This window comes from Pongo pygmaeus, chromosome 9 (genome assembly GCF_028885625.2).
Source record: "Pongo pygmaeus isolate AG05252 chromosome 9, NHGRI_mPonPyg2-v2.0_pri, whole genome shotgun sequence".
NCBI lineage: Eukaryota > Metazoa > Chordata > Mammalia > Primates > Hominidae > Pongo > Pongo pygmaeus.
In genome coordinates, this window is record NC_072382.2 from 15,819,201 (window position 1) to 15,885,928 (window position 66,728).

Genomic DNA, 66,728 nt, shown 5'->3' on the forward strand with positions numbered 1-66,728 from the left:
TGAATAGCATTGTATAGTTTGAGATTTTAAATGCTCTACCTAGCAGAAAACTTCACCATGACAAAAAAACATCCTGGAATGTCAAAACAGAGTTTGTATGTATAGGAGGAAAATCATCGAAAAAATGTTAGTCCAGCATTTAGTGTGGTGATCTTTAAGGTACAACATGGTATAATGACCTGAAGAGGATGATGCTTTTTCTAAACACAGTTGCCTTTCCCTCTTCTGAGATTCTCAAATGGTTTCATTAGAGCTCATGAAAACACAGGGCAGATACCTTCCCGTGTTTCAGAATCACGGCCATAGGAGCCCCTGTGACTGATGGGAGAGTTTTCATACTCTTTAGATGCATTAAGGCAAGAATTCTGATTTGGTCCTTGATATAATTTGGATATTTGTCCCCACTCACATCTCATGTCTAATTGCAATCTCCAGTGCTGGAGGTGGGGCCTGGTGGGAGGTGTTTGAATCCTGGGGATGGTTCCCTCATGGGTTGGTGCTGTATTCATGATAGTGAGTTCTTGTGAGATCTGGTCATTTAAAAGTGTGTAGCACTCCCCCCAACCCCCTGCCACTCTCTCTCTCCTCTCACTCTCCTCTCTCTCTCTTGCTCCTGCTTTTGTCATGTGATGTACCTGCTCCCCCTTTGCCTTCTGCCATGATTGTAAGCTTCCTGAGGCCTCCCTAGAAGCTAAGCTGATGCCAGCCCCATGCTTCCTGTAAAGCCTGAAGAACTGTGAGCCAATTAAATCTGTTTATGAATTACCTAGCCTAAGGAATATTTTTATAGCAGTGCAATAACAGTAGGCATTAATGACTGAACAAACAACCTCTTGGCTAATTCAATCAGCTACGAAAAGAGGCCACTAAAACAATTTGAATAAAACCAAGGAATTATTGCTTAGGCCCAGAGTGACAGCTTTCTAACCAACAATTAACGTTTCTTAGGAATCTAAAGAGAAGCATATGCTCATTTGGGATGAAAAGTTCTCTATTTTTACCAGGGTTGTGATTAATTCTAGAAGAGAACTTAGCCAAAGAATTGAAGAAAATGATTTTTCTCTTCTACATTTTCTCAGAACCTGATATGTATCCTTGAACTGGCAGTAAAGAACTGGAATAAATTCATTCAGCTGTGGCCTTTCTTGGGTAGGCTATAAATAAGTGAGTAAATAATATCTGCCTGTGTGTCTTTAGGCAAGTTGCTTGGACTCTAGGTGCCTCAGATCCTCATCATAAAATGGAAATTATAATAGTAATTTTATCCTAGGATTATTGTGAAGAATTAAATGAATCAGTACATGTAAATACTTAGAATACTGCATTGTGAATAGAAAATGTCCCAGAGGTGCTATTACTATTATTATTATTATATAATGCTTAATCATTATCCAAATAGAAGAAATAGAAGAGATTTCCTTAGTTTGGTAGGAAATGTAATTTTTGCAATGGATTTATTGAATTAGAAAGAGGTTCTAGAGGGACTTTTGCAAAGAGGGTTAAGAATATTCACTTTTAAGTCATCGGACCTGAGATTATTAATTTCATCTCTGCCATTTTGTAGGTACATAGCCTGATCCAAGTTATTTAGAAACTCTATTTTCCTCATCTGTAACTACCTGAGGACTAAGCTCTGATTTTTTTTATCTTGCCCAAATTCCTTTCTAAGGAGTCTGGGGAGTCATGCCCTGCAAACCATAAATTCTCATTAGATTGGTTTTATTTAACTCTGTATACAGTGACTTACTTTACAATCTGACTGTAGCATAACAAGGAAGAAAATCAAAATGTTTTACACCAAAATATATTTCCTTGCCATACCTTGAAATTGCCCTGCAAAGTCTCCTGTGGGAAAAATCCATATTCTATAGAGAATCCCCTCTCCCCTTTGTTTTCCTTCCTTCCTTCCCTGATCTAGGAGATAATCAACTAAGAGCCAGGTACCCTTTTAAGTTCGATAAGAAACAATTTACAACCTGCTCTCTCTGAAGTCTGCTATCTGAGAGCTTCTTCTGCACAATAAAACTTGGTCTCCACAATCCTTTACCTTAACCTGAACATTTCTTTCCATTAATCCCAGGTCTTCAGATGAACTCGACCAATTGTCTGCCAGAAAATGTTTAAATTTACCTATAACCTGGAAGTCTCCACTTTGAGCTGTCCTGCCTTTCTGAATGAAATCAATGTATTTCTTAAATGTATTTGATTGATGTACCATGCCTCCCTAAAATATATAAAACCAAGCTGTACCCCAACCACCTTGGGCGAATATTCTCAGGATGTCCTGACGGCTGTGTCACGGGCCATGGTTATTCATATTTGGCTCAGAATAAATCTCTTCAAATATTTTACAGAGTTTGACTTTTTTTTTCAACATACCCCATAAAATTGATACAACAATTAAGCGAGAATATGCATAAAGAGGGTTTACTTAGCCCAGTGCCTGGCATATGGTAATACTTAGTACAGGTTAGCTTATGTTATTAGTCAATATTTTTACTCAGTTTTATATAAATCAAGAAAAATCCAGGGTAATGTGTTAAAAAGAGACCGAAGAAATAGGTTTAGGGTATCCACTCCAATTGAGACATATCAGTCTCAGCCAACAGGCACACCCATATTACTATCTCTGTGATTATTTCTCTTGCATATCAGAAGCAGTTCTTAGGGAATTAGAGCGCGCTCAGGTTCACAGCTGCGGCCATTTTGCCAACTCTATCAGCTACCTGGATGCCTCTCCCCCTTTTGCTTATAGCTATTTTTTTTTCCTCCACATTTCTTGACCTGTACTCCAACTCAGCAAGCTCCTATACTTCAGTTTATCAATTTTCAAAATGGTAGTTAATTTTAAGTTCTCCTAATGTCAAAAGTCATTGAAATGACACAATTAACTAATGAAAATGTCTCATGCTTTGGATTTATATGGAGCTATTATCAGTCTTTACCATCCCTAAACTTTTTTGATGAACAGAGATTCTGAATAAAAAGTCTTCATAAAAATTTTTCTTGTTCAATCACATATATATCTACGAGTAATGGTAATTTTCTCATTGCACTGAGAAGATATAAGGTATTTTTGCAGTTTGCCCAACTACCAAGAAGAATGTAAGTCTTATTAATAGAATTAATATGCATTAATTCTAATGCATAAGATGGAGATTGCTTGTAAGACTTGAATGTTTTGGGGTATACAGTAAGCCACATGTTAAAAATTTCCTAAACAAGTGTATTTATTATGGGGCATATAATCAGACACACATTAAACAGAATATTTTGGGCCCTTAAGGAATCAGGCATTTTATAGCCATTTGAAGGAGGAGGAGGTGAAACTCTTTCCTGGGAGGGCTAGCTAGCTGGAGATAGAATTCACTTTAGTAAAAACCGTCATCCAGGGTGTGGCACTCATGTTTGCAACTTCCAAAAATCTTTTCCAGATGGACTGAAGTTAACCAAGCTCAGAATAGCTAGCTGCATAAGCCAGAATGACAGATTTAATTTTCAGTGAAGCTGCCAAGCTTGAACTTATGCCAGTGGCACAATTATCCATCTGTCAGGAAGCCATACAGAAAGACAAATTACAATGAAAAGTCTATTTGGAGAGAAAGGGATCACAGCAAAGCTGATAAAGTGGATCAGTTCCTGATACACCCAGCTAGAGGGTCCAGATCGGCTGAGGCCCTGGGCAAGGGCACTACCAATTTTTCTCCCCAAGCATTCCTTTTCCTCTCTTCCAAGATGACTGTCCTCCCTTCTAATCAATATTTATAGATTGATGAACTTACAGCTTTTCCTACTTTTGGTCTAAGAAATATATATATTTTTTCTCTAAAATGCTTCTGTGACACAATTTACACACAGAGAGTGCATAGTGAAACCACGGGCTGATTTTATGGTTTAAGTTTTAGAGTTTTGTAGACACCTTGTTGTTGTCCTATGCACCATCAACATTCACCTACTTTTTTTCTTTGTAGGTACATATAATTATGCACACTCACGAATTAATGAGTGATGCATTAAAGGAGCTCTGATGAGATGCTTAACATTTTTCTAAAGATGAATAGTCTTATGTTTCTAGTCTTAAACCTTCACAAACCTAGAGCTTGCCTATTCTGTGATCATCCACAGAAATGAGGAATCATTTGTATTTCATCTGCTTGTGTCCAGATAATGAATCTGGATCTCCCTGACATAAAAGCAAGCAGGGGCAACCTGACTATCTTGCATGTAAGGAGATACGCCATGCATACCAGCACATTCTTCCATCAGCTTGATCCGTGACTACCTCCCTGATTTCCTGGTGACTTGTCCTCATGTCTATAACATTTTCAAACCCCCTGGGGATGATAAGCCAGGTGTTTCTATTGACCTTTGCTGCCTTTATTCCACCCTCTCTCTTCTTGTGCTTCTCTCTCCCCTTATGCTGGTTAAGACCTCCTATATGCAATACTGCTCGTGGGCCTGGCCAGGGGTAAGAGTTCACTCTTTTGTACAAGCAAATAAATAGCCACACCAGTCTCTTGCATTCATGGCTTGGAACTTTTACAAACTAGATATAGCAGCATCTCTCTTCAGAGTTGCCAGACCAAATGGCTGGCAGTATCTAGTTGAAGAGACTAACCGCACACTTTGAGTGGGACCACATTCTATAAATAAATTGGCAGCTGGGACCCAGGGAGACCTCATAGAAAAACAGAGAATTCATTTTGTGCTCAAAGCAAGTTCTTCTGAGATAGAACTATGATGTCAAACTAGACTTAAATGTCAGCATGCATAGAAAAATTGGTATGCATAAAGTATCACTTTGATATTGTATGGTATATTCTTGTTTGTTCTAATAAAACATCTTTCTTATGCAAAAAGAGGCTGGGTTGCTTTGATCTTAAGAAATTCTTAAGGAGCAAAATTGCTCCGCATGGTTTAGAAGGAGAAAAGCCTATAAGTCAGACACAACACTGAAACTCATAGCTCATTTCCTAACAACTGAAAGCTATGTATGTAGCCTGGCAGGATTGGCAGTGAGACTGCATCTGGGGCTGAGCTGCAGTGGGAGGTGTCCTGGGAGAGTCATCAAGAAGATGTGGGTTCTCAGAAGTCCTGCACCAATCTAGCCTTCCCTCTCCACATTTCATGTACCCTGTGAGAGATACTACTGACAATTGCTTATATTGTCTGTACTACATGTATAAATGCCACTTTTATTTTTTTTCTTGCAGACCCTCTTTTTTACCAGAAGGCAAAGTAGGTATTCCTTCCCTGTTTAACACCTTCAGTGTCTGAGACTTTCAGATCTTGAAAGGTTCTGGAATTGTTTTTCATCATACATACCATCTCTGGTACTTTTCCAACAGATAGTGATAGATGAGATTTTCTTGCTTTAGCAACTTAAGCATCTTTTTATTAGGACTTTGGCCTTCTTTATTCATTTGATTTACTTTTTTTTAAACCTCTTCCTATGTTTTAACATTACAAACTGTTTGTAATAACATTTCAAAAACAAATAACTTTATCATGTGGTTTTATGTTTCTTTTTTAAAACTTTACATACATTTTATTTTTATGGTTGATTTCATACCTCCGCCTTCAGCTCCTCCTCCACCTCCTGCCCCCAAGCAGCAGGAATAACCTGAAGGCTCCCAAGAACCCATTGAGTCCTACCTGGAAAGTAGTTACCTACTTGGAGAGTCTTCCTCATCACTTTTTTGTTTCAGTGTTTATTTTAAGTTCCAGGATACATGTGCAGGTTTGTTACGTAGGTAAACATGTGCCATGGTGGCTTGCTGCACAGATCATCCCATCCCCTAGGTATTAAGCCCAGCATCCATTAGTTATTCTTCTTGTTGCTCTCCCTCCCTACCCCAACAGGCCCCCGTGTGTGTTGTTTCCCTCCATGTGTTCATGTCTTCTCATCATTCAGCTCCCATTTGTAAGTGAGAACATGCAGTGTTTGGTTTTCTGTTCCTGCATTAGTTTGCTGAGGATAATGGCTTCCAACTCCATCCATGTCCTTGCAAAAGACATGATTTTGTTCCTTTTTATGGCTGGCGTTTGATTTACTTTTATTTTACAATTACAAGGAGCTGTAACTCACCATTACACTTAAAAAATTATATTATTTTAATTGACAGATCATAATTATATGTATTTATGGGGTACAATGTGATGTTTTGATATGTATTTACAATGTGGAATGATAAAGTCAAGCTAATTAAAATAATCACTTTTATCCTTTTTTTCCCCCTTCTTTTTTGTATTTGGCATGCATCCCTAAAGCTGAGTTTGATGGTACCTTTTCTCTATCCTCGAAAGGTAGCTTTCGTCTTGTAGGAGTTCTTAGTGGGAGTGTAATGGGGAGGAGTCCCACTGTATTAGTCTGTTTTCAAGCTGCTGTTAAAGACATACCCAAGACTAGGCAATTTACAGAAGAAAGAAGTTTAATGGACTCAGTTCCACATGGCTGGGGGAAGCCTCACCACCCTGGTGGAAGGTGAAACTCATGTCTTACATGGCAGCAGACAAGAGAAGAATGAGAACCAAATGAAAGGGAAAACCCCTTATAAAGCCATCAGATCTTGTGACACTTATTCACTACCATGAGAACAGTATAGGGGAAACTGCTCCCATGATTCAATTATCTTCCACCAGGTCCCTGCCACAGAATGAGATAACTATGGGAGCTACAATTTAAGATGAGATTTGGATGGGTACACAGACAAACCATATCATTCATTTCAGCAAATTTTTCTGTGACATTATTACCTACCTGTCTTTGTCAGGTTCTAAAGAGGAAGGGAAGATGTACCGTATGCTGTACACTCTGTCACCTAGGCTTCTGTCATTGATAATAGGACTGTTAAGGTACCAGCATCTGAACAGTGCCTGGCACATTAGGTATGCATTTGATCAATATTTGTTGAATGAATGAATAAACGTTAGTATTTTAGAGCAAATCTTAGTATTTGGGCTCCTACGGAGTCAAAATTATCCTATCACTTACATTCAGTGAAGTTCCTAAAAGTGCTTGATAAAAAATAAAACAAATAATTTATGTGGCAGGTAAGTTCTCAGTAGACTTCTTCTGGGAGAAATATGGTTATCAAGACTATCTAATTTTTATGCTATATTATATTGTAACAACATATATTCTTTTTTGTTTTAGAATTAGCTTTTTATAGTGCAAATCAAAATTGTGTATTGATCGGCCTTGTTTATTAGATCAATTAATGTATGTTAATAAAGTTACTTATTTTGGATTCTATGTTGAGGATACAGAATTTCTCAGTTTTTCAGTCAAATTTGACAGATCACAATTTAATTTTTAAAACTATGATTTAATTATACTTTTAGAATGAAAGCAAAATGTGGTTTCCTCATATCTTTAATCTACACACATATATGTATATATGTTTATTACTCAGGAATAAGGCCTTAGGAATATTAAAACATGTTTTTATGAGCAATTGGTAGGCTACAGAAATTGGTATAATAACAGTGTAAGCTAATTACATTTTAATAAGCAGAGGCAATAGAAATTAGAATTAAATGAATCTGCTTAAAAATATAAACATATGAACAAAAAGTTCTGTTCCAAAGGTAACAAAGGAAAATTAAAGTAATTCTTCTACCTAATAAAATATCAGCCCAAAACAAATATTAAAATAATTTAAAAATTGCATTATCTGAATATGGGTGAAAATACAGTGAGTGATAGTATATAGTCACTTATTTCTAGGAAAAATATAAAATGATTTAAACATTTTGAAAATATAGTTGTAGCGATATTTGGTTAAACATTTAGGCTAAAACCATACTTTTGTCTTTACCCCTTCCTGGAGCCCACCTCAAATGACAATAAAAGTTTTTTTTAAATTACAAAACCACCAGGATGTGGAGAATAAGAGAAGTGGTGACAAGAGTTGGAAGGTAGAAAGCAGATGTATGAGAGGCAACCAACTCTAAATAAATCAGAAAGCTATGGGTTTTGGATGGGCTAGGGTGGAAGAGTAGGGAAGAAGCCATTTGATTGCACAGTCTCAGAAAGGATCAGAAATGGAAAACACTAGGAACCTGTACAGGGTGTGTGAGGCTTAGAACTGGCAGTTTGGTTGAAAATCTATTAAGAAACAACTGGATTCCCGGACCATCCCCTCCCTTCTTCTTGCATACAGCAAACTTCCCCCAACCATCCCTTCCCAACTCTGTCAGAAGACTGGAAGTTTATTCTCTGGAGAACTGAACCAGAGACTGTGGGCTCAGAGCTATCAGACATAGCTAAGGAGGAATGCTAAAAAAAGAGGCATTACAATAGTATCTACGTCGCGAAAGGGGAGATTTCCCCAGTTTGAGCTCCTCTGTCCACCATGCACTTACTCCGTTCACTCATTCAGCGCTTGGAACACTCCTAACTGGGTTGATATCTTCTAGGCAAAAGACTGAATTTTTATGTAGAGAAAATCCTGCCCAAGGGAACATAACTACTGATGCTTACAGGAGGGGTCCATCTCAGCAATTGTGAAGTTGCTGCCAGATCACCTAGCAGAAAGTCTGCCAGAAGACTATCTCTGACCATGAACACCAAGCTTCAGATCTTGTTTTTTTTAATGCTCATTCTGTAATTTGAAAGCATACTCAAGGACTACCAGACAGAGCCCTAAAACAAACAGAAAAAAGGAACCCAATGACAAAAGACAATTCAAGAGCTATAGGAATAGGAAAAAAATCCAAAAATTAATACACTCAGATTAAAGAAGATATTGTGTCCTTCAAACAAGAACAGAGTGCTATGTCAGGAGCAAGGATGAAGATAGAACCAGAACTGTTTTCCATATTAAGTACTAAAATTAACTTGACTTTTAAAACTATGTGTAATTTACAGTTATTACATTGAGAGTTAAGTTTCAAAAGTCAGTGATTATTTATTTATTTATTTGTATGCCGCCTAGCATCAATAATCATTCTTTCTCAGAGGAGTATCTTGAATTTTTTTTTTTTTTTTTTTTTTTTACAGTGGGGAGAGATGTCCTTTTCTGTTCTCAGCTGTCATTGAGTAAGTTTGGTTCCAACTCTGGGTTCAGAGATAAATTCTGATTGGTTTAAGCCAATCAGCAATCAGCAAATATCATCCAAAAGCTGTAACAACTAGCTTGGAGTAGAAGTGGGCAATATAGCCCAATCAAAGACAGAAAAATGCAAGGAGATGCTTGCTAGGCATCTGGGAAGAAACTTTTCATGTGTGTTATCTACCAGAAGAGATGCTCTCTTCTTTAGGATGATGTGAGGTGAGACCATGAGATCTGGAACTTGTACAAGAATTATGCTACTACTAGGAAAATTTGCCACAGGATGGCAAAATTCCTGCATAAGGCATACTAAACTGAATGAAGGAAATTGGATATTTGGTAATACTGTTTGAGCCAGTGATCAAATTTTCTCTGAATACCTCTGTTTTATGAACTAAAAGATTAACTTTAATGCTTCATCCAGTTTAAGTTCTTTTTCTTCTGCCATTAAAATAAAAGGTTCCTGAGTCTAAAATTAATTTTGTAATATATACCAAGAATCACAAAAATAGGACTCATTTTGAATAAGTTGTCCACATTCTTGGGATGTTAATTGCCTATTACTGTACAAGGAATTACTGCAAAACATTGTGGCTTAAAACAAAAATAGAAGAAAAAGGTTAAATAAATTGAGGTATAGTCAGTTGGTCTATTATAATGCACCTGGAAGATGATAATACTTATATAAGCACTCAAGAGATTTCGACAACCTAAAAATTCTGGTATTCAAGAAATGCAGTTTTCATCATCATCCCATAACTATTTTTACTTTATGCTCTCCTTTTTCTCCACTGAGGGAAAAAATATCAATTCAAGTTCCTTTTCTTCCCCATCCCCCAGGTTTGTCTAAGTTCTATAGAACTTGAATGATGTCAGAGTATTGGGGGCATCTGATCCTTGATCTTACCATACTAGCAACTCTGAAAATATCTGTTGTTTCATCAGATCCCAGCTGTTAAATCACAAACGCATTGTTGCTGATTTCTGTTTATTCCTATCCTCAAGATTGATTAGGTCCGATGACTCTGATAAGCCACCCTTGGTTAGATGGAGATTGTTCTGTTTCTCCCATCCTGAATACTGCACAGGAAACTGCAGCACTCAAATGTCTATTTGGAAGACCCCATGACCCTATTTTCTTAAGTTTCTGCCTGCCAACCAAGACCTTGAACAAAACATAGTTAGAGGCTCTCTGCTTTTGGTGTCTCCTAACCTGGATGAAGGTTGTGATTTATCTCAGGCTTTGTCTGTAAGCCATTCTGAAGACTCACTCATGATTTTGGTCTTATCATTTTTAATTCAACTTCCTTTTGCTGTCACATTTTTTCTCTGAGGCTTGAGGACCTAACAACCTACCTGCCTGGGAGAAAGAAATGATTAGAGATATGGGGAAAAGAATACCAAGTAAAAAACTAGATGATATTTCAAACATATTATCTTGCTGTATACAGCTAAGTAAAATTTCTAATAGGAAGTCTGGATGGGAATAAAACAAAGACTAAATTCATGTTAGAAGTATGAGGAGAATTTACTTGCTAATATATTGCAGCAGACTCTTTGGTCTTCTCCACAGCCCAGTCTCTAAGTGTTCTTCCCATATAATGTCCAGTGTGTTTCTGAAAGAAAAGCCAGACTTTGAAGAGCAAATGACATAGGCTTAATCCCGGTTAGTGTCTTGGGTTGAAAAATAGGATTTCTTCTCTTCTTATTCAATCTGGAGAGAGAAGATAAAGAGCTAGTAAGGCAGGGAGGAAGGAGGTGAAAGTGTTCATGCTTGGCAGATGGGGGTGGCTGAATATTATTTATCTTTTCAAACTTTCCTGCACATTTTACTCAGTTCTTCCTCTTTGACTCCTGATAAAACAAAAACTTCAGCCAAATTAAATTTAAAGCAGTTTAATTGAGCAACGAAGAATTCATGAACTGAGCTGCTTCTTGAGCCAGAGTAGGCTCAGAGACTTCAGCACAGTTATGTGGTGGAAGAAGATTTATGAACAAAGAAAGGAAAGTGACCTACAGAAAACAAAAGTGAAATACAGAAACAACTGGATTGGTTACATATCAGCATTTGCCTTATTTGGACACGGTTTGAACAGTTGGCTATACTTGATTGGCCAAAACTCGGTGATTGGCACAAGTGTAGGCTACAGTCAATTTACACCTCCACTCTTTATAGTTCACAATTTACAGAAAAACCTTTAGGCTGAACTTAAAATCTATAAGGAGGCAGCTTTATGCTAAAAATATCTTTTCAAATTTGAGAGATTGACTGAAACTTTAGTAACTGATGTCACTACCATCATTGTAAATGTACTTATTTGTTATTGAAACCCACTGGGAAACAGTAAAAGAGTGGGTTTTACAAAGTGGGAACAAGGGTTCAGTAGAAGTTTCCTCCTTATGCTGGAATGTCCTGTTTACATGAAAAAACCAAAACCTTGTCTGTTGTAGGATCTATGTATTTCCTTAAAGTCTTAGTTTGATTATGTCACATTTAGCATGAGTGACTCCATTTTTGTTTGGTCTGGTTTCTTGGGGCCTACTGCGTGAGCTCAGTCCAAAACAACGACCTCCCATAATTTTGTTTAAAAATTCCCCTTTCTTGGTCAGGTTCTCACATAGGTGAGAGTGTGGCAAAACTTAGGGCCTTAGCTCCACTCTGTTACCATTGTTTTTGGTTTCTGGTCTCAGCATGTCATTCATAGGTTACAGTGTCCTCATGGTCACACATTTCTGTCAGCTCTTATCATTCCAGTTGAAGAGACATTCCAGAGATGGCTGCATGCAAACATTTAAAACTTTTGAGAGAACATAGCCCACCAGGGAGACTGCTATTATGACTATCAGGAGAATAATACCAAGATTTTGGAGTATGCTTCTTACTCAGAGTCCCCATAAACCAAACTACCTGAAATCAAGTAGATCAAAGAATTAGCTAGAGTTCACTCACTTAAGTAAGCAGTCTCTTCATTAACCCCCTACAGCTGAATCTCTATAATCTACATTTGATGTATTTCTCCATAGGCCACAAATGGCAGCGGCTGCACAGATACTTCTGTTTAGCCAGTAAGTAATCTAGAGCAATTCTATTATTTAGCATAACTTTCACAAGAGAATGTAAAGTCTGTTGTGTAATGATAGCCTTTACAGTAGAATCCTCTATAGAGCCTATCATGAGAGATACATTTCTAATCATTTCCTTTTTTACTCCAAACCATGGGAAAAGGACTTAACAATTGATGCCCTTCTAGAAGAGTGGAGCCCTCCTGGCAATGTTCTCTTTAAGCCATGATGTAGGTTAGGAGGAGTGAACCACTGTTCCATTTCTGACTGATTATGGGGCAATGTATGTACCATTAAAATTTCTCACCTACATTGGGGCCTTTATCTTTTATCTGTCAAGGTACAAGGTTATCCATGTAAAAGACTGGCTGCAAAATCCTTCACAAATTAAAATATACCCCATGAGTGCACACAACAGACCCCCTTTTCACTTCTATTTTTCATGGAGGCAAAAGCAAGGGAAAATATTCAAAAATAAGGATCATTATAGTACAGATGTCTTGATCCATGATCTCAGTAGAAGCTGTTCACATCAAGGATGCCATCTTTTTCTGAGGAGAAGCTTCCCGGTTAGCTTTACCTTAAGGTTTCCAATGCATGTAAGGTTCCAAGAGTGTGGAGGGACCTTTCTCAGTTGTAAGATTATTAACCCAAGATTCAAGGTTTCAAAGTTTGCTGCAGTGTGGGTGGCAAGGGCAGTCTTTTTCTGATGTGTTCAGAAGATCCAGTCTTCAGATTCTAGATTGATGTTTTCAGAAGACCCAATCTTCAGATTCTAGATTGTGAAGAGGTTGATTTTCCCCAGTCAGTGAACCATAAAAATCTTTCTTTACCTGGTAAGAATATACTGTGACATCACAATATACTGTTATAACATCAGACCTCTTGCATGGGAAAGCTTTTATACAACTGGAAAACATGCATTGAAAATGATAATTGAATGAAGTCTCTCTATATAGGTTTAAATGGCCCATCAGGTAGCCAAATGTACCTGAGACTTTGATTATCTTCCCAGGAATATGGGTTTGACAAAGCAAACATTGGTCATAAGCTATTTTAGCAATTTAAAAGTCACCACACCAATATGTATTTAATTTGGATTATTTTATCTTTTTCAGGATGAGTCATGGAATGCAGAACTCTTAATAACAAAAGCTTTAAGGACTCTGGAAGGACAAGTTGACATCCTTGTTCTCCATAAGTCCAAGCTTATCATTGAATTTATGTCCTCTTGAATACCAGTTGTTTCTCAAATTTATGTGCATAGCACTGATAACTGATGGGTTATTGTAGGTAATTTGACACAGATCATGGAGTTTGTTCAAATTGCATGTCTAAACAATTTCAGTACTGGCTGATTTAGCATGAAAATCTGGCAAAGTATATTCTTGGTATTCAATTAATTTTTGTTCTACTTGGGTTAGCAGCCAGAAACCTGTATTCAATAATGCTTTTCAGGGTCCTTTCCATCTTTTCATGAACCTCCTAAAAGACACCATATTCTAGGATTTTGCACGCTTGTGAAGTTTTCAAAAACGGCATCAGCATCAAGCAATTAATTATGGAAATAACTTTAAATAGTCATAGTGAAAGGCACAACTGACAGAGAAATTAGGTTATTTCTTGGTCTTCAATAACTACACATAATAACAATAATTATGATTAATAGCATATACTCAGACACATTAGAATTTTAGAAATACCATATAATTTTGGAACATATATTAATACTCACTAAAATATAACCCAAAGGAAGTTAAACATTATTTTTTATTTTGACAATGCTTCCCATGTAACTTAACATGTCAAGTAATTCTGTTTACCTTTCTTTTGGATTCTTCAGGGGCCCTCTGTAACACCACAAAGTTAGAGATTAAAAAAACTTAATTTTGAAGCAGAAATTTGATTTTGGGACACATCAAATATGTTAAAGGTTTACAATGTTTGATATTATGAAATAGAATTCCAGATCACCATAAGTCATTCATTTTTGAGTTACCAAAATGATAACTCGAAAATTTTAAAAAGGCAAAAACCATTACTCATTGATAGAAGGAAGACTTAGCTTTCAAAACAATCTGTTTCTTGTTTTTTACATCTTTTTCCTGTAGTTTACTCAAAAGGCAAACAAAAATCTTTCATTAATCTTTTATTAATATTACATGCAATTTTGTTTAAGAGAGAAAGCCAAATTTCACCCTTGCATTAATGTACTATTTATGTAAATTTTTAATAAAAGTTCATAAACAAATCTATTTAATCTTAATTAGTTTGACCATAAGGTGAGATTCTGATAAATACTTTATGACTGTTTACAAATTCGTTAAAAAGCAGCTTAGTGCTCTAAGAAAAGCTGGTTGTGCTTTTATTCCAATGTTCAATTTACAAAAAAACTGAATAATACCCTTTTAACTTTAGCTAATATGTTCACACACAGAATCTTTTTTACAATTAATTTTTTATAAACCTTTCACAACTTGTTCAAACCTTTAGGTTTTTCCTATCTCACTTAAAACAATCTTTTACCCTCTAAACTTAGGCAAGAAATCCATATTCCCATGCCTTCTTATAATCTTTTACCAAAAGTATATTCTACTTCCCTTACACCCATTGTGTATAGAATTGTTTGTTCAGTAGTCTCAAATATATGTTATATTGTTAACTCTTAGCAAATTTTACTTGTCATGAAAAACCATGTTAGTAATCAATTTTAATTATGCAGTGGGTATGAACCCTGGGACACCAGTCAGAAGTGCAGATAAAGGCTGACTCTTTCCAGCATAGCTAGGGGGCATGGCTAATACCCCATGTCCCCAGGCCTTACTTAGCTGTAAAGCAGTAAATTTGTATAGTTAAGAGTCATAGTGGTATTTTATGAAGCATTTAGGAGGCCTAATAAACTTTAAATTGTACAAGATTTCTGGAATAAATTCCTTTTCATGACTTATACAGACCATCTATGACATGCTTGGACTTTCTGACTTGTCCTAAACATCCCTCCTTTTAAACAAACAATCATTTTACTTTAGGACAATAATTTACCATAGAAGATCCTTTCTCACCTAAAATCTCTTTTGTTTATAACCTTCTTTGCATAGCTAGGTGGCATGGCTAATTCCACACATCCCCAGTCCTTATCTAGAATCTAACAGCTCCAAGGTAGGTAAATTAAACAATTTCAAAATGTCAGAGAAGCAGTTTATGACCTTAAAGCATTTAGCAAACCTAATACCTGATCTACTTTAGATCAAATGTCTAAATTTTGAAGACATTTTTATTTTACCAATAATCTTTAAAACTGTCTTTAATTCTCAAAGAGTACTAAAGTCACATGAACTAAAAGGCATTAGTTTTAATTTTTCTGACAAAATACTTGATTTAAGTGCTTATTTTTCTTTAAGCCAATTAATTTGAGCTCTTTTGTGTAAACATCACACACATGACACATATAAATACAGAGAAAGATGAACTAGTAGTTGTAAGGTTTTTCATTTGCCAGTATTTAAGTTTCTTAGTTGGATTACTGGCTTCAGGGTGGAGTCCATGGAGGAATATGGCTAGGAAAACATGCAATTTCTAGGGCCTAATAAGCAGGCACAGCTGAAAGGCAAAAACAGATTCCCAAAATTAAGGGTCTCATTTTTATACCAGATCCTGGATCCCAAAAAAGAGGGAATCAGCCCATCTCCCATGGAAGCCTTATTTCTCAGTGGGGGTAGGGATATTTCTATACCTTCTAGGTGACCAAGAGCATGCTTCTCTAATCCAAACATGCAAAGAGTTGAGTATTTCCCCCATAACTGCCATTAGACATCCCTAAAAGTATATTTCCTACTTGATTATTACACATCAATGTTCTCTCATAATGTAAAGTAATACCTGATACCCCCAAAAGTAAAAAAAGTCAGGTAACATAATGTAAAATCAAACAGAACCTTAGATTTTGAGAGACACCTATCTGCTTTAAATTCCCAGGGTTCCATGAGAAAAACAGAGGTTTTTTTCCCAGAATGGAAACTGTTAGCAATTATCTGAAGCTCTCTCATGTGAACATCAAGAACAGCAAGAAGGCAAAATATAGAAATAATTCAGTCAACTGAGAAGAAAAAAGCCATTTTTCCAGGAAAACAAGATTCAAAAAGAGAAAAAACATAAAGACCTTTTAAGTATACGTATAGCTTGGATATCTGCCTTTAATTAAGCTGATTTTAACCATAGTGTTCTTATACATAAAAGTCCTTTTACATTTCTTATTACCCTACTTTAGCCAGGCCAAATGGCCAATATTTTTGGCTTTTAAACCTTACCAAAAGTGACTTCACAGGTGAAAGCCACAAGCCTCAACAAAGGTTATGACTTAACCATGAATGTATGAGGTATTTTCAAAGGAGTGGTTAGCAGTGTCTACAAGATCTAGAATCTCCAAAGGTGCTCAGAGAAAGGAAAATTTAAGAGGGGATGCCAGAAATTATTCATGGAGACAAAGAGAATCAACAAATGGTAAAGGTCACACAGATATCAAATCAGAAAGGACTCATTTCCTAAGACAGGATTAAACCTGGGCTGCATTGTAAAATGGCAAAGCCTTAGCTGTTAAGCTACAGCACTGGGTACTTTCCATTGCTCTTCCCAGAAGGAGGCTAGCCAATTTTGAGCTTGCAAAGGCTTTTAACTGCTCAAGATAATTTCTAGAGCTAACTATGACATGAACCCCAAAATTCCTGTTCCCTAGATGGCAGAGATCAAGAGAAAGTACCACCATGTGGTTATAAGGTCAAGCTCTCAAGGACATAAAACAAGATAGAGACCTCATCCACTTTTTGTTTGTTCCAGGGACCTGCTGCAAAATTTTTTACTGATCAGTTTGCTGGGCTGATTTGAACAGTGAGATTATGGAGTCCTAAGCCCATCTTCCATGCTATGGTATCCCTTTTTATGATAGAATGATGCAGAAAGACAAATTCACACAAAACAAAATAATAGCAAAAAGTACACAAGATTTGCTACAGCTAAAGACTAGCCTGACAAAATTTTTCTCATTAATTAAAACTTTGCAATAGGCACTGATTTTTACTATTCCCACAGTCAGTTTTCATAGAGTGAGAGCAAGAGAGAGAGAGGGGGAAAAGCATTGCCCACAGCAGGGTGGGGAAGGTGAGGAGCTCAGAGAGGCCAGAGAAAGATCCACTCATTGCAGCAATACTGAATCAGAAGTTCAGGCAGCCGCTTGTAGGTCATGAAGGGATCTTTTCCAGCAGCCCCATCAGCTCTGAACTTTCCCTCTTTAGGAAGAAAAAGTTTCCCCATGTCCCATGATCCTGCACATGCCTAATCCTGTCATCCATAGATGTCAGCGAAGAGTCCAAGGCAGATTTAATTTTTTTTTTTTTGTAGTTAGTTGCTTAAGTGTTTTATTTGCCTTCAAATTTCCAAAAGCCAAATTTTACACCTCCTGTAAAAAATTTTACACTGCCATTTTCTACCAATTTCTTTCTGACCCAGTCAGATGCAAGAGGCCTCTGACTGGATCCAAGCCAGTTGATTACCAGATCCAATCCTATCCTGGACCTGGCGTAGTTTCTGTTGCTACTTCCAAACCCAGTTTGAATCAGAAATTTTCTCAAAGAAACCCCAAATTGCTCAAAACACAAATTTGTGGAGCTTTGGAATCCCAGAGAGAACCTACCACAATCTCCAGCTGCTCTGAGAGATCAAAGGACACAATTGGGTCATTCAGTGCTTCTGGGAATTGTTAGAAGCTCTACTTCAGATCCCACTACTGAAACCATCTAATAAAAGAAAATTTCAGCTGCATTAACTTTAAAGGAGCTTAATTGAGCACAAATTGGGCAGCCTCTTGAGCCAGGGTAGGCTCAGAGACTTCAGCACAGCTTCATGATGGAAAAAGAATTATGGACAGAAAAAGGAAAATGACATACAGAAAACAGAAATGAGGTACAGAAACAGCTGGATTAGTTACAACTCAGCATTTGCTTTATTTGAACATGGTTAGAAAAGTTGACTATATTTGATTGGCCAATACTTGGTGATTGGCACAAGTGTAGGCTATGGTCTATTTACACCTCCACTTGTTATAGTTCATGATGCACAGAAAAACCTTTAGACCAAATTTAAAATATGCAAGGAGGCAGCTTTAGACTAAACTTGATTTGACACTCCTCATCTCTGCCTTTATTGGTATAATCACTCTCCCCTCCCATTCTTCATCTGCTACTCTTTTATTCCTTCTAAGCTTGTCCAACCCATGGCCCATGGGCAGCATGCAGCCCAGGATGGCTTTGAATGTGGCCCAATTCAAATTAATAAACTTCTTAAAACATTATGAGTTTTTCTGAGAGTTTTCTTAGCTCATCATCTATTGTTAGTGTAGTTTATATGTGGCCCAAGACAATTCTTCTTTCAGTGTGGCTCACGGAAGCCAAAAGATTGGACACCTCTGTGTGGGAAGTTAAACCAAGCTGTTGGAGCTATGAGGGAGAAAAATGAACCTGTTTATGTTTCTTCTTCCCTACTCCAAATCTCTGTAAGGTCTTTTTGAATATGATCCATCCATGGAGTCCAATGTAGAAATTAAAAAATTGGTCCAGAATAAGAAAGTAAAGAATTGAAAATCCATCTACTGCAGAGAGTCTGACTCAGAATAGCTGAGAGTTTGCTTGCTACTTCCTGGTGTTTTTCCCAGACAGAGGCCTCTGATGATTGTTCCTATGCTATGGTGACACAGTTAGTTTATGGATGACAAGGTTGAAAGTGACCTCTAAATCAGCCTCATGATTCTTTCAAGGTGCAAGGAGGGACCCTTGGTGTCAAAACATGTAAAAGAATTAACACCCTCAAGGGAGAGCTTAGAGTCTAAGCAAGGGACCAATTAATAGAGTTGGGCTCCTTTCTGTCACCCACGAGGGAGGTTATTTACAGCTTGCACCTTTTTAATTGCTCCTTCTTTGTTAATGAGTTGTGCTCTCAGATCCTTTCTTAGATATGTTGAAGAAAGCTCATAAGCATTTAAGGCCTTCTTCCACAGCTGGATCATTTTTGAAGGAGGCTGAGTGAATGAAACATTGCTAGCAATAGACTATGTGCTCATCTCAGAGTACTGAGATGAGCACTGATGGAATAGGATACTCTCAGAGGCTGGAAATCAATATACCTATTGGCCATTTCTGAATATCTGGCTACACCACAAAGTAAAAGGAGATGGATCACAAGAGAGGAAACTGTTCTTAAAGCTCTTAGGTGAGTCACTTACTGACTCTTCTCTAAGGACTGTCAAGGGCCTAGGATCCAGGTAGAATTTCTGATTTACAAATAGCTTGTATCAATGTCCTTGAAGTCTCATTAAGTCCTTGAAGTTTCACCAGAAGTCCTCTTTCATGGCATCTCTTTTAGCCTGAGAAACAAATCTATAGAAGGATTATTTAAATATATAAGCTGTGTTAATACACTTTAGTACAAAGTAGGGGGATGAGGGAGAGGCTAGAAAATCTTTAACTGGTATTGGTACTAAAAATGAGAGAATATAGACCCAGAAGAATTATGGGCTATTTTTGAAGGGCCTATACTATCTGATTCACTCCATTTCCAAAGTTAAATTTGGACAGTCTATAGAAGACTAAGGAGGGTATTATTACTGAATTGAGTGGATCCAACGTGGCTCTTATGAGGATGGCAGGTTCTGGAGAAAACTTAGTCATTAATTTGGAGACTCTGGAGAACCAGTTGTCAAGAATAAGTGTAACACTCGGTCTTCTGAGGCAAATCCTGTCCACATTGTTCCTGATAGAGACAAAAATCTTCAGATTTTGTTTTCTAGTGAACAGACATGTTGAACTTTTTCAAAGTCAACTAAGTGAATATTAGAAAGAGCTGCTGATGAAATGGCTCAAAGAAAAGAAGCATGTCAAAGAAGCCACTCTTTAATGTTTCTTGTAATTTTTTCTTTTAATTTGCTAAGAAAGGCTAAATGGAGGTAAGCATGGGGAGGAGGAATACATTATGTGAGGAATGGTATGAGAAAAAAGTAAAGAAAGAGAGCAGAGATAAATTTTATCCCAAAATAGATTTTTCCAAAACAAAAAAAGAAAGCTTAGGGTCCTTGAAAGATAAGAGGCAACTAGAAATAAGGTTTAATTAGAAGTGGTAAAATCTAAGGTGGCTGAGAAAAACAATGTGGCAAATCTTTGTAGAGGTGGTAATTTTATCTCTTAGGTATCTGTAGACACAAGTTTTGCAGTGGTCACCATCTAAAATCCAAGATTTTCCTGTTACTCATTCACACCAGCAAAATTTGCAAAACATTTTAATACTTTATTATTTTTTCTTCCTGAAAGAAGATACATTCTTTTCCAGTTTCTGTCACTTCCTTGGCAAGCAGTCAGCATTACCACTTCTCTGTTCATTTCCTGAAATAATATCTATGTGAAGCGATATAGTGATTGTGTTATTGATAGCATGTTCAATTACATTGTCATTGCCCTGTCCATTTGTAAAATAACTTCTCCAAAATAGGCTCTGCCATTGTGGAGACCATGAGAAATCCTCATAAAGTATGTGCAGGAACTTTCTCTGGCTCCTTAACTTCTTGCCTACATCCAGCAGGTGTTTACCTGCAGGATCTTATCTCTGTCTTTTTCATGCCACAAATCATCTCTTGCTGGCAGTATGCCTCCATGGACACAATTCACAACTCACTGGGCTCTAGGCCGCTTATGAGATCTTTTGCCTCATCCAAAGTATAGTGCTTTACACTCCATAGTGGTTAGAAATAAGATTAATGCATCAGTTAATGCATTTAATCAATCAATGCACTGATGTTTTGGTGAGGCGGTGGATTGCAGTCTGTTAAGATGCTCTGGAGTTGGATTGCCTGGATTTGAATCCCAGTTCTGATTTGTCTGATTTGGGGCTATATTTACCATTTTGGACCTGTCACAGTCTCCTTCTCTACAAAATGAGAATTATAAGAGCACAGATCTCTTGGGGCTGTTGGACAAATTAAAATGAGACAAATCATAAAAGGATTTATAATAGCACCTGGGATAGAGTATACCCTCAATAACATTAGCTATCTACCATGCCTTGCTTTTAAGGAAAATTTAGGCATATTAGGAACAAAAACATAAGAAAATCAAAGAGCTTGGGGTTTTTAGAAAAACTGGCCAGTGATAAGTTGAAGTTACCAAGGTTTTCATAAAAATATTGTTTGTAGACATGTTTCTGGGAATATGGTGTGTTATACATTCACAGAAACTAGTAAGAATGCTAGATAAAATCTAAAACACATTTTTTTCATGGCTCAGCCAGTGAGAAAGAACATAAATTCCTAAAGGTATGGAGATAATAAGAAAGCAAAAACCTAAGAAGATAGTAGGCTGGGGCCAGCATTTTCCCAAGAGGGATCTACTAAACCCTGGTGGCCTAAGGCTGAGTTTAATGGGCCTGTATAAAGGGTAGGAGAAAAAGACAGTGAAGGAGGTTGGGTAAGAGACAACCCTCATGACACTGAAACAGGGCCTCCCAAAGTGTACCATTCTCTCAGGGCAAAATAGAAAAACCTGATCCCACAAAATGAAACCGTGATATGCATAATTCTCTCAGCCTTAGTTTTGGAGGAAGACAAAAGGTTTCCCCTGATGATTTTTAGCCTCAAACTCCTATTTACTTAGCTATGTAGCCTAAATCTTATGACTTTTGTGGCCCCGAGAAACCCCCAAGTCAAAGTTATTGCTTATATGGATTCTGGGTTGGTATCATCCCCAAGGTACCTGACAGAAGTAATAGAAATCATTTCTGGCAGAACACATGTTATACTCAAGCCTCAATGGTTCCTGCAGATAAATTTAAGGTAACTGCATTTTTAAAGAACTTCTGATTAAAATTCACTAAACACACAAGTAAATAGCTCACATCTTGAATGAGAGTCAGCAATAACATCAAACAGGTATTTAAGTTATTATGTAATAATTTAATAATTATGTTTAATATGTTTAAAGAGTGCTATTGAAAGTATGGTTAAAGTACAATAAATTGACTATTTGGAAAAGAACAAAATAGAGCTTGTAGAAAAGAAAACAACATATTATGATTGAAATTTGAAACACAATGAATGTATCAAACAACCAATTAGTATAATTTATCATAAAATTAATTTATTGAAAAAAATCTGTAAAAAGAAAACAGAACACAGTAGAGAAATATAAATAATGAATGTTATATTGATGTGGAGGATAGAGCAAGAAGATCCAACAAACATCTATCTGGGATTCCAGAGACATATGATAGAAATATAGAGGCAATTTTCAGAATACAAATATTGTGCTTAGTAAATAGTATACCAGATTTAAGGTTCCTATATTGAATGAGCATAAATTAGAGAAAATTGTACATATCTTTAGAGTTACAAGGAGAAGATCAGTAGGTATTGTAGCTCCTCAATAGATCTTTGTTCTTCTGTTGGTGACGATGATGATGAAAAAGGTAATGAATACAACTTTCTGTTCTCTTCCCACAAGATTCTTTCTCTATTCAGTCTTACTGTGGACAGGGCAACCCCTAAGTCTGGGATGCCAAATGCATTGTCTGTCTGCTACCATCCTCCCCTTTCATATTAATGACAAACATCTAAATGTTCTTTTCCAATTAAACACCTCATTTCTTGAAAAATTTTTTCAATGCAGTGCAACAGGAAGCCATGACTGATCTCGTTTTGGGAAAAGAACCACTTAGAGTGTGCTTCTCTAAGAATAGTCTGATGCTTCTGTGGAGATTTTCTTTTTCTTTTTGGAACTAGGAGACTGGGAAATGGTTAGCGAGAAGGAAGATATTTTGGATGGCTAATGTTGACAAATACTTGTAGTTCATACATAGTTTGTTCCATTAATATCACAGCAACGGAAATGTTTGGGATTTCAACTTCTACCCTTAGACACAACTCCCAGGCTATATTTGACAGCTATTTTCTGCCTTCAAGGTTCCCCATGACTTTCTTTCTAACGTGAATACATTTGAATAAACATGTGTTTTGGTTGGGGGATGTTCTAATGATCTAGAAAGAACGATAGCTATAGAATCTTAAAGAGAGCATACAGTGCCTGAGGCAAAAAATTCTATTGGTTATTTACCATTTGGCTGAAGACTTAATGCTTTGCTTTCCCTGAACTGGCCTACTGTTAACTGGAAGCCTTACCAATAATATAAATAGTCAACATATTTTAAATATTACATGTATTTTATACTGTATTTTTACAACAAAGTAAGCTAGAGGAAAATGTTATTAAGAAAGTCATAAGGAAAATAAAGTATTTACTATTCATTGAGTGGAAATAGATCATCATAATGACCTTCATCCTCATTGTCTTCATGTTGCATAGGGGTTTTTAGAAATACTGGCTTGTGTAGGCTGAGGAGGAAGAATAAGAGGAGGGATTGGTCTTGCTGTCTCAGGGGTAGCAGAAGTAGAAGAGTTGGAGGAAATGGAGGGGGAGACAGGATTGGCAGGCTGACTCAGTCTTTATGAAAATAAATCATAATTTCTGCCTGAATTTTTCCCCTTTTCATTTCTCTAAAAATGTTTCTATATGGTGTCAAACCCTATACCATTTGCTTTAGTTTCAGTGCTTGTATCATAGAAGGGTCCATGTCATAAAAGAAGTCAAAAGCAGTCTTGAGTAACTGGAATCCTTCTGCCTGATTGTCTAATGCCAATATGTCTTCTGGCAATGCTTCTTCTATGTCTTCTTCTTCATTATCTGGCACTTGTCTGGAAGCACTCATCTCCATCAAGCTGTTTTCTGTTAATTCCTCTGATGTTGTGTTCACCAGCTTTTGAATGTCTCTGAGATCCATATCTTGAACCCCCCCTCACTATTATTAGATGCCCACAATCTCTTTCATGATTTTCTTGGTTGGCTCTGTCATAAATCCTGTGAAGTAAAGCACAATGGCCACAATGGCTGTACACCATTTTCTCCAGCAGGAATGTATTGTTTGGGGCCTGATGGCTTCCACAGTTTTTTTCTGTAACAACGACAGCATCTTCAATGATGTAATTCTTCCAGACTTTCATAATGTCCTCTCAGTTAGGGCCCTTTTCCATAGTGTTGACAATCTTTTCATAGAGTATCTTGTATAATGAGACTTGAAGGTCACTGTGACCCCCTGATCTAGAGGCTAAATTAGAGACATTGTTTTTGAGTGCAAGTAGACCACTTTGATGCCTTTGGTGTTGAACTCATGGGGTTCTGGGTTGTCAGGGACATTGTCCAATATCAAAATATTTTTTTTAGAGGAAGTCCCTTACTGGCAAGGTACTTCCTGACTTCACAAAGCGTCCATTCTGGAACTAATCCAGAAAAAGCATTCTCATTATCTACACCTTCTTGTTGTACAACTGAAAGACTGGCAGCTGGTGTTTATCATTTTTCCCTTTGAGGCTTGGGAGTTAGCAGCTTTATAGATAAGGGCAGTCCTGATCATAAACCCAATGGCATTTGCACAAAACAGTCAAGTTAGCCTATCCTGATACTTGCTTCTCTTCTTTATTAATAAATGTCCTTTGTGGCATTCTCCAACACCCCAGAATAGGGCGCTTTTGTCTTCATCAAAAATCTCTTCAGGCAGATATCTTTTCTGTTTAATGATTTTTTTCTTAATGGTGTCTGGGAATTCATCTGCTTCTCTTGGTCAGCAGAAGTTGCTTTTCCTGTTATCCTGACATTTTAAAAGCCAAACCTTTTTTGAAAATTATCCAGTCATTCTTTACTAGCATTAAATTCTCCAGCTTTAGATTCTTTACCTTTCCTTGGCTTTAAGCTGTCATATAATGACTTCTCTTTTTCTGGAATCATATTAGAGTCTACAGGTATGCTTTTTGTGTAGCAATCCTGCACCCACATAAAATTTGCATTTTCAGTATGAGATAAAAAGGTATTTCACAGAAAGTATAAGGATTTCGTACCTGCTGGAGTAGCTGCAGTGACAGCTTCATGAATTTCCTTTTCTTTTGTTCACAATGGTCCTTGTGCTGGATTCATTTATCTTATAATGGCAGGCAACTGTAGCTGCAGACCTCAATCTGTGGTATATATCAAACAATTCAACTTTTTCTTGTGATGTCGTGACTATTTTTCTGCTTCTTGGGAACACTTCCAGAATCACTAGTAGCACTTTGTATTGGTTCCATGGTGTTATTCAAGGTTTATGATACTGTACTAAGCACAATGAAAAATATCTGAGAACCATGAGAGATAACTTTTTACTGCTATACACATTTTTTTGGAGAGATGAATTTCCCACATGAGGATAACTAGCCTCGCAAAGCACTTTAAGCAGATAATTTCAACACTTGAGCTCACTGCAATAGCAACAGGAGGTAGTTTCAACATTATTACAGCAGTACAGTATGTACCACAGTTAATTATGTGCAGTTATGATTTAATACTGAATCTTTATGTTTGTTTATATTTCCCTCATTTGTGAACGGCACCATGAATGGTTGTGTCTGTGAATGTAAGTTTTGATAAATTTTAACTTTTTACAACAGTGTTAAGAGATGAGGCCCAATGAAATGTGATTAGGCCATGAAGGTGGAGAGAATGGATTAATGCCATTATCAAGGGAGACAGTTCATTATAAAAGGGGGAAGTTGGCCCTCTTTTACTCTCTTTCTTGCCCTCTCTTTGCTCTTCTGTCATTGTTATGACACAGCAAGAAGTCCCTTGCCAGATGTTAGCCCCTTGATCTTAATCTTAGAATTTCCAGCTTCCAGAACTGTGAGCCAATAAATTTCTGTTCATTATACTTTTTTTAAAATTAACTTTTTATAATAGATCTTTGTATATTTTGTGATAACAAATGATAAAAGAGACTAATATCTGTATATATTTTATGTGGTTGTGACATACCTAACTTTGTCTTTATATTTTTGATATTTCTAGGTTATGTAATTTATTTGTGAATTGTTTTCAAATTGTTACAGATCTCTAAAATATTTTCCACTGTACTTATTGAAAAGAATTTCATGTATAAGTGGAGCTCCATAGTTCAAATCCATGTTGTTCAAGGGTCAACTGTATAGAGAAATGACAGAATTTTCTTAATTTAGCATATCTTCAAAGTCTCATGTATTTGTAAAATAGGAACACAAGAAATTAAGACATTTTAGGTGGTATCATATTAATTATGCTTATTTACTGTCTTTGTCCCCAAAGACAGCATGACAGTTATCTAAAAAATTTTCAGTAAAGTTTCATGATTGTGTATATGAAAGACACAAATTAACTCAACATTGATGATTCAAGGTTCTATATTTAGCCAGCTTCATGACTGAAAAAAATAGTGTTTCTTTTTCTTTTCTGGGAATAAACCCATTTCCTTCTCATTCCTTTTTCTCAGCAGATGGCACCAAGCAGATCCATGGAAGTGAGTGGGAACCACAACTCTGTGGCCATGTTTGTTCTCCTAGGACTCTCAGATGAAAAAGAGCTGCCACGCATCCTCTTTCCAGGCTTCCTGGTGATCTATCTTGTGATCCTGATTTGGAACATGGGTCTTATCATCCTCATCAGAATAGACTCTCACCTGCACACACCCATGTACTTTTTTCTCAGTTTCCTGTCATTTATAGACATCTGCTATTCTTCTACCATCAGCCCAAGGATGCTTTCAGTCTTCTTAAAAGATAAGAAGACAATTTCCTTCCTTGCCTGTGCCACTCAGTATTTTGTTGGGGCCTGGGTGAGTCTGGCTGAGTGCTGCCTCTTGGTCACCATGGCCTGTGACAGATATGTGGCCATTGGCAGCCCCCTGCAGTACTCAGCAATCATGGTCCCTAGTGTCTGTTAGATGGTAGCTGGAGTCTATGGGGGTGGATTCCTTAGTAGCTTAGTTCATACAGTCCCTTACTTTAATCTCTACTACTGTGGGCCAAATATCATTCAACATTTCTTCTGTAACATACTTCAGATTATTTCCTTGTCTTGCTCCAACCCCTTTATCAGCCATATGATTCTTTTTCTGGTAGCTATTTTTGTTGGGTTGGTCTCTTTGCTTGTTATCCTTTTGTCTTATGGTTTCATTGTAGCTTCCATACTGAAAATATCATCAACCAAAGGTCGTGCCAAGGTCTTCAATACCTGTGCCTCCCACCTGGCAGCTGTGGCTGTCTTCTATGGCATAGCCCTTTCTGTGTACATGCATCCTAGCTCTAGCCACTCCATGAAGCAGGACAAGGTGCTCTCAGTGTTCTATGTTATCCTTATCCCCATGTTAAACCCTCTGATCTATAGTTTGAGGAACAAGGAAATCAAAGGGGCCCTCAAGAGGGTGACAAATGGAGCAACACATTTACATTAGTAAGAACAACATTTGGGTAGATATTGCTATTTCTATAACGAAGATAGAAACAAGAATATGTAAGTGACTCTTTGTATGTCACAAGAATAGCTAGGTAGAGAGAAGAAGTACAAACTTTACTTCCTGGATTTCTGGTGCCATTGTAGTCAGCCACCACCAAGTGATCTGTTTGAGACAGTGTCACTGACATTGAATACAGTTTAAAAAGTCAGTTTCCATGATGAGAACCCAGGTAGATTAAACCCTAAAATGTGATTATGTTTTTGAGAACAAATGGCTGGTAAATATTATGTGTAGAGAAATGACAAGAACTTAGGATGCCATACTGTGTTTTCTTCATTTCTTTTCTTTTCTTTTTTAACTTTTATTTTAGGTTGAGAGAACATGTGCAGGTTTGTTATATAGGTAAACTCATGTCACGGGGGTTTGTTGTACAGATTATTTTGTCACCCAGATACTAAGCCTGGTACCCAATAGTTATTTTTTCTGTTCCTCTCCTTCCTCTCACCCTACACCCTCATTAGGCCCTAGTGTCTGTTGTTCCCTTGTTAGTGTTCATGCATTCTCATCATTTAGCTCCCACTCATAGGTGAGAACATGTGGCATTTGGTTTTCTGTTTCTGTGTTACTTTGCTAAATATAATGGCCTCCAGCTTCATCCATGTTCCCACAAAAGCCATAATCTCATTCTTTTTTCATGGTTACATAGTATTCCATGCTGTATAGGTACCACATTTTCTTTATCCAGTCTGTCTTTGATGGGCATTTATATTTCATGTCTTTGCTATTGTTTGTTCATTGAGTAGTGCTGCAATGAACATTCGTGTGCATGTGTCTTTATGGTAGAATGACTTATGTTCCTCTAAGGATATACTCAGTAATGGGATTGCTGGGTCAAATGGTAGTTCTGTTTTCAGCTCTTTGGGGAATCACCATACTGCTTTCCATAATGGTTAAACCAATTTATGCTCCCACCAACAGTGTATAAGTGCTCCATTTTCTCCGCAACCTTGCCAGCATCTGTTTTTTTTTTACTTTTTACTAGTAGCCATTCTGACTGGTGTGAGATGGTATCTCATTGTGGTTTTGATTTGCATTTCTCTGATGATCAGTGATGATGAACACCTTTTCATATACCTGTTGGCCATTTTTGTTTCCTCTTTGGATAAATGTATACTCAGGTCTTATATCCATTTTAAAAATCAGGTTGTATTTTTTTTGCTATTAAATATTATGACTTATAAATATTAGGTATTAACTCTTATCTGCTATATAGTTTGCAACATTTTCCCCCAATTTATGGCTTGCTTTTTAATTTTGTTGACTGCTTCTTTTGCTGTGCAGAAGTTTTTAGTTTGATGTAGTTCCATTTATTTCTTTTTGCTTTTGTATTTTGAGCTTTTGGTTTGCCATTCAGAAAAATAATTGCAAAGGCCAATGTCAAAGAGCTTTTCCCCTATATTTTCTTATATGAGTTTCAGGTCTTACATGTAGGTCTTTAATCCATTTCCAGTTGATTTTTGTATATGATGTAACATAAAGGTCCAAATTCATTTTTTGCATGAGAAAATCTAGTTTTCTCAGCACTGTTTATTAAAGAGACTATCCTTTCCTCATTGTGTCTTTTGGTGCCCTTGTGAAAAATTAGATGACCATAGAGCCAATGAGGAGGCAGCTAGTAAGCATTTCAGCTCAACAGAATCTAAACTTGATTTTTGAATTTAAGTGAAGTAATAAGATTATTTGAGAGACCTCTAAAAGGCATTAACACAATGAAAATACATATGCACACATCCTTATGTACATGTATAATCGTCTTCATATAGGGTCTCAGAAGAAAAATTGTTGGGTCAAATGATGGCTTGTTAGATGCATTTTCAGCATGCCTCACCTATCTTGGAGAACCAAAACAACAATGACAACATAAATATATTATCCAAGAAGGAACATGGGAGTTCAACAGAAGAAAAACAGTCAGCCTGCATGGCCAGGACTGGTCAAAAACTGAGAGTGAATCTCCAGTATGGGAGAGGGTGAGTGAATGCTTTTCTGTGGGTCTCTTTTCCCACTGATGAAACTATACAATCCAGGACATGGGCAAGCACCTTTGTGCACCCAATCCTTGAATCTAACTTAGGGAGCAGCTGGGATATTGTGAGAAGGAACTACTCCAGGGAGTGTCTCTCTCTTCCTCAGACCTATGCAGCCACAGTAAGGCACCATTTTTGATCCTATCTCTTAAAAAAAACTGTGCATGATCCTGGGAACCAAAAACAGCAGTCTTCAGCATTAGGGAGACTTGGACTGTGGCTTGGGGAACCATGGCTTGAGTGGGAAAGTGCTCTCACAACCAGAACTGAGAACCAAGCATGGCAAGAACTCCAGCTGCTGGTTCTGGAACTGGGCAAACATCTCAGACATGAGCAGGATAAGAATTGATGTAGAGACTTGGTACTGAGCTCAACAGGAACTCCTGTGGCTTGGGGCTGAATTACAGGGTGGGTGAGAACTGCTAGGACTGACTAAACAGCTGGGTCAGCTACAAAAGCCAGGACAGGGGAGGAGGCCCTTTTGGGACTGGGGCATGAGAGGGCACAAGCCCCCAACTCACTGGTCAAAGCAGTAATTATAGGTACCAGCACCATCCCCCAGTGGCAGAACATCAACACAGCAGTGATCACCTTTCACCCAAGCATTTCACCAGAGGACTGAGGACCATCCCACTCCCTAGTCACAGCTGGTGCATGCACACCCTGTTAGGGAACCTGAGAGCAAGACTGCCTGGTCTGGGTCCACCCAGTTTTAATACCCCCTGAGATTGTAGGATCTAGGCTTCTGGATGTTTCACAGCTCAGTCCACCACTTGAGACACCTGAGTACTTCTCCCAGGGCACAAAGCTTGGAATACTGCTACCAGCTTGGCTAGCTCCAACCTGCAACTGTCATCTATTGGCCTGGAGGCTGGTTTGAGCAGTCCATTGCAACCACTTCCAATAAAAAAGTACAGTGTATGGAAACTAGAAGGACATCTTACTACCACTGCCACCACCATCATCCACTATACCCAAGCAACCCAGGAGCAAAATAACCCACTCACTTACCCAGTACACTGCTATTACAACCAGAATCCAGAAACATCATTCAGAGGCCACAGAACTGATCTTCCTGGATCCACCAACACAGGTGTTAGGATATGCTTCCCCAGGTCACAAGGATAGACATGCTTAATTCACCATCACTTAATCTGAAGATGGATGAATCTGGCATTCAAACTGGAGCACAAGTTCACCACTGCCCCCATAAATAACTGTACCCTAACACACTGAGGCTAGCCAAATAACATACAGCATCTTCACTATTGCATACACCCAGCAGTAAAGCCAGAAGGCTACACCCAATCAACAGAGTTGTCACAACTTTAAGAAAAAAGTTCTCCCCTAAGTAAATTCAAAAATAAAAAGAACTGTTACATCAGGTGTGCAGAAAGCAACTAAAAACACGAGATACATGAAAAAGCTAGGTAACCCTCACACCCTCAAAACCACACCCTCAGGGGTGGAGCCAAGATGGCCGAATAGGAACAGCTGCAGTCTACAGCTCCCAGTGTGAGCGATGCTGAAGATGGGTGATTTCTGCATTTCCAACTGAGGTACTGGGTTCATCTCACTGGGGAGTGTTGGAAAGTGGGTGCAGGACAGTAGGTGCAGCACACTGAGCATGAGCCAAAGCAGGGTGAGGCATCACCTCACCTGGGAAGCACAAGGGGTCAGGGAATTCCCTTTCCTAGTCAAAGAAAGGGGTGACAGATGGCACCTGGAAAATCGGGTCACTCCCACCCTAATACTGTGCTTTTCCAATGGTCTTAGCAAATGGCACCCCAGGAGATTATATCCCATGCCTGGCTTGGAGGGTCCTACACACACAGAGCCTCACTCATTGCTAGCACAGCAGTCTGAGATCAAACTGCAAGGTGGCAGTGAGGCTGGGGGAGGGGCGCTCACCATTGCCAAGGCTTGAGTAGGTAAACAAAGTGGCCAGGAAGCTCAAACTGGGTGGAGCCCACCGCAGCTCAAGGAGGCCTGCCTGCCTCTGTAGACTCCACCTCTGGGGGCAGGGCATAGCCAAACAAAAGGCAGCAGAATCCTCTGTAGACTTAAATGTTCTTTCCTGTCTGAGAGCTTGGAAGAGAGTAGTGATTCTCCCAGCACGCAGCTGGAGATCTGAGAACAGACTGACTGCCTCCTCAGGTAGCCTGGTCAAGGGAGTCCTCAACGACTCCCTGACCCCCAAGTAGCCTAACTGGGAGGCACCCCTCAGTAGGGGCAGACTGACACCTCACATGGCTGGGTACTCCTCTGAGACAAAATTTCCAGAGGAACGATCAGGCAGCAACGTTTGCTGTTCACCAATATTCACTGTTTTGCAGCCTCTGCTGCTGATACCCAGGCAAACAGGGTTAGGAGTGGACCTCCAGCAAACTCCAACAGACCTGCAGCTGAGGTCCTGACTGTTAGAAGGAAAACTAACAAACAGAAAGGACATCCACACCAAAACCCCATCTGTACATCACCATCATCAAAGACCAAAGGTAGATAAAACCACAAAGATGGGGAAAAAACAGAGCAGAAAAACTGGAAAATCTAAAAATCAGAGTGCCTCTCCTCCTCCAAAGGAATGCAGCTCCTCACCAGCAATGGAACAAAGCTGGATGGAGAATGACTTTGATGAGTTGAGAGAAGGCTTCAGATGATGAAACTACTCTGAGCTAAAGGAGGAAGTTCGAATCCATCCAAAGAAGTTAAAAACCTTAAAAAAAATTAGACGAATGGCTAACTAGAATAACCAAGGAAAAGAAGTCCTTAAAAGACCTGATGGAGCTGAATACCATCACGAGGACTACGTGATGAATGCACATGCCTCAGTAACTGATTCAATCAACTGGAAGAAAGGGTATCAGTGATGCAAGATCAAATGAATGAATTGAAGCAAGAAGAGAAGTTTAGAGAAAAAAGAATAAAAAGAAATGAACAAAGCCTCCAAGAAATATGGTACTATGTGAAAAGACCAAATCTACGTCTGATTGGTGTACCTGAAAGTGACAGGGAGAATGGAACCAAGTTGGAAAACACTCTGCAGGGTATTATCCAGGAGAACTTCCCCAATCTAGCAAGGCAGGCCAACATCAAAATTCAGGAAATACAGAGAATGCCACAAAGACACTCCTCGAGAAGAGCAACTGCAAGACACATAACTGTGAGATTCACCAAAGTTGAAATGAAGGAAAAAATGTTTAGGGCAGCCAGAGAGAAAGGTAGGGTTATCCACAAAGGGAAGCCCATCAGACTAACAGCTGATCTCTCAGCAGAAACTCCACAAGCCAGAAGAGAGTGGGGGCCAATATTCAACATTCTTAAAGAAAAGAATTTTCAACCCAGAATTTCATATCCAGCCAAACTAAGCTTCATAAGTGAAGGAGAAATAAAATACTTTACAGACAAGCAAATATGGAGAGATTTTGTCACCACCAGGCATGCCCTACAAGAGCTCCTGAAGGAAGCACTAAACATGGAAAGGAAGAACGACTACCAGCCACTGCAAAAACATGCCAAATTGCAAAGACCATCAATGCTAGGAAGAAACTGCATCAACTAACGAGCAAAATAACCAACTAACATCATAATGACAAGATCAAATTCACACATAACAATATTAACCTTAAATGTAAATGGGGTAAATACCCCAATTAAAAGACACAGACTGGCAAATTGGATAAAGAGTCAAGACCCATCAGTGTGCTGTATTCAGGAGACCCATCTAAAGTGCAAAGACACACATAGGCTCAAAATAAAGGGATGGAGGAAGGTCTACCAAGCAAATGGAAAACAAAAAAAGGCAGGTGTTGCAATCCTAGTCTCTGATAAAACAGACTTTAAACCAACAAAGATCAAAAGAGACAAAGAAGGCCATTACATAATGGTAATGGGATCAATTCAACAAGAAGAGCTAACTCTCCTAAATACATATGCACCCAGTACAGGAGCACCCAGATTCATAAAGCAAGTCCTTAGAGACCTACAAAGAGACTTAGACTCCCACACAAAAATAATGGGAGACTTTAACACTCCACTGTCAACATTAGACAGATCAATGAGACAGAAAGTTAACAAGGATATCCAGGAATTGAACTCAGCTCTGCACCAAGCAGACCTAATAGACATCTACAGAACTCTCCACCCCAAATCAACAGAATATACATTCTTCTCAGCAGCACACCACACTTATTCCAAAATTGACCACATGATTGGAAGTAAAGCACTCCTTAGCAAATGTAAAAGAACAGAAATTATAACAAACTGTCTCTCAGACCACAGTGCAATCAAATTAGAAATCAGGATTAAGAAACTCACTCAAAACCACTCAACTACATGGAAACTGAACAACCTGCTCCTGAATGACTACTGGGTACATAACAGAATGAAGGCAGAAATAAAGATGTTCTTTGAAACCAATGAGAACAAAGACACAACATACCAGAATCTCTGGGACACATTCAAAGCAGTGTGTAGAGGGAAATTTATAGAACTAAATGCCCACAAGAGAAAGCAGGAAAGATCTAAAATCGACACCCTAACATCACAATTAAAAGAACTAGAGAAACAAGAGCAAACACATTCAAAAGCTAGCAGAAGGCAAGAAATGACTAAGATCAGAGCAGAACTGAAAGAAATGGAGACACAAAAAACCCTTCAAAAAATCAATGAATCCAGGAGCTGGTTTTTTGAAAAGATCAACAAAATTGATAGACCACTAGCAAGACTAATAAAGAAGAAAAGAGGGAAGAATCAAATAGATGCAATAAAAAATGATAAAGGGGATATCACCACTGATCCCACAGAAATACAAACTAACATCAGACAATACTATAAACACCTCTATGCAAATAAACTACAAAATCTAGAAGAAATGGATAAATTCCTTGACACATACAACCTCCCAAGACTAAACCAGGAAGGAGTTGAATCTCTGAATAGACCAATAACAGGCTTTGAAATTGAGGCAATAATTAATAGCTTACCTACCAAAAAAAGTCAAGGACCAGATGGATTCACAGCCGAATTCTACCAGAGGTACAAGGAGGAGCTGGTACCATTCCTTCTGAAACTATTCCAATCAATAGAAAAAGAGGGAATCCTCCCTAATTCATTTTATGAGGCCAGCATCATCCTGATGCCAAACCATGGCACAGACACAACAAAAAAAAGAGAATTTTAGACCAATATCCCTGATGAACATCGATGCAAAAATCCTCAATAAAATACTGGCAAACCCAATCCAGCAACACATCAAAAAGCTTATCCACCATGATCAAGTGGGCTTCATCGCTGGGGTGCAAGGCTGGTTCAACATATGCAAATCAATAAACGTAATCCAGCATAAAAACAGAACCAATGACAAAAACCACATGATTATCTCAATAGATGCAGAAAAGGCCTTTGACAAAATTCAACAACCTTCATGCTAAAAACTCTCAATAAATTAGGTATTGCCAAGGTAATTTATAGATTCGATGCCATCCCCATCAAGCTACCAATGACTTTCTTCACAGAATTGGAAAAAACTACTTTAAAGTTCATATGGAACCAAAAAAGAGCCCACATTGCCAAGTCAATCCTAAGCCAAAAGAACAGAGCTGGAGGCATCAGGCTACCTGACTTCAAACTATACTACAAGGCTACAGTAACCAAAATAGCATGGTACTGGTACCAAAACAGAGATATAGACCAATGGAACAGAACAGATCCCTCAGAAATAATGCTGCATATCTACAACCATCTTATGTTTGACAAACCTGACAAAAACAAGAAATGGGGAAAGGAGTCCCTATTTAATAAATGGTGCTGGGAAAACTGGCTAGCCATATGTAGAAAGCTGAAACTGGATTCCTTCCTTACACCTTATACAAAAATGAATTCAAGATGGATTAAAGACTTGAATGTGAAACCTAGAACCATAAAAACCCTAGAAGAAAACCTAGGCAATACCATTCAGGACATAGGCATGGGCAAGGACTTCATGTCTAAAACACCAAAAGCAATGGCAACAAAAGCCAAAATTGACAAATGGGATCTAATTAAAAAAGGAACTACCATAAGAGTGAATGGGCAACCTACAGAATGGGAGAAAAATTTTGCAATCTACTCATCTGACAGAGGGCTTATATCCAGAATCTACGATGAACTCAAACAAATTTACAAGAAAAAAAAACCCCATCAAAAAGTGGCTGAAGGATATGAACAGACACTTCTCAAAAGAAGACATTTATGCAGCCAAAAGACACATGAAAAAATGCTCATCATCACTCGCCATCAGAGAAATGCAAATCAAAACCACAATGAGATACCATCTCACACCAGTTAGAATGGTGATTATTAAAAAGTCAGGAAACCATAGGTGCCGGAGAGGATGTTGAGAAATAGGAACAGTTTTACACTGTTGGTGGCACTGTAAACTAGTTCAACCATTGTGGAAGTCAGTGTGGTGATTCCTCAGGGATCTAGAACTAGAAATACCATTTGACCCAGCAATCCCATTACTGGGCATATACCCAAAGGAGTAGAAATCATGCTGCTATAAAGACACATGCACATGTATGTTTATTGCAGCACTATTCACAATAGCAAAGACTTGGAACCAAGCCAAATGTCCATCAATGATAGACTGGATTAAGAAAATGTGGCACATATACACCATGGAATACTATGCAGCCATAAAAAATGATGAGTTCATGTCCTTTGTAGGGACATGGATGAAGGTGGAAACCATCATTCTCAGCAAACTATCGAAAGGCCAAAAAATCAAACACCACATGTTCTCACTCATAGGTGGGAATTGAACAATGAGAACACATGGACAAAGGAAGGGGAACATCACACACTGGGGCCTGTTGTGGGGTGGGGGTAGGGGGGAGGGATAGCATTAGGAGATATACCTAATGTTAAATGATGAGCTAATGGGTGCAGCACACCAACATGGCACATGTATACATATGTAACAAACCTGCACGTTGTGCACATGTACCCTAAAACTTAAAGTATAATTAAAAAAACCACACCCTCAAAAAACCACAATAATTCTCCAGCAATAAAGGCTAAACACAAATAAATTCTAAAAGTTCCAGATAAAAATTCAAAATATTGATTTTAGAGAAGCTCAATGAACTTCAAGAGAAATCTGAAAATTGATACAAACAAATCAGAAAATCATTTTAAGATATGAATGAGAAATTTACCAAGGAGATAGATATCATAAAAAATCAGTAATTCTGGAACTGAAAATTTTATTGCAAGAATTACAAAATACATTTGAAGCCTTCAAGAATAGACTAGATTAAGCAGAAGGAAGAATCAGAACTTGAAGATAGGTTTTAAAAATATAATACAGTCTGAAAAAAATAAAAAAGAATAAACAAAGCCTTCAAGACTTTTGAGACTATCTAAAATGACCTAAATAATAAATTATTGGTATTGCTGAGGAAAAAAGTTTAGGAAATCTATTAATGAAATAATGTATAAAAACCTCCAAAGTATATCAAGAAATTTAGACATCTGAATAAAAGAGGCTCATTGATCCCCAGAAAAATACGATGCCTTAATGAGTTTGCCATGGTATATTATTATTAGATTGTGTAAAATCAAATGAATGAACAAATTCTAAAATTGGCAAGAGAAAAACATCTAGTCATCTACAAAGGAAACTACTTCAGAATAACAGCAGACTTATCAGCAGAAACTTTGCTGGTAAGAAGGTAGTGAAATGACATATTCCAAGTGTTGAAAGAAAAAAGCAAACTAGTAGCCAAGAATTCTATATACAGCAAGAATTAAGCTTCAGGAGAAATACTCTTTCCCAGTTAAGCAAATGCTGATAGAATTTGCCACGACTAGATTGGAAATAGAAGAAATGATCAAAGGATTCCTAAACTTGAAAGTGAAAGAATGGTATTCACCATCATGAAAACACACAAACATAAAACTCATTGTTAATGCAATAATACAAAGGAGGAAGTGAAAGGAACCAAGTGACACCACTACAGAATTCCACAAAAGCAAAAATGAACAATGAGAAAAACAGAGAAAAGAGAATGTATAAAATAACTAGACAACAATTAATAATATGACAGGAACAAAACCTCACCTATCAATACTAACCTTGAATGTAAAAGAATTAAACACTGCATTTAAAAGGTATACATTGGTAAGATGGGTTAAAAAACATGACTTAACCATAAGCTGTCTACAACAAGCTCATCTTATTTGTAAAGACACATACAGACTGAAAGTAAAGCAGTGGAAAAAGATATTTCACACAAATGGAAACCAAGAGCAAGCAGAATTAGCTATAATTAGATAAAACAGGCTTTAAATTAAAAACAATAAAAGGATAAAGAAGGTAATTATATAATGATAAAGGTATCAACTCAGCAAGAGAAAATAATTCTAAATGAGGAACTAGAAAAGCTAGATCAAACCAAATGCAAAATTAGCAGAAATAAAGAAATAACAATGATTACAGCTGAACTAAATGAAATAGAGACCAAAAATGATATAAAGCATAAATGAAACAAATTTTGGTTTTTAAAATAATAAACAAAAATTGATAAGCCATTAGTGAGACTAATCAAGAAGAGAGGAGACCCAAATAAAGACAATCACAAATGAAAAAGGAGATATTATAAGTAATACCACAGAAATACAAATACGTACATGTATTTAACTTATTGTTATCAAGCTGTATTACCTGTAAGCTGCCCTATCTTGGGACAATCCCTTAGCTTCTCTGGCCTCAGGTTCTCCACCTGAAATTGATAGTTTGGGCTATAAGATCCCTAGATTCCTATATCCTTTCCAGCTCAAATGACTCCAAAGTTAGTAAAGAAAATCTACAGTCATGAGACCATCATATAGATCATCGGGAAGTAGGGAATGAATCCAGTTGGGACATGGCAAAGTGGGGCATGAAATCTGCAGGGACAAAAACTCCATGACAACCATGACACCAGAGAGCGAGTACCTGGAATGTTTTCTCCATTGAATTGGCTTTTCTCCTTTATTCTCTGCTCTCAACAGCACGTTTAAGAAGATCTGAAGTTGAGGTCATCTCTTTTGCTGTGAGTGAACAGCAAGTTTTGTGGCCAAAAGCACCCACCTTAGAGTGCAATGGGGCCCACCTGGAAAATTCCTTTGTACAAGAAATAGTTAGTTTTAACCTTTGGCAAGAATTGTGTCTTTTTGAGGGATCTGGGTCAAGGTCACCGGGCAAGACTTGGAATGGTTGCTTCTCTGATATCTCATTATCTCTGATTCTTTCAGTAAACGAGGTTTATGGTCCTCAGTCTCTCCCATTATTCAACTCTTCTCTCTTCTTTGTTTCCATTTCCCCCACCTAGGGCTTTTCTTTGAGTTCTCTTTCTCCTTATTGAAATTTTCTGACCTTAATGAAAATAATAATCTCAACATAAAATTTCAAGTTATTACTCTGGGATGAAAAATAGGTGTTGAATTCCAGTTCTGCAATTTCTTAAGGATATGATTTGACCTCTGTTACTTTCTGTTTTTTTTCACCTGTTAAAAAAAGAATTCTGTTTTGAAATAACATTGATTTAATTTTTATTTAAATACACAGCTTTGATTAATAATTTCTGAGTAGTAAGAGCCCAATTGCATCACTGCAAGATGATATGAGAAAGTACTCATGTACAATTCCATTAGACCTTTTGAAATACTTCAAATGGCTCTCCATTGTTGTTTTTGGAGACCTTGGAGGTCTGGAGACACCAGCCTACATAATGTAGAAATCAGAAATACCCACTCTAAACACAGGTAGTTTGTCTTAGTTGGTCTAAGTATTCCTTTTTACCTTCTTTTATTTACAGTGCTCTTCATTCAACAACATTCCTGGTTTTACCTGATTCTGTATTCTGCACAATGCCACAAACTGACCATCTTCTTATTAGATCAGAACTAGAAAAGATTTTGATTGCCTAAAACCATCTAGCAAAATCCCCAACCAATATTTACATTAGTCTCTTTTTCTCCTGCAAGTTTTCTAGGGAGATGGTGAACACATGCAAGAAATGTAATGAAAGAGAATGAGAGCATTCATCCTTTTTCTTTAGTTTACCAAACTTTAAAAAGATAAATTTTCAGGACAAATTTTATAATAAATAAGAAAAACAATCTATAAGGTTTTGCTCTTTTCTGGAAATGGTGGATTAAATAGAATATATTTAATTATGGCCTGTGTCACTGGAATGTAATAAAAATTTGAAGAATTGCAAATTACAAATTACAAATAATTGATCAACAGTTTGACTTTTTTCATTGAACTGTCCAATTACCTTTGTGTTTGGGGGATGTTGTCAATGACAGCTTATATTTTCAAAGTATTTTCATTAAATATAACTCATCTTGGATAAAATACCTGAGAAATTTTATTGACAACACTTTATTCTAATAGTAAACAGAAAGATTTCCAAGTTCATAAAACCACAATGAAAACAAGATAAACATAAGATCTTCTTAGTTATACATCTAAATCTGGGTGAAAGAACCATTTATTAATGTGTTAGTATCAGTATCCATGATGCTTAGCATTAAGTAGTAAAATATCTCCAGTAGTCCATGTGCTATATGTAGTTAGTGTTGTCATCTTAAGGGCACTTGGTGATGGTGCAACTTAAAAAGAAGCATCAGGAATTTACAATTCAGCCGAGTGTGAAATAACACAATAATAAAAGATAGAAGCAAATGCAATCATTTATTAATCATATTCTTGAGTGTAGGCTTGGAGACAGTCTAATTTGGGAAGTAATTTTATTAAGAACTCTTTGACACTTGGGCATTAATTTCTCCCTTTTCCTTTTTTGCAGAGAGAAGTGGTGATGGGAATGATCATTGCTAACATTTATTAAATCCTTACTGTTTTAAGCCCTTCATGTCATTCAACACTTGCAACAACCCTACAAGGCAGTAACTATTAACAGATTCCCTTGTAAATGAGGCAACTGAGGCATAGAGAGGTTAATAACTTGCTAAACATCACAGAGCTAGCAAGTAAAATTCAGGAAAGTCTCTCTCTCATTCTCTCTCTCTCATTCTCTCCACCCTCTACTAAATATTAAGGATTGATATATCTTAATAATTAATTATAAATATAGGAGTTGTAGAAAATTGAGAAAATACAGGTAATTATAAAGAAGAAAATAAAAATAATACCATTCATTACTTTTAACATTTGGCATTATAGCTGGCTCATATAGGGGTGGGGGTGTGTGTAAGAAAGAAAGTGAGAGAGATAATATAAACCAAATTTTTTCCAGAAAGGTAGAACCATTTTGTGCATGAATCACTGGTAATTTTAAAGTTATTCTTAAACCATAAAGGCCTTACTACATTGTCTTTGAAAATATTTTGTGCTTATTATTTCCCAGTTCATTAATTGAATTTCAAGTATGTTTTATACAAGTGGATTTTTCTGTCATAACCAAGTTTTAAATTGTTTTATTGTATATTTTTCCTATTGTTTCTATTTGATGTTATGTTTCAGAGATATCTTTCTCATCTCAAGATTATATAAACACTTATCTATTATCCCTCTAATACTTTTTACCCATAGTGAGTCAAGTCTTGCAACTTGCAAAGAACACAAAAGTGCATAGGTCTTTTTGTAGAACCATTTGTTTTCTTTTGAATGTGTAACCAGTAATGGGATTGCTAGGTTGAATGGTAACTGTTTTAGGTTCTTTGAGAAATCTCAGAACTGCTTTCCACAGTGGCTGAACTAACTTACATTCCCACCAACAGTGTATAAGCAGTCCCTTTGCTTTGAAGCTTTGCTAGCATCTGTGTTAAAATTTGACTTTTTAATAAGAGCCATTCAGACTTCTGTGAGATGGTATCTTATTGTGGGTTTAATTTGCATTTCTCTGATGATTAGTGATGTTGAACTTTTTTTTAGTTTGTTGGCTGCTTCTATGTCTTCTTTTGAGAGGTGTCTATTCATGTCTTTTGCCTATTTTTTAATTTGTTTTTTGCTTGTTCAATTGTTTAAGTTTCTTATAGATTCTGGATATTTGACCTTTATCAATGCATGGTTCATGAATATTTTCTCCCATGTAGGCTGTCTGTTTACTCTGCTGATAGTTTCTTTGGTTGTGCAGAAGCTCTTCAGTTTAACTATGTTCCACTTGTTAATTTTTGTTTTTGTTGCAATTGCTTTTGAGGACTTAGTCATAATTTCTTTCTCAAGGCCAAAGTCCAGAATGGTGTTTCCTAGGTTTTCTTCTAGGATTCTTATTGTTTGAGTCTTACATTTAAATTTTTCATCCATCATGAGTTAATTTTTGTATGTGGTGAAAAGTAAGTGTTCAGTTTCATTGTTCTGCATATGGTTAGCCAGCTATCCCAGCACCATTTATTGAATAGGGAGTCTTTTTCCCATTAGTTATTTTTGTTGACTTTGTAGAAGATCAGTTGTTTGTAGGTATGCTTCTTTATTTCTGTGTTCTTTATTCTGTTCCATTGGCCTATGTGTCTATTTTTGTCCCTTTTTATGCTATTTTGGTTACTGTAACATTGTAGTCTACTTTGAAGTTCTTTGTTTGGCTCCTTTTTGGTTCCATTGAATTTAAGAGTAGTCTTTTCTAGTTCTGTGAAAAATGATGCTGGTGGTTTGATAGAAATAGCATTGAATCTATAGATTGCTTTGGGCAGCATGGTCATTTTAACAATATTGATTGTTTCAATCCATGAGCATGGAATGTTTTTTTCCATTTGTTTGTGTCACCTATGATTTCTTTTAGCAGTGTTTTGCAGATCTCCTTGTAGAGATCTTTCACTTCCTTGGTTGGATGTATTCCTAGATATTTTATTTTTTTGTATGGCTAATGTAAATAGAATTGCATTCTGATTTGGCTCTCAGCTTGAGCATTATTGGTGTATAGAAATGCTACTGATTTTTAGACATCGATTTTGTATCCTGAAACCTACTGAAGTCATTTACCAGTTCCAGGAGCCTTTTGGTGAAGGCTTTACATATTTTTTCTATGTATAGGATTGTATTACCTGTGAAAGAAGATAGTTTGACTTCTTTTTTTCCTGTTTGGATGCCTTCTCTTTCTTTCTCTTGACTAATTGCTCAGGCTAGCACTTCCAATAATGTTCAATAAGAGTGGTGAGAGTGGGAATCCTTGTCTTGTTCCAGTTATCCAGGGGAATGCTTCCAGTTTTTGCCCATTAAGTATAATTCTAGCTGTGGGTTTGTCATAGATGGCTTTCATTATTTTGAGATATGTTCCTTCAATGTCTAATTTCTTGAGGGTTTTTATCATGAAGGAATGTTGGATTTTACTGAAAGCTTTTATCTACATCTATTGAGATGATCATATTGTTTTTGTTTTTAATTCTTTTTATGTGGTGAATCACATTGATTGATTTGCATGTTGAACCAACCTTGCATCCCAGGACTGATGCTTACTTGACCATGGTGAGTTAACTTTTTGATCTGCTGTTGAACTCAGTTTACTTGCATTGTGTTGAGGATTCTTGCATTGATGTTCATCAGAGATATTGGCCTATAGTTCTCTTTTCTCATTGTGCATTTTCCTGGGTTGGGTATCAGGGTGATTCTGGCTTCATAGAATGAGTTAGGGAGGAGTCCCTCCCCTTCAGTATTTTGGAATAGTTTCAGTAGAATTGGTACTGGTTTTTCCTTATTTATCCAGTAGAATTCTGCTGTGACTCCATCTGGTCCAGGGCTTTTTTTGGTTGGTAGGTTTTTTATTGCTAATTCAATTTCAGAACTCAATATTAGTCTGTTCAGGGTTTCAAAATTTTCCTAATTCAAACTTGGGAATTTGTGTGTTTCCAGGAATTTATCCATTTCTTTTTTTTTGGTGAATCATTTTCTTTCTTTTTTTTTATTATACTTTAAGTTCTAGGGTACATGTGCACAAAGTGCAGGTTTGTTACATATGTATACATGTGCCATGTTGGTGTGCTGCACCCATTAACTCATCATTTACATTAGGTATTTCTCCTAATGATATCCCTCCCCCATTCCCCCACCCCCAGACAGTCCCTGGTGTGTGATGTTCCCCACCTTGTGTCCAGGTGATCTCATTGTTCAATTCCCACCTATGAATGAGAACATGTGGTGCTTGGCTTTCTGTCCTTGTGATAGTTTGCTGAGAATGATGGTCTCCAGCTTCATCCATGTCCCTGCAAAGGATATGAACTCAACCTTTTTTATGGCTACATAGTATTACATGGTGTATATGTGCCACATTTTCTTAATCCAGTCTATCAGTGATGGACATTTGGCTTGGTTCCAAGTATTTGCTATTGTGAATAGTGCCACAATAAACACATGTGTGCATGTATCTTTATAGTAGCATGATTTATAATCCTTTGGGTATATACCCAGTAATGGAATTGCTGGGTCAAATAGTAATTCTAGTTCTAGATTCTTGAGGAATCACCACACTGTCATCCACAATGGTTGAACTAATTTACACACCCACCAACAGTGTAAAAGCATTTCTATTTTTCCACATCCCCTCCAGCATCTGTTGTTTCCTGACTTTTTAATGATTGCCATTCTAACTGGCATGAGATGGTATCTCATTGTGGTTTTGATTGCATTCCTCTGATGACCAGTGATGATGAGCATTTTTTCAAGTGTCTTTTGGCTGCATAGATGTCTTCTTTTGAGAAGTGTCTGCTCATATCCTTTGCCCACTTTTTGATGGGGTTGTTTTTTTTCTTGTAAATTTGATTAAGTTCTTTGTAGATCCTGGATATTAGCCCTTCATTGATTCTGGATATTAGCCCTTTGTCAGATGGGTAGATTGCAAACATTTTCTCCCATTCTGTAGGTTGCCTGTTCACTCTGATGATAATTTCTTTTGCCATGCAGAAGCTCTTTAGTTTAATTAGATCCCATTTGTCCATTTTGGCTTTTGTTGCCATTGTTTTTGGTGTTTTAGTCATGAAGTCCTTGCCCATGCCTATGTCCTGAATGCTATTCCCTAGGTTTTCTTGTAGGGTTTTTATGGTTTTAGGTCTAACATTTAAGTCTTTAATCCATCTTGAAATAATTTTTGTATAAGATGTAAGGAAGGGATCCAGTTTCAGCCTTCTACATATGGCTAGCCAGTTTTCCCAGCACCATTTATTAAATAGGGAATCCTTTCCCCATTTCTTCTTTTTGTCAGGTTTGTCAAAGATCAGATGGTTGTAGATGTGTGGTGTTTCTGAGGGCTCTGTTCTGTTCCATTGGTCTATATCTCTGTCTTGGTACCAGTACCGTGCTGTTTTGGTTACTGTAGGCTTGTAGTATAGTTTGAAGTCAGGTAGCGTGATGCCTCCAGCTTTGTTCTTTTTGCTAAGGATTGTCTCAGCAATGTGGGCTCTTTTTTGGTTCCATATGAATTTTAAAGTAGTTTTTTTTCCAATTCTGTGAAGAAAGTCATTGGTAGCTTGATGGGGATGGCATTGAATCTATAAATGACCTTGGGCAGTATGACCATTTTCATTATATTGATTCTCCCTATCCATGAGCATGGAATGTTCTTCCATTTGTTTGTGTACTCCTTTATTTCATTGAGCAGTGTTTTGTAGTTCTCCTTGAAGAGGTTCTTCACATCCCTTGTAAGTTGGATTCCTAGGTATTTTATTGTCTTTGTAGCCATTGTTAATGGGAGTTCACTCGTGATTTGGCTGTCTGTTTGTCTGTTATTGGTGTATAAGAATGCTTGTGATTTTTACACATTGATTTTGTATCCTGAGACTTTGCAGAAGTTACTTGTCAGCTTAAGGAAATTTTGGGCTGAGATGATGGGGTTTTCTAAATATACAACCATGTCATCTGCATACAGGGACAATTTGACTTCCTCTTTTCCTAATTGACTATGCTTTATTTGTTTTTCTTGCCTGACTGTCCTGGCCAGAATTTCCAACACTGTGTTGAATAGGAGTGGTGAGAGGGCATCCCTGCATTGTGCCAGTTTTCAAAGGGAATGCTTCCAGTTTTTGCCCATTTAGTATGATATTGGCTGTGGTTTTGTCATAAATAGCTCTTATTATTTTGAGATACATTCCATCAATACCTAGTTTCTTGAGCGTTTTTAGCATGAAGTGCTGTTGAATTTTATCGAAGGCCTTTTCTGCATCTATTGAGATAATCATGTGGTTTTTGTCATTGGTTCTGTTTATGTGATGAATTATGTTTATTGATTTGCATATATTGAACCATACTTGCATCCCAGGGATGAATCCAACATGGTTGTGGTGGAAAAGCTTTTTGATGTGCTGCTGTATTCAGTTTGCCAGTATTTTATTGAGGATTTTTGCATTGATGTTCATCAGGTATATTGGTCTAAAATTCACTTTTTTTGTTGTGTATCTGCCAGGCTTTGGTATCAGGATGATGCTGGCCTCATAAAATAAGTTAGGGAGGATTCCCTCTTTTCCTACTGATTGGAATAGTTTCAGAAGGAATGATGCCAGCTCCTCTTTGTACCTCTGGTAGAATTCGGCTGTGAATCCATCTGGTCCTGGACTTTTTTTGATTGGTAGGCTATTGATTATTGCCTCAATTTCAGAGCCTGTTATTGGTCTATTCAGAAATTCAACTTCTTCCTGGTTTAGTCTTGGGAGGGTGTATGTGTTGAGGAATTTATCCATTCCTTCTAGATTTTGTAGTTTATTTGCATAGAGGTGTTTATAGTATTCTCTGATGGTAGTTTGTATTTCTGTGGGATCAGTGGTGATATCCCCTTTATCATTTTATATTGCATACATTTGATACTTCTCTCTTTCCTTCTTTGTTAGTCTTGCTAGAGGACTATCAATTTGGTGATCTTTTCAAAAAACCAGCTCCTGGATTCATTGATTTTTTGAAGGGTTTTTTGTGTCTCTATCTCCTTCAGTTCTGCTCTGATCTTAGTTATTTTCTTGCCTTCTGCTAGCTTTTGAATTTGTTTGCTCTTGCTTCAGAACCTGTTTGCCTGGGTATCAATGGTGGAAGCTGCAGAATAGCAAATATTGCAGAACAGCAAATATTGCTGCCTCATCCTTCCTCTGGAAGCTTTGTCCCAGAGGGGCACCTGCCTGTTTGAGATGTCTATTGGGCCCTACTGGGAGGTGTTTCCCAGTTAGGCTACACAGGGATCAGGGACCCACTTGAGGAGGCAGTCTGTCTGTTTTCAGAGCTCAAGTGCCATGCTTGAAGAACCACTGCTCTCTTCAGAGCTGTCAGAAAGAGATGTTTAAGTCTGCAGAAGTTTCTGCTGCCTTTTGTTCAGTTATGCCCTGCCTCCAGAGGTGGAGTCAACAGAGGCAGCCGGCCTTGGTGAGCTGTGGTGGGCTCCACCCAGTTTGAGCTTCCCCAGCTGCTTTGTTTACCTACTGAATCCTCAGCAATGGTGGACACCCCTCCCCCTGCCAGGCTGCTGCCTCAAAGGTCGATCTCAGACTGCTGCACTAGCAGTGAGCAAGGCTCCTTGGGCATGGACCCACTGAGCCAGGTGCAGGATATAATCTCCTGATGTGCCATTTGCTAAGACCATTGGAAAAGTGCAATATTTAGGTGGAGTGTCCCCTTTTTCCAGGTACAGTCTGTCATGGTTTCCCTTTGCTAGGAAAGGGAAATCCCCCAACCCCTTGCACTTCTCGGGTTAGACGATGCCCTACCCTGCATTGCCTCACCCTCCGTGGGCTACACCCACTGTCTAACCATTCCCAATGAGGTGAATGAGGTACCTCCATTGGAAATGCAGAAATCAACCATCTTGTGCATTGATAATGCTGGGAGCTGTAGAGCAGAGCTGTTCCTATTCAGCCATCTTGGAACAGAAGTCCACCATGCTTTTCATTCCCTGGAGTTCAACCTTCTTTTCTCTTTGGCCAGAACAAGGCATGTAGGCTAGAGGTGGATCATAGGGACAGAGGCTGGAGAATGGCAGCAATATTCATTTATGCCTTCTTTAGAAAGTAATTGCAAGAAACACAGTCACCTGTCCAAACTCAAAGAATGGACTTGGAGATACAAAGAACAGTGGAAGCAAGACTTTTAATGTCAGTCTTGCAAGATTGGGTGTCTGGTAGGCAGGCACAACCAGGGCAGTTACCAGTATTGCTCTTTAATACGTTGCTCAAATTCTTTCCTTTATGACTTCATACCTTTATCTGTTGCCTATCCTATAATTTTTTCCAAATTTGTCCCTGGACCTTTCCTCAAAATGGGCTTAGCTAGACTACATGCAGCCTTGCCTTGTATTATAATTTATTTTACAACCTTTATTTGTAGGTTGTTGTTGTTGTTTTCTCTGTTAATATAATGTCTCTGGCATCGGAAGGAGTCTTGGAAGCTGGAGCATAGATGCAGGATAGCCTCAGCTGCATTGGTAACTCCTCCTGCACAAGTTGTGCTTTTAGCTTTGGTGGTAACAAATTTAAACATTCTGCAGTTTTCCAATCCTTATTTTGTCTTTTTTTCCCTAAGGTGGTGACCTATAGAGGTTCCTCTGAATTCCTCACCTTCACATATCCTGTTTCTTCTAACTTGCCATAACACAATCTTTTTCTCCAAATCAGTGAACATTTTTGCACTCATACTATGTTTTTGAGTAGTGATTAAATAATTATGACCCAGCTACTCTATGTAATATTAAGCAGGGACACTATGAAAACATTAAAAATGTTTATCTTTATGTGCTGACCTGGAAGGCTATCTTTAGTGGAAAAAAAATGTTGCAAAATAGCATTTTCAGAGAAAGTCTAGTCTTAACCTTTGTTTAAAAGAAAGAGGAATACACCACATATACGCAAATATCAAAACAAAAGAACCAAACTGTGTGTAGATAACACATGGACATGTGAAAAGAAAAAGCCTACAAGATAACAGCCTAGAGCTATCACAGTGGTTATTTTATGGTCCTTCTTGTGAATCCAAATGATGTAAAGCTTTCATCAAAAAAGATGTATATATACAGAATATTTTCCCAACAATTTTAATGAGTTCAGGAACTCCTCTGATGTATCCTATTGGTTTTGTCTCTCTGGAGAACTCTGACTAACATGTTCATTCTCTTGTCTTCACTGTGTTGCTGCAGCTTCTTAACTGGACTCCAGAGCTTTCCTACAGCAATTTTCATGCACAGATAGCTGTCCAATTGTTTTCTGTGTGTGATGAGGGCTGAGATCCCTGACTCCCCATCTTGCTTATGTCACTTATATAGCTTCTGAATACATTGATATTTGTAAGAGCAAGAATATCTTGGATATGCTTTGCTCTTTTCTGTATTAATTTTATAATCAACTTTTAGTTTCCACAAGCAAATATGTTGTGATTTTGATTGGTATTTCACATAATTCATACATTAATTGGTTAGAATAGAAATTTTTACAATTTTGATTCTTTCAGTCTGTGACATTTGGCAGCAACAGTAACAAATCAGCCATGGAAGTTTCTCCTTCCCTTTATTTTGAGCTGATGTGTGTCTTACATGTGAGATGGGTCTCTTGAAGACAGCATACCATTGGGTCTTGCTTTTTTATCCCACTTGCCACTCTGTGCCTTTTTAGTGGGGAATTTAGCCCATTTACATTCAGCCCATTTACATTCAAGGTTAATATTGATATGTGTGCATTTGATTCTGTCAGTGTGCTGTCAGCTGCTTATTATGTTTACTTGTTTGTGTGGTTGCTTTATAGTGACACTGGTCTCTGTGTTTAACTGTGTTTTTGTACTAGCTGGTAGCAGTTTTTCCTTTCTTTATTTACTGCTCCTTTCAAGATCTCTTGTAAGGCAGGTCCAGTGGTAGTGAAGTCCCTCAACATTTGCTTATCTGAGAAGGATTGTATTATTCCTTCACTTAGGAGCTTAGTTTGGCTGGATATGAAATTCTTGGTTGAAGATTATTTTCTTTAAGAATGTGGAAAATAAAACCCCAAACTCTTCTGGCTTGTAGGGTACCAGTGGAGAGGCCTGCTGTTAGCCTGATGGGGATCCCTTTGTAGATGACTCACCCTTTCCTTATAGCTGCCTTTAACATTCTTTTATTTTGACCTTGGAAAATATAATGATTATGTGTCTTGGCAATTATCTTCTTGTGTAGAATCTTGCAGGACTTCTCTGTATTTACTGAATTTGACTGTTGTCCTCTCTAGCAAGGTTGGGGATATTTTCATGGACAATGTTCTGACATATATTTTCCAAGTTGTTTTCTTTCTTCCCCTCCCTTTCAGGGATGCCAGTTACTTGTAGATTTGGCCTCTTTACATAACCCATACTTCTTGGAGGCTTTGTTGATTTCTTTTTTTTTTCTTTATTTGTGTCTGACTGGCTTATTTCAGAGAACCAGCATCAAGCATCAAGTTCTGAGATTGTTTCCTCAGCTTGGTTTATTCTGCTCTTAATACTTTTGATTGTATTGTGGAATTCTTGTATTGTGTTATTCAGCCCTGTCAGACCCACTAAGTGCTTTTTTATATTGGCTATTTTTCTTTCAGCTTCTGTGTCACTTTATTGTGATTCTTATTTTTCTTGGATTAGATTTTGCCATCCTCCTGAATTTCAATGATCTTTTTTCCTATACATATTCTGAATTCTATTTCTGTCATTCTAGCCAGTTTGGCCTGGTTAAGAACCTTTGTTGGAGAACTGGTGTGATCATTTGGAGGACATATGATATTTTGGCCATTTGAGTTACCAGAGTTCTTACATTGTTTTTTTTTCTCATCTCTGCATGTGGGTATTTCTTTAACTGCAGAGTAGTTTGAGTACAGTCAATCGACTTATTTTCTGGATGTTTTCACTAGGCCAAGGCTTTGTGTAGGGTCTTTATTTGAAGCTCACTTCTTATCTCTGGTTTCAGAGGGGGATATGCTAGTGAGATATTTTTGGTGTTAAAGCTTTGAGGTGTGATTCAGCAGGTGACACCTAGGCTTACAGGCCATCTGGAAGACTCTTGCTCTGTTGTGTGGCTCCCCTGTGTTTCCTCACCGTTGCAGCTGTGTTCCCTCTCAGTGCTTTGAAAGTGTGGGTTCCTCTCCCCCTGAGTGCCGGCTGTAGTTCCTGATTCAGCAATCATGGGCTGCCCACTGCAGCTCTGGGGAGATCTTTGTGTTTATATTCCTTCCCCAGCTTAGAGACAGCAGTGGAAGAGATCTTTGTAATGGTTGTTGCTAAGGGTCATTTGTTTGACTCCTGGGGGCTCCACCCCAGAGAGAGGCAGGTCAGCAATCACTCAGTGCAGCCAGCCCAAGATAGAGGGTATGTGTTGTGGGCCCAAGCCAGGGGTTCTTTGTCTGGCAATGAGTGGTAGGGGGGTGTGTGGGACCCATGGGAGACAGACCAGCCTCTTCTCCTTGGGTTTACTGCAGACTATTAGAGGTGTGGATAAAGCACTTAGTGTCTTTGCTCCTTCATTAGTCAGAGGGTGTCAAGGGCAGTTCCACTGCAGAGGCAGTGGCATAGAAACTTTCAGTTGACCTCAGAAGCTCTGTCTAGGGAGTTGCTGATTTGATACTGGCTTGATAGTTCTGGCTGGTGGTGGCTGGAAGCCCAGGCCTGAGGATCTTTCTGGTGAGAAGATATGGGAATGGAAACCCACGTAACACTCTGGCCACTTTTCCATAGGGCTGCTGTTATATGCTTGGGGCCTGCTCCAGTACCTAGTCACCTCAGATTTCCCAGAACCTGGAGGTGTCACCAGTGAAGGCTGTGAAACAGCAAAGATAGTGGCCTGTCCCTTCCTCTGAGAGCTTTGTCCCAGGGAGGTATGCAGCTTTTGCTGGCCCAAAGCTGCTGTAGGAAGTGGCTGGAGATCCTAGTTGAGAGGTTCCACCCAGTGAGGAGGAACAGGGTCAGGAACCACTTAAAAAAGCAGTCTGGCCACGTTTTGGTAGAACAGCTGTGCTGTGTTGGGGGTCTACTTCAGTCCTCAGTCGTCTCAGACACTTCAAAGCCCAAAGCCTGGAGTTGCTAAGTCAACAAAACAGCAAAGATGTTAACCCACTTCTCCCTCTGGGAGTGCCATCTCAGGGATAATTCACATCTTTGTCAGCTGGAGAGCTTGGTGGGGGTGGCTGCAGGCCCCAGTTGGGAGGTCCTGCCCAGTGAGGAGGAATGGGATTGGACACCCATCTAAAGCATAGTCTGGCTATCTTTGGGTAGAGCAGCTGTGCTGTGCTAGGCTGGGGGTTCCCTTCCACCCTGGGTCAGCTCAGATTCTTCAAAGCCCAAAGGCTGGAACAGCTAAGGCATCTGAACAGCAAAGATAACAGCCCACCTCTTCACTTTGAGCTCCTTCTTAGGGAGGTGTAATGCCGCTACTGGTAGCTGGCTGGAATTCCAAGCCAGTGTATCTTATCTTGTGAGGTGCCATGGAAGTGGGGCCTGTGGGTTGTTGCTGTTAACACCCCTGGATTCAGTCTCTTTCCTAGGGGTATATACAGGAGTCTAACCTCCAACTTTGCTGGAGCTGCAGCTACTTTTACCAGAAAACTCAAGTATCTAAGCCTTCAAGGTCTCCATGCTGGCCTGAGTGGCTGCTCTGCCAAGACTCCACATAGCTCTGTGTGTTAGACTGAAGACTGAAAGCCCTGGTGGAGTGGGTTCACAAGGAGATCTCCTGACTTGAGGGTTGCAAAGACCTAATGCTCACCCCTTCTGTTCCTTTCCATGACAGCCACACACACTAGCTGCTTCTGGTCAGCCATCTTGCCCACTCCTCCACTCCTCCCCTAGTTTTCTTAAGGTTTGAATTGGCATTCTTTTTTCAATTTTTTTCCAATTCACAGCTTTGTTGCTTTATTGTATTTCTTTTAGAAAGATTGTTACTTCTGATTTTAGCATTGACTACATCTCATAAATATTGCTTTATTTTATTCATATTTACCTTGTATATTAATAAGCAATTTGGCACCTTATATATTAAGGGGTATTGAAGAAGGGAGGAGGCTTTGATATCTGCAACGTTAGTTTGGATTCCCACCCCCTTCACTTACTAGCTGTGTTTCTGAATTCCTCTGGCCTAAGTTTATTCATCTATGAAGTTGGTATAACAATAAAACTTAGCTCAACTGAAACCATTTAAATTCTTTGAACATAGAAAGCACTCAATAAATAATAATACATGATCATGTATAGCATTTATTATATGCTGAGGTCCCTATTCTGAGTTTTGAATAAGTATCAGCTCAATCATCCTAAACAACTCCAAAATAGATATATAATATCTCAATTTTACAAATGAGAAAACTGATGCACAAAAGATTGTGTGGCTTGCCCAGCATCACACAGCTTGGGGGTGGCAGAGCCTGAATTTGAAGCCAGGCAGTTTGGACAAGGAGAAAATTTTTAATTTTAAATTATGAAGTATATTGGTTAACTACTACTGTATAGCAAACCGCAGAATCCAGTGCTGGCTGCAACATTCATTTATTGCCACTCAAGTATCCTCAGATCACCTGGAAATCAGCTGGGACTGGCTGATGTAGAGTAGGCTTAAATGCATGACTTCTCTGAACATGACTGCAGGTTAGCTTGTCTAGGTTGAGCTTGACTGAAATACCTTTGACCCATGTTTCTTTCATCCTCTCCTGGATTCAATAGTTACCCAGTCAAACAAGAGTAAATTTTCTAAATTTAATGGCGGAGAAAAAGAAAGTTTCAGTCCCACAGTATCAGATGTTGCTATTGGCTGTGAACTTTGAATATCATCTCCATTATAATTTCCCACTAGACTCTAGATACAAGAAATCAAATAATCAGACTCATAAGTAAATGTCATTGCAGGGACCATATCCTTGTTTCTATCCCACTTCATGATTAAAATCATCTCCTTCTTTCTTATGCTACAGCTGGTGTAGGCAAGGAAATTGCCAAAAATGTATTAGATGATTAGTGCTGAGAGAGGTCTTAGGCAAACTGCAGCTATTTCAGGTTGCTCTTTCTTAAAGACACAACCAGGCCAATATATTGCTTTTTTCCCTTTCCAATGGCAGAACCCCTCTGTCTGTTTATTCTCTCCTGTCCAGAAACACAGAATAATCAATGGTTACCACCATGTCTTTATTATGCTGTATCAGTATATATGGGAGAAGATGATGTTTCTGAACTCCTGGGGGTCTGTGCCAGGCCTCATTTCTCTAGTGGTGAAGTCCTAACATTCAGCCATCTTTGACCTGAGAATCCACAGGAAACAAAAGAATTCTAAATCTTGTTGTTTCACAAATACTTTTGGATAGATTAATAAATGATGAGGCCACACCTGATGTAGGATAAAAATAATGAACCTCCAGGACCTAAAGATCCTGATGTCTGTGGCATCAAGTCATCTGTTGGTCCATATTGGCATATTTTCTGCATCAAATCAAGCCTTCTTTGTCCAAAGGCAGTAGGCAGCATGAATTTTGTTATAGTCCATTCATGATTATATTTTGTGGGTTAAGGGGATTCTGATGGGCCATATCTGGCAGAAATCTCAGAATCTGTAAACTCAGCAGCACCTTCTCTTTTGCAACCTCTTTAATGCATCTTTAATTTCTTTGTTCCTCAAACTGTAAATCAAGGGATTTAACATGGGAATGAACACAGTGTAGAAAACTGATGCAAATCTGTCAAAGCTGGAAGAACCTCCAGAGCTGGAACTCAAATAGACAAAGATTCCTGATGTATAGAAGAGGGAAACAGCTGTTAGATGAGAAGCACAGGTGTTGAATGCCTTGGACCTGCCTTTAGCTGAAGTGATCTTCATGATGGAGATGCCAATAGAGCCATAAGATATCATGATAATTAGGGCACTTGCTATCCCAAAGAACATGGTTAATATAGCAGTCATGACCCGTACAAAGAAAGTGTCAGTAGAGGACAAGATTAACAGTTGGGGCATGTCACAGAAGAAATGTCTGATGACATTAGACCCACAGAAGTGGAGTTGAAGCAAAGCACCAATTTGGGATAAAGAAGCAGTGAGGCCAGTCATGTAGGCTCCCAACACCATCCAAACACAGAGGGTGGGTGACATGATGGATGAACAGAGCAGGGGGTTACAAATGGCAGCATAACGATCATAAGCCATGGCTGTCATGAGACAAGACTCACTCAGTCCCATCGTTGAAAAGATAAAGTACTGAATAATACAACCAACAAAAGTGATAGTTTGCTGTTCCTGTAAGAGGTTGGAGAGCATCTTGGGGACTGTGGAGCTGATATAGCAGACATCTATGAAGGACAGGTTACTGAGGAAGAAATACATGGGTGTATGGAGGTGGGAATCCATCCTTATTAAAACAATGAGGGACAGGTTCCAGGCCAGAGATGTAATGTAGATCACCGGGAATATAGTGAAGAGCACCGTTATGATCCTGGGAAAATCTGAGAACCCCAGCAGGATGAAATAGGTGATTTCTGTAATATTTCCTCCCCCAGTCATTGGCTTGGTGCTCCTAATATCAGAAAGGAGACAAGAGAATGGATTGCTAACTCAGGTGAAATGATAACATTACCATCTTCATATGTGTACATCTTTTCTTCCAGCAAGCACTGGAAAAGGAGAAATGTTTCACTCTTCTGATGGAAAGACCCCAACTTTTCTTCTTGAATTGTCAGCATGTACCTGCACAATGCTTCAGGTTCTTGATTAATTCATGGAGTATCATGAGAATTAAAAAATATATTTTAAAAGTTGACTGGTAATTTTTAAAAAATATGCTATAGAAAAGCTGAGAGTATTAGGTATAAGGCAAAGATCACTAATTAAGATAATCATTTTTCTTCAAAAAGACCTCTGGTGATTCATTATATAACTGTTGCTTTAAAATTATGAAAGCTTAGGCTGGGTGTGGTGGCTCACGCCTGTAATCCTAGCACCTTGGGAGGCTGAGGTGGGTGGATCACCTTTAGTCAGGAGTTTGAGACAAGGCTGGCCAAAATGGCAAAACCCCGTCTCTACTAAAAATACAAAAATTAGCCAGGCGTGTTGCGCAGGCCTGTAATCCCAGCTACTCGGGAGGCTGAGGCGGGAGAACCACTTGAACTCAGGAGGCAGAGGTTGCAGTGAGGTGAGATCATGTCAGTGTTCTCCAGCCTAGGCGACAGAGTGAGACTCCGTCTCAACTACAACAATAAAAATTATGAAAGCTTAAATGGCATCCTTCCAAAATATATTTGATGGACAACAGTCCTGTCCTGGATTGTTATCTAAGTAGATTTAAAATACTTTTATTTTACCCTTTAGAAAAATTATTTTCCCTGTTTATGATAACTTCTCCTATTTTAATAAAAATGTATTTAATATAACATATCCAAACTGGCCTTAACAATAATATCATAAATTCTGATAATATTTTGAGGCAGACACAGCATGGATGTCCAATAAAGTTTTGGAATAAGTCTTCTCAGGGAAGCCTTCATACAAAGCATTCCAGAAGGAGGCTAGTGCAGCTCACTCTTGGCCCCAACTATTGTCTCAATTTTAGGGTATCTGGGAAACAGCATAGTAATGTGGCTAAGGGTTCAGACTTTGGAGTTTATTTCCAATACCTTCTCCTTCTATTAACTGGTACCAGTGACATAAAAACATTAAGCTTAATTTACTACTAATAATGTAAGGACAATAAAAGCTTCTAAATTCCCAGTTTACTGGGAAGGTTATAAGTGAAAATTCATGCAAAAACTTAGCACACAGTTAGGTATACAGCAATTGTTCAGTAGAGACTGGCTATTGTTATCATGGATTGCTTACAGATAACCGTGAGTGGCAGGTATACCTGTGGGTAGGAACGTGAAAAGTAATATTTTCATGAGTTAATTTCAGGAAATTCATGAGATAGCATCAGCCCTATAGACAGCCAGGCATCATGGCCTCTAGGCAGGTGTAGATTCAGACCTAGTGTCCATGCCAGTCAAGCCACCTAAAGCCATGATGATATAAGCCACATAAGCTATTTTTTCTTCAGTTTGCTTGACTTTGGGTACACTAGGTCGATGGAAAACCAGCATCAAATTATGATGGATCTTGAACTAGAGAAAAGGTCAAAGTAAATATTTCGAATCTCTAATAATACAGAGGTATACCTTTTTATTTTTTGATAGATACAATCAGCAAGTTAGAGCTTACCAACAGACTTATACTACTAGGTTGGTGTAAAAGTAATTGCACCAACCAAAGGTATGCATAGATAATGTACATTCACTCTGCTCCATACTCAGACTGTCCTTTCTTGAGATCAAAGGGAAACCAATGATAATAGCCAAGAAGATTTTGAAAAAGATAAATAATTAGAAAGGATTTTAACTTTCAGATATTAAAAAGTATTATGAACATTGATAATTTATTATTCTTATAATAATAGACATGTGCCAAAAGAACAAATAAAAATTTCATAAATAAATATGTGTTGGTAAGAATTTTATATATGAAAAAGTATTTTCAATTGATAGTGAAAGAACAAACTCTTCTATAAATGGTCTGTGAGACCTGCCTCACTATGCGTAAAAGAGTATTTGAGGAATAAATAGATGTGCATTTATATAATCTTGGGATGGAAGTGATATTCCTGAAAAATAACAATAAAACAGAAACTATAAGACAAAAAATATGGCAAAGCAATTTAAAACTTGGTTACGGCAGAAAAATCCTTGTATAAAGCATATTTGAAAGACGATGAATGGGGGAAAATAGTGATAAATCAGAAAAAGACAATATAATTATTATCTTAATATATAAGATATTGTATAAATCAGTAAGTAATGGGCACTCATATGACCACGGATGAGTGCACAAGGTAGTTCTACTTTTCTGGAAAAAAATTATTTGCTTTTTGTAAACTCTTCTGCATGCATGAACTCTCTCTCCCTTCCCCTGCTCTCTTGTCTCTCTCTGTCACACACACACACACACGCACACACACACCCCTTACAAACCATTTATAATGTCAAACATTAAAAGTAATGGATGGTATCATTTTGATTTTCTTCTTTATACTTATCTGTATTCTCTTGCTTTCTTACAGCTTCTACGTTTATGATAAAAATATTATTAAATGTAAAAATCATTAATAGGGTGGAGAAAGGGGGAGGAGGAAGGAAAAGAGAGAGGACAGAGAAAAAGGGGGAGAAAGAGATAGAATGTGAGAGAGTAGACTTTCCTGAATCTTACTTGCAGGCTGTGTGATGTTTAGCACATGATTAACCTCTCTGTACCTCAGTTGCTTCATCTATAAGTGAAGCTGATAATCATTAAACCTCAAAGGGTTGTTGCAAGGATGGAATGACATAAAGGGCTTAAAACAATAAGGCCTTGGCCAGACGCGGTGGCTCAGACCTGTAATCCCAGCACTATGGGAGGCTGAGGCAGGTGGATTGCCTGAGGTCAGGAGTTTGAGACCAGTCTGGCTAACATGGTAAAGCTCCACCTCTATGAAAAATACAGAAATTAGCCAGGCTTTGTGGTGCACACCTGTAGTCCCAGCTACTTGGGAGGCTGAGAAGGGGAATTGCTTGAACCCGGGAGGTGGAAGTTGCAGTGAACTGAGATTGTGCCACTGCACTCCAGCCTGGGCAACAGAGCAAGACTCCATCTCAAAACAAAAAACAAAACCCATAAGGCCTCAAAAAATGTTAGCAATGATCATTCCCATCATCACTTCTCTCTTAAAGGGGAATAGAGGAAGAACTAGTACTGAAGTATCAAGGAGCTCTTAATACAATTATTTATGATTTCTAAACCAGACTAAAGAATATTGTTGACAAATGATTGTATTTCTTTCTATCTTGTAGTATTGTGTTATCTCCCACACAGCTGAATTGTCAATTGCTGATGCTGCTTTTTGTTCCAGCACCACCAAGTACCCTGAAGCTGAGAACGCTGACTGTACAGAGCACACCGATAAGTAGAGACGTTTGGTTATTTAATGCTAATCATTGTATATACTAATATTTGCAGAACTCAACAAGTTTGTGTTTAACACATTAATAAATGGTTCTTTCACTCGGGCTTGGATGTCAAACTAAGAAAATCTTATTTTTGTTTTATTTCCATTATGGTTTTGTTAACTTGGAAATCTTTCTGTTTACTCTTAGAATAGCCATAAAAAGGAATGAGATCATGTCCTTTGCAGGGACATGGATGGAGCTGGAAGCCATTATCCTCAGCAAATGAATGCAGAGTCGTTATCCTCAGCATATTAGTGCAGGAACAGAAAACCAAACACCTTATCTTCTCACTTATAAGTGGGAGCTGAACTATGAGAACATATGGATACAGGGAGAGGAATAACACACACTGGGGCCTGTCAGGGGGTGGAGTGGGGGGAGGGAGAGCATTAGGAAAAATAGCTAATGCATGCTGGGCTTAATACTTAGGTGATGGGTTGATAGGCTCAGAAAACCACCATGACACACATTTACCTGTGTAGCAAACCTGAACATCGTGCACATGTACCCAGAACTTAAAATAAAAATAAAAATGAAAAATAGATTTAAAAATAAAAAAACCATCTAATACAGTATCTCAGATATGTTATCCAAGGTGAGTTAGATTTAATGGAAAATTTTTAAAATATAAGTTCTCACAGATAACATCCCCCAAACATAAATGTAACTGGTCAATTGAGTGAAAATAAGTCAAATTGTTGATCGATTGGTTGCACTGAAACTCTTTACTTTTTTATTACATTCTGGTGACACAGGCAGACATAATTAAATGTACTCTATGTAATCTACCATTTCCAGTAAAGAACAAGGAGTTGTGGATTGCTTTTCTCATTTATGATAAAATTTATCCTGAAAACTTACCTTGTTGACATTTGATAAGCTAAAGAAAAAGAGAAAAAACTGGATACATTCACTCTCTTTGATTAATTCCTTGCATATGTTCACCGTCTCCTGAGACAATTCGCAGAGGAAAAGATAATTGATGTAAATATTGGTTAAAGATTTTGCTAGATGAATGTAGGTGATCAAAATCCTACCCAGTGCTAATCTAATAAGGACATGGTCAGTTCGCAAAGTTGTGCAGGGTGCAAAATCAGGTAAAGCCAGAAACATTGCTGAATAAAGAACAATATATGTACAAGAAGGTTACAAGGAATATTGAAACCAACACTTCTTGTGCTTGGAGTGGGTATCTCTGACATCTGTGTTGCCCAGGACGGTGTCTTCAGATCCCAGGGTCTCCAAAAATTACAACAGAGAGCAATTTGAAGTATTTCAGAAGTTCTAATAGCACTATATATGAGTACTCCATCATATCATTAAGACTCAGTGTGTCTCTTGCTATTCAGAGATCATAAATCAAAGCTATGTATTTAAACAGAATCAAGTTAATCATTAGCATTTTGAAAACAGAATCCTGAAGGGCAAAAATTAAATTAAAAGGGTCCTTGGGGTGGAGAAAACTGGGAAACATACCCCATCAGGTTTTGATCTTAGGAAATTCCTCTAAAACTCAGTAAATTATTATTTTTGATTCATCTTTCAGGCTTTATAGACAACATATGTTTGACTATAGATTATCCCAACATCCCCATTTTACAGGTGAAAAAAAAAGAAGATAGCAGTGTTCAAGTTCACAACCTTAAGAATTCAATACCCATCCCTCACTCCAGAATAATACCTGAAATTTTATGTTTGAGGTTTTTCTTTTTACAGAAGGTTGAGTAAGGAGAAAGAGAATCCAACGAAGAGCTTCAGGTACAGAATGTGGAAGTGAGGAAGAGGGAAGAGTTGAAGAATGAGAGAGACTGAGGACCATAAACTCTGTTCCATGTGTGTCCTTACTGGAAGAATTACATGGATATTGAGATGGTACAGAATCCAGTGTTCTAAGTCTTGTCCTGTGACCTTGACCCAGGTACCCCAAGAAGACAGAGTTCTTGCCAAAGGTTGAAATTGCTTATTTCTTTTCCAACGGAATTTTTCAGGTGGGCGTATCACACTCCAAGATGGACATGTTTGACCACAAAATTGGCTGTCCACTCACAGCAAGAGAGATGGCCTCAAGTGGGGATCATTTTAAATGTGTCTCTGAGAGCAGAGATGAGAGGAGAAAAGCCAATTAGAGGAAGAAAGCATGCCAGGTACTTGCTCTCTGGTGCCATGGTTGTCATGGAGTTTTTGTCCCTGCTGATCTCATGCCCCACTTTGCTTTGTGGGTCAATTCCCTATTTCCCTATCATCCTATCATGATGTCAGGATTGCAACTTTTTACAAAACTTGAAGTCATTGGAGCTGGAAAGAAGATAGAGATCTTCTAGTCCAAAACTCTCAATTTCTGGGTGAAAAATCTGAGCCCAGAGTGTTGAAGAGTTTGCCCAGTAATATAGCTTGATAGCAATAAATTCAATATGTATATGCTTCTCTGCTTACAAAATGCTTTCATTCTAGGCAATTACATACTTATTTCCTCAAATACCTGACTTGAGTCAATTATCACGGCAGTCCTGCAAGGCAGACATGGCATTATTTCCCATGCATAAGTGAGGAAATTGAGGCACTAAGGAATACAATAAGATTAATTCATAACAAAGCCATGGCTTCTCTTGGTTATGACTGTGGGTATTGATATCATAGAATTTGGGTTGAATTTTGGCTTGGCCACTTGCTACTTGTGTGACCTTGAGTAAATTAACCTCTCTAAGTCTCAGTGTTTTCACCTATAAAATGGGGCTAACAGTAATAGCTACTTCACAGAGTAGCTTTTCATTGAGAATTAAATTGGATAAAGACTATAAAGCACTTATCAGTGTGTGTAGTATAAATCATGCTTTCTGTTTAATAGTAGATATAACTTACATGTTTTGATTTGGGGATCTTTCCAACATATTATGCTGTATTTCTATCTTTTGTTAAAATTTTTCATTAAAAATATCTACTTATGGTCATTTCTACAAACATTTTGGGTTTCTTTGGGGGTGGGGAGAGGAAGCTCATTTGTCTTTGCAGTTGCAAGGGATACAGAAATGTTTTGGACAAGGTCCCATTCTTGGTTTGATCTACCTCAACCAATCTTACTTAGAGGAAGAAATGGATGGGTGGGGGCAATAAGTTAATGATCTAACTCTTGTTAATGAACTAGTACTTATATGTTTTCCCCCGATAAGGACTATAAGAATATAATCCTTTAAACTGAATAGTTTTTTTTAAAAAAATAAATTTTATTGTATATAATCACAGTGTACAACATGATTTTATAAGATACATATCAACAGTAAAGTGGTTACTATAGTGAAGCAAATTAACATACTCATCATCACACATAGTTCCAGAGTTTGTGTGTGTGTGTTTGTGTGTGTGGCAAGAGCAGCTAAAGTCTCATTTAGCAAAAACCCTAAGTACAATAGTATTAACTACAGATTTCACTTATATGTGGAACCTTAAAATAAATAGCTTCTTAAGATTTGCTGTTATTCTTAAGAATAACACCAAAAGTATTGAGTTTGGGCACAGTGGCTAACCAATAGAGGGATTATTTTGGACCAATAAGAACTATTATATTCCATAACTCACACTTTGTGAGGTTCGAGATGTATTGTTACCTACAATGAGAAGAGCACGACAGGCCTCAGTATGCCTAAACGTTCCATCTGCAATTGGGATAATTTCTCACCTGCCAATCTCATATGGGTATAGGAAAAATCAAATCTACATGATGCAACTACAGGAAGTGTAAAATGTTGTATAAATGCTAATGTAATAAAATGAAATTTAGTACATAAACTCTAGAGTAGAGAAATATCTCTTACACATTTAAAAAAATTATCTTGGTCAGTCTCCAAGCCTCCATGATACCCCTAGATCTGGTCCTTCGGCTGCTCCCTGGTCAAATTTAAGGCCCTGGAATCCCTGGGAGGCTCAGGCCTCAGGTACTTGGGTCCAGCCTCGCTAGACATACCATGACAGCCATCATTTCTGAGATTTTGCGCAGTCTCTGGGAGGCTACTGTGAAGCATGCTCCAGGTGCACCTTTGCCAAGAAATTGCTGGCTTTGACTTCCTTGCACCTCTAGGAATCTCCCCAACTCTTCACCTTAAAAGTAGCCCTTTCCACCTACCATTTTTTTCTCCCCTACTTCTTTTTAAAAAAATTTACCTCCTTCTGTAGACTCAAAGGGTAAGGTGCAAGGAACTGGATTATTTGGGAATAAACCCAAACAAATATTGCCCTCCTGCACCATGGTTCCCTCCCCTCCCCTCACCTCCTCTCCCTTTCTCTTCCCTCCCCTCCCCTCCCTTTCCCTTTCCTCCCCTCCCCTTCCCTTCCCTCCCTTCCCCTTCCCTCCCCTCCCCTCTCCTCTCCTCTCCTCTCCGCTCCCCTTTCATGCCCTCTTCTCCTCTTCTCTATTTCTCTCTTTCATTCACTTACTCTCTTTCTGTCTTTGCTTGGATGTAAATATTTTATTTTACACATTGTGTTATTTTATTTGTATTGGAATATAAATAAATGCTTAACAATTAAAAATAAAATAAATGAACAGATTCAGAGTAATGTTAGCAAGATGGTCAATTACAGGTGGCTACTGTTCATCACCCCCATAAAAAAGTACCAAAACAACAAGCAGCCACAATTTGACCAGAGTGACTAAAGGAGAATGCTGGAGTACAGCAAGGGAGTGGTGGAAATTTTGCGGTGCACAGTAACTCAGGATAGCCACCTAGAGCAGGAAGAAACCACCTTGCTTCTGCCACCAATTCCCTCCAGTGGGGATCAGCTCGGAACCAGGAGTGGGTTTCTCCCGGTGAGGAAAAGGTAAGCAGGAGGCCACAGCAGCCCCCATCACTGTCATGGATACCTACAGTTTTCACTGCTTATGAGTCCTGCAGTCCTCATAGGCCCTGTGCCCAGCTTAGGAGGCTGCCTGGAGTTCCAAAGGCTGCACAACTCCAGAGATGGAGCCCATCTCATATGTACTCTCTGTGGTCCAAGCTGCTACTGTGCAACCTTGATACTGGAGCTATTGTTCCAAGGGCCCATAGCCACTGCACCCCTTCATCCCTCAGGCTCTGCCATTATTGCTTACACACGGCAGTGCACACACACACTTGCTCACACACGGCAGTGCACCATTTACCAGCTGAGCTGCTGCAGCTACCTGTCACCTAAGAACAAGCTGCTGAATCTTCCTATGCCCTAGGAACAAGCTGCTGCAGCTTCATACTGTCTGGGAACAAGCTGACAATCTCCCCCATCCCATTTGCTGCTACATTTCATCCCTTGGCTACTCAAAGCCTGTGCCCAGCAGAGAAGCCACATGCCCCAGGTGCCCAAGCTGATGTGGCATGTTGCCTGCCAGGAACCAGAAGTTCAGGCCCAGTGGAGCAGTCACAGTCCTGCACCTCTGCCTAGTGGCTCCTGCTCCTTCAGGAATCCGACCTTCTGCCCCTATAGCAGAGCAACTGTACCCCAGCAACTAAGCTCATGTGGTGCCTGTCCTTTGGCTGCCCAGAGTCCAGTATAGCAGAGCCACCCTGCCTGAGTCAAGACAGAATCCTGTCCTTTGGGGACCAGCAATCCTGGCCCTGTGGATTAGTCACACACCCAGCCCCATGGGGCCCCAGGCCTAGGGCCCAGTGAAGCAGCCACCTCCCAGGCACCTGAGCTGATGTGGTGTGCTGGTCTGCAGGGAAACAGAGCCTTGGCTGAGCTGTGACTCGTGCTCTCTGGGTCAAACAGCCCCAGATCCCCACTTCCCGGAATCTGGATTCCCTTCTAGAATCTGACATGCTGAGGCTCCCTGCCTCCCTAGGGAGTAGGACCATTGTTGACCTGCTCCCCAAGCCCCAGAGAACAAATCACAGCTATACCCCATCATTCCTGAGTTTTTGCTACTGCTGCACCGAGCCTTATGGAGCCTAGGCTACTGCCTTTTCCTACTTCCAGAGTCATCACTACAAGATACCCACTCCCCTGGTGCCCAGGTTGATACTGTGCCCCATTAGTGTGGGGACTGAGAGTTGTGCCCTGCTAGCCAGGGCTTGAGCCTCTGGAACACCCCTTCTTCCTTAGAGCTGTGTCAGTGCTGTAGCCTGATTCCCAGGATCAGAGTCACAACTACATCCCTGCTTTTTGGGACTAGGCTATTGGGGAATGCCTCAGAGTCACAGTCCCTAGATTTGTTGGAGAGCTGTGTTTGCCTGTGTTCCAGATCGGGAACCTGAGCCCACATTACAGGTGCCACAGTAGTTCAGCAAGACACTGAGCACAGAATCCCAGGTCCACAGCCATTTCAAAATTGTTTTGAGCCCTGGAACACAGTTTCACTGAGTCTGCTTGTGATTCATGTCAGACCCAACACCATGAGTGATTCTCTCGCTAAGGTTCTTCACCATGGGGAAAGTAAGAACAGGAGGATCCTTAACACCTTTGCCACCAAGAACTCTAATAATCTTCACTGCCAAAACCACTGCTCAAAACACCTGTGCCCTAGGCCACTGAGACACCTGCAGTCTTTACTGATGTTAACTATAGTTGAAGAAGCTGTACACAGACTACACTACTGGGCCTATCCAGAACCAGAGCCAACACACCCTCCCAACTGACACCCTAGGGCCCATCTTCAGGTGAAACTCCACATAAACTATAAATTTGGAATAAGTGACTTTTCCACCAGATGGTCAGATGAAAATGGAGGGAATTAGGAAACATGAAAAAGTGAGAAACAAAACACCACCAAAGTAACATGGTAAAGTTTTGGAAACTGACTCCAGAGAAATAAAAACATGAATTGGCTGAAAATAAATTTAAAATAGAGATCTTAAGGAAAGTTAGCAAGGTACAGGAGAATACAGATATATAATTCAGTAAAATCAGGAACACAATTTATGATCTAAATGAGAAATTCAACAAAGAGATAGATATCATTAAGAAAAAAACACACTAAAATCTTGGGGTTGAAAAATTGAATGAATACAACTAAAAATACAATTCAGGGCTTCAACAGACTATTTGACCAAAGAAAAATGAATATGTGAAGTTGAAGAAAGGTCTTTTGAAATAACCCAATCATGGGGGAAAAAAGCAAACAAACAAACAAAAAAAGTGAAGACAGCCTACAGGACTTATGGAATATCATTAAGTAAACTTTTTTTTTTATTATGGAAGGTCCACAAAGAGAAGAGAAAAACTCTCAGAAGTCTTATTTAATAACATAAGTGTTGAAAACTTGCCATTTTAGCTTAAGGACACACATAGGCAGAAAATGAAAGAATGAAAAAGATATTTCTTTTTCTTTTTAAGTATACTTTAAGTTTTAGGGTACATGTGCACAACGTGCAGGTTAGTTACATATGTATACATGTGCCATGTTGGTGTGCTGCACCCATTAACTCGTCATTTAACATTAGGTATAGCTCCTAATGCTATCCCTCCCCGCTCCCACCACCCCACAACAGGCCCCAGTGATGTTCCCCTTCCTGTGTCCATGTGTTCTCATTGGTCAGTTCCCACCTACAAGTGAGAACATGCGGTGTTTGGTTTTTTGTCCTTGCAATAGTTTGCTGAGAATGATGGTTTCCAGCTTCAGCCATGTCCCTACAAAGGATATGAACTCATCATTTTTTATGGCTGCATAGTATTCCATGGTGTATATGTGCCACATTTTCTAATCCAGTCTATCATTGTTGGACATTTGGCTTGGTTCCAAGTCTTTGCTATTGTGAATAGTGCTGCAATAAACATACGTGTGCATGTGTCTTTATAGCAGCATGTTTTATAATCCTTTGGGTATATACCCAGTAATGGGATTGCTGTGTCAAATGGTATTTCTAGTTCTAGATCCCTGAGCAATTGCCACACTGACTTCCACAATGGTTGAACTAGTTTACAGTCCCACCGACAGCGTAAAAGTGTTTCTATTTCTCCACATCCTCTCCAGCACTTGTTGTTTCCTGACATTTTAATGATCGCCATTCTAACTGGTGTGAGATGGTATCTCATTGTGGTTTTGATTTGCATTTCTCTGATGCCCCGTGATGATGGGCATTTTTTCATGTGTCTTTTGGCTGCATAAATGTCTTCTTTTGAGAAGGGTCTGTTCATATCCTTCACCCACTTGTTGATGGGGTTGTTTGTTTTTTTCTTGTAAATTTGTTTGAGTTCATTGTAGATTCTAGATATAAGCCCTTTGTAAGATGAGTAGATTGCAAAAATGTTCTCCCATTCTGTAGGTTGCCT

At 38.4% G+C, this 66,728-nt stretch overlaps 1 protein-coding gene and 1 pseudogene across 1 annotated transcript; one reads left to right on the top strand and one right to left on the bottom strand.

Moving 5' to 3' along the window:
* The first annotated feature begins 26,534 nt into the window (after positions 1-26,534).
* LOC134740294 (olfactory receptor 5A1-like) lies at positions 26,535-27,491 on the top strand (annotated as a pseudogene).
* Positions 27,492-47,722: 20,231 nt separating this feature from the next.
* LOC129008836 (olfactory receptor 5AN1) lies at positions 47,723-60,552 on the bottom strand. Its single transcript, XM_054441277.2, has 2 exons — positions 60,175-60,552; positions 47,723-55,003 (listed from the first exon to the last, which is right to left on the bottom strand). The coding sequence occupies exon 2, from the start codon at positions 54,988-54,990 to the stop codon at positions 54,055-54,057; it is 936 nt and encodes a 311-aa protein (XP_054297252.2). The 5' UTR covers positions 54,991-55,003; positions 60,175-60,552; the 3' UTR covers positions 47,723-54,054.
* Between the last annotated feature and the right edge of the window lie 6,176 nt (positions 60,553-66,728).

What these genes read in the sequence shown, in the direction of transcription:
- LOC129008836 (XM_054441277.2), bottom strand. Translation starts at nt 54,990, where the DNA reads ATGACTGGGGGAGGAAATATTACAGAAATCACCTATTTCATCCTGCTG.